Source organism: Rattus norvegicus, chromosome Y (assembly GCF_036323735.1).
Source record: "Rattus norvegicus strain BN/NHsdMcwi chromosome Y, GRCr8, whole genome shotgun sequence".
Lineage (NCBI taxonomy): Eukaryota > Metazoa > Chordata > Mammalia > Rodentia > Muridae > Rattus > Rattus norvegicus.
In genome coordinates, this window is record NC_086040.1 from 56,754,817 (window position 1) to 56,826,905 (window position 72,089).

The window sequence follows — 72,089 nt, forward strand, 5'->3', positions numbered from 1 at the left end:
GGAAACCTTTATGTACTATATATCTCTAAAGCTAGAGACCTCTCTTTGCTTCATTAGCACTTACGTGATCGGAATAGAGAATGTTGGTCAGGGGCTCGGTATGTATAAAAAAGATCTAGGAACATGGGATGGAGGAGATTCTTCTGGATAATAATTCCACTCCCAGGTCCATTCCTGTGACAGACATTTCAAGTTTCTAGGTTTTCTCTCTTTCCCAAAGTCCAATATTTTCCCTCCAGACGTTTAGTTGAATGAATATTGTATTACATTTTCTTATTGTACATTCTTTGAAAGAGGACTTTATATATATTCCTGAATATGTACTCAAAAATTCTGTTTTCCAATTTTATTTTTTACGATGATATTGACAACAAAGTGTGCCCAGTTAAAGCGTGAATAGAACAATATAAATATTGTATACCTACTTCTAATGATAATCTCCAAAATCCTTATTTTATACAAAAATTACCAGCCATCAGTAAAGCAAAGGACAACATGGACTGTAGAATGCGGTTCTGAATTTCTTTTAGGCCCTCTTCCCTGTCTCTTCACATTTGACATCCCTTTTCCTGACTGTGTCCCTCAGCAATTCATAAGTGCACTTGTACTTCCCAAAATGGGGACAGCGGACACTAAACTGATCATACAGATACACAGTTTGCTGAGTTAACATTCAGATTAAAGTGAATAAGTATCCCATTTTCCCTTTTTGATCTGGGTTAAGTCATCTATGATGACTTTCACAAGATCCATTCACTGTCCTGAAAATCACATGCTTTCCTTTTCCAGTCTGTCAATGCACCGTATTTTCCTTATGCATTCATTTGTTAAAGAACAACTTGAATATTTCCAAATCATCAAGGGTCTCTATACTAGAATAAATCAACATTTGGATATATGTCCTCGAGTTATATCTTTAGGTGCATCCATTTCTACATTCATGAAGAAACATCATACTGATTTAAAGTTGCTGTAGAAGTTTGCGTTCCCACCAGGAGAATAGCAATGTTCTCCTCTCTCCATAACACAGTAAAGATAAGTTGGCTCATTAGTTATTAAATTAAGGTTTCTGAAAGGGATGAAAAAATGTCAGAATAATTTTGATTTGCATTTCTGTAATGTATAAGGATGATATATATTTTGTATTAGAGTCTTAGTCATTTAAGTTTCTTCAATTGTGAATGTTTTGTTTAGATATGTACCCAATTTATTTTTTTCTGGATATACAGTGTTTTAGTCTTTACATTATAATTTATAGAAGCCCATTTTTGAACGTGTACATGGAAAAAACGCTTACTATATTTGAAAATAGCCACTTTAAACTTACTAAGATCAAAACATATAATGTGATCTCACTAAACTCACAGAATTGGCAGATCTGTTGTAACAGAATTCATTAAGGTCACCTTATTAAACATCTGTATATAAGAAAAACATTCTCTGTGTACATAATATTGAGGAATATACTTTAATTCTTTTATTTTTTGAGAATTTCCACCAAAATATTTTGACGATAATTTTCCCATTAATTTACCTATATCACTATATTTCTTTGAATCCCACCTTTGTATATCTTCTACATTAAAATACTGTTTAATAACCCCATGATGATCCCTTACAAAAATCGTTCAACCCCCCAACAGAAGACACTAACGGTCCACAATGTGTCCGTTAGGAGTAACGGATTTCAGGCTTTCACACTGCATTCTGGACAGTTGACTGGCTTGAGGCTGTGCAGGGAACCACAGCTGCTGTGTGTCATGAGGTCAGCCCTCTGTGTATCCAGAAGACACGATTTCCTATGATCACCCCCACATTTTGGGCCCTACAGTCCCTTTGCCCTTTCTTTCAGGGTGGCCTTTGAGCCTTGTGGAAGGGGTGTAACATGTATATCCAACTCATCATGGCTAAATCAATAAAATGAAGACAACTATATAATGAATGAAAGAAGAGTTCATTCTTGGAAAATATTAACAAGATTGTCATAACCTCTGGCCAAATTAGGTAAAGAAAGATTGGAATTAACAAAATTAAAGAGAAGAGAGGAGATGTGGAGAAAACACTTTTTATATTTACAGTCAGAAATCTATAGTATGTTTTAAAACATTAATGATTTACTAGATGTATTTGATATACCAATATTAAATCACCCCAATATGCATAATTTAAACAGCACTATACTAAACAATGACACAGCATCAGTTATTTAATATCTCCCTCCTAAAATATCATAGGACCACATGTATTCAGTTTAAAAATTTGATTAGACATTTAAAGAGCATTGACAGTTTCTTAGACTATTCCATAAAGTGGACAAAAGGATTGAATACATTAAATTTCTATTTTGAATCTGGTATTATCCAACAATTGACAGAGAAAAAAGGAGAAAGAGTGAGACAGGGGGAAAATGAAGAAAATGGAAAGGTAAAGAGAGAGGGAGAAAGAATTATAGACTACTGAAAGAAAGAGAGGAAGAATGAGTATTACATACTAATTTCCACTGATACACACATATTCTCAATAGAATTCTTGTGAACAGATTCAAGACGACATTAAAATTAATCTTCAACCAAGTAAGCTTTCTTAAATCCGAGACATACAAGTTTGATCTATTATATATATCATATATATATACATATATATATATATATACATATATATATATATATATATATATCAACAAATGTATGGTACTGCATAAAATGATAAAAGGCACAAAAGACACCATTATTTCATTAGGCGAAAAAATTACCGGTAAAAAATAATACATTCATTCAAGGCAGAAGTCCTGGAGAAGCTATAGCTATAGAGGATATACTTCAACATAATAAAGACAAGGTACAGCAAGACCACCACTATCATTGTGATAAAGAGAGAAAAATTCAAAGCAGTTCCACTGCAACTAGGAACAAGAAAATATATACTCTGGTTTCATACCAATGTAGTACAGTATTTTTAATTTTAGCTAAAGTGTTATGACAACTGAAGAAGTTCCAGGTAATACAATAAAAATGAAGAAGTTAAATTGTTCTCATTTGCAGATATCATGGTACCATTTTAAAAACTCTAAAAATGTATCAGTCTCTTAAGACTGCAAAATACATTCATAAAAGCAGAATACAATAGGAACACACAAAATTCCTTACCCTTCCTTCACACCAATTCAAATCATACCTTTAGAAAATCTATTGAAAAATACCCTTCACAATAATCTGATAATATATTATAAAATATTGTGGATAAAGATATTTAAAATGCCAAGACCACTGTGAATTATCTAGAAGTGATCATAGAAACAATTTTACTCTGAAAAAAATAAGTTTCTTAAAGCTGAAAATGCATTCATGAGGTAGTAGAATGCAAAATTAACACACAAAACTCATTATCTTTTCTGTATTACAATTTCAAACAATGGGAGAAAAATCGAGGAAATATTGCACTCAAAATAGTTTTAAAATATATAACAAAGACCATGGATTGGCATAGTTATAAAGCAAAGAATTAGTAAGAAGACATAAGAAATACACATGATCCATCCTGAATACATATAAGAACGCTACAGCCAATATTCTCAAAGACTGTAAAGACTTCAATAAATCAAAGCTTCTATAGTTTAAAAGATAAGTAGATAATATAAATAGGTCAGTTTTTGATGAATTAATAAAATTAATACAATAAATTGTGAATAGAATATTTTACTACAATAAATCACCTACTTTTATGAAACTCAAGAATTTGATTATAAATATTCTACTATAGGACAAAAGAAAACTTTTAAAGTGCAAAGTGATAACATGTTTAGAGGGATAATTATAAAGAGAGAAAAGGAGGGTGGCAAAAATTTCATGAGATTAAAACAATTAAGAGTAACAGAAGCAGTTTTATGGGATTGGCAGAGTTAATTTTTTAACAGATTGGAGTGTCCAAGAACTATGGTCTTTACCCAAGCACAGATTTCTACCTTTTGCATTAAGCTGTTGCCATTATGGTTTCTTAGGTTTTCCAAATTGAAGAATTGTCAAAGCTCTTACTGTCCCTACACAATTATGTCTAGTAATGACCTGGTTCAATCCTACAATCATGAGAACTGAGCAATTACAGGTACATGAAATCAAAGTTGAGTCACTGAGAAATCTGAGAAATGCTGTTTGAAAAGTGGGATACAGTTGTTACTGTTTACAAGTCATAGCTCTTAAACTTTAAAATGTATTCATTGCTCATGCACAGAATGCTTTCTCAAGACAGAAGAGGAATTCTGAATTCTTTTTTTGACATTGGGTTTGAGTTGCTTGTGGAGTATATATTTCATAACTTGGATAAATCCAGTATGCCACACACAGCATAGAGGAAGTAAATTATTTGTAGGATTTGTGTGTGTGAAATAAGAGAAATAAGAGTTGAAAAAACTGAGACAATAGAGTCTTAACTAGGAGTTCCCGTTCCCAGATATCAGTGTCAGAAACAACCTGCACTGTAGGAATCCAATGCAAGGGTTTACTCTGAGCTGAGGACACAATACTTGTCTTTCCCTTCATTCTCAGGACATTTTTCTTCTGGGCAAAAAGAATAAAAGCCATGAGCTCTCAGGAAAACAATGGTGCTCTTCCCAAGTCTTGCATTTTGGGAGAAAGAAAGTATAAACTCTCTGGCTTCCAAGAACCATAAGAACAGGGAAGTCCAGATGCTTCTGAGAGGCTCCCAGCTCCTGATACTCATATGTGTAAGGCTCAGATCAGTGTTATCTGTTCAGGGATACCACTCAATCTTTCCAAAGACTCACTGACCTTTCCAGAGGACCACGTATTTCTTCCATTTTTTATACCAAGACAAGGGCAGCTTCCTTATCCCCATCTCTGATCTCTTAATCCTCTGTTGTTCTCCCTCCCAAATGGCTGTTTACACTGAATTAGATGCCAATTAGTACACATTAGAGGTACTGAGGTAATATATGAGAGGGAGTTGTAGTCATGACAACACTTGTGACATCACAGAAGAAGCTAGTAATCTCCGGGTTACATGAGATTTTTCAGGGAGGGCTTAATGATGATGTCACTGAGACCTGCCATGGCTTTCCAGCTAAACAGCTTTCCTTACATTGACCATATTTGAGGGTACCCTTCCCAGAAGTGTTTCCTGTATTACAGTGGAAACCTTTACATACCCCATATCTCTCACGCTACAGACTTCTCTTTGCTTTATTAGTGGTTACATGCTGTGAATTGAAAAATTTAGTCAAGGGCTTGGAATGGGTAGAAAAGATCTTGTATCATGGAGTGGAGGAGATTCTTCTAGATAACAATTTTACTCTCAGGTACATTTCGTGAAATACAGTTCAATTTTGTAGATTTTCTCTGTTTCCCAAAGGCCTGTATTTTCCCTACAGACCTTAAATTGAATCAATATTGTATTTCACTTTCTTATTGTAAATTTCTAGATACAGGACATTATAAATCTTGCTGAATGAGTACTCAAAAATTCTGTTTTCCAATTCCATTTTCTGCAATGATTTTGCAACAAATGTGGCCCAGCTATAGAGTGAATATAACAGTGTAAATATTGTGTACCTACTTGAAAAGATAATGTCCCAAATACTTATTTTAGGTAAAAATTGCCAGTCATCAGAAAACCAAAAGACAACATGGATTATAGAATTCGGTTCTCTAGTCACATTTGATATCAGTTTTGCATTATCTAATGCACTGTGTTCCCAGGGCCAGACATGAGGGGATTGGGTATTTTACCATGATTCTTTCTGTGGGAATAATACAATACAGGAGGAAAGGCAGGAAGAGGAATGGCTTGAGGTGCAGTGAAACCTCAACTTCAGTATGTTCATAAGAACAGGAGGGAATCTTTGGCATTGTCATTTGTGGATTCTCCATTCTTGACTTCGTTCACATAAATCATGTGAAAATTCCACCTATCCTCATAGCTTTAGGAGCCACCCATGTATGTATATGTGTGCATATGTATATATCTATATCTATATCTATATCTGTATCTGTATCTGTATCTATCTATATCATATATATATATATATATATATATAACTCACCAAACCTATATAAGATTGATGAAGTTAAGAAGTGCATTCAGCCAGGAACAAGGATATAGATATTTCCTGAGAGACACAGCTAGAGCATATCAAATACAGAAGTGAATGTGTCGTTGTAAAAATATAAAAATAAAAAAGTAAAGTTGTCTTTTACCCTGCTAACTCAGGCACTGAAGTGTCTGAATTTCTCTGCTAGATATATTGGCAGAAACACAGTCCCACTCCTCGGCTTCCCAATGTTTCATGTCGACCACACTTTCCTATGCACAAACCCTCACATAAAGAATACACAACACAAAGTCCTTGATCCAGTTGATTAGATATAATTGCCCAATTAAACATACAAAGCCGGGTACCATCTATCCCTTAGGAACATTAATAACGACATGTAACTACACAGCAGAATATTAAATTCACCTACCATGGCTTCTCACTCTGTCATCTTCCTTTCCTCTTTTTTCCTCTAGTCTCCTTCTCTTCCTTCAGACTTCTCTCCCGCCCATTTTTCCTTCTCCTCCCATGATCACCCTCATTATATCCTGTTCCTGCCACTCACATATACTTTACAAATTCAATAGGGAGATGGTTCTGGTGATGTCACCTGAGTTCTGAGTACATGACTATGCAGCTGACCTTGGGGCAGTAGAATTAGCATCAAACACAGATAATTTCAGGGCAAACCACAACAAGAACTCTAGTGACAAACCAGTGAACTGAAAACAGACTTCTTGGTAGATTTTAAGAAAGGATTAGAAGAGGTAAAGGTGCTTTCAACCCCATAAGAACAACAATGCCAGTGAAACAGAGCTTTCTGGCAGAAGGCCAATATTCAAAGATTGTACATGAACAGACCTATGGCTACAACTCCATATGTTGCAGAGGATGGCCTTGTTGGGTAATAATGAAAGGAGAACCCTTGGTCCTGCCTAGGTCTGACTCCCAGTTCAAGTGAATATCCAGGGGCATTAAGGGGGGATATAGGTGAAGTGTAAGGGGACTGGTAAGAGATCTTATAGTCAGGAAAATGGGAAAGGAAATAATATTTTAAATTTAAATTTAGAAATACCCAATTAAAAAAGCATTAAAGTTTGTTAAAAAATTTTCAAAAAATGAAAGAAATAAAAGAAAAGAAATCTGCCAGCTAACCACACCTATTGACTCAGAATTTTAAGGGGTCACTATCGGGGAATGGTAGTCAGAGTAATACTAGTGGAAAGACTCATATGATGAAGTCTCATCTGGAAGCACTTCTCCCTCCCAGATGTCAGTGCCAGACACAAACTGCATTATTAGAATCCAATGCATGTAGGAGTTTACTCTGTGCTGAGGACACAATTCTTGCCTTACCTGTCTTCCTTAGGACCTTTTCCTTCTTGGCAAAAGGATAAAAGCTATGAGCTCTCAGGAAAAACTGTAATGGCTTTCACAAAACCTGGCTTTTATGATAAATAAATGAATTATATAAACTATCTGAATTCCAAGAAAAATAACAAGCAGGGAAGTCCAGAAGCTTCTGAGAGGCTCCCAGTTCCTGATTCCCATAGGTGTGAGGCTCGGATCCCACTAAATCCCTACCAAGTACTCACTGAGTTATACCAAGGATCATGTATTTCTTCCTTTTTTTAATACCAAGACAGAAGGCCAGCTTCCTTCGTTCTCACTATATCTGATCTCTTCACCCTCTTTGTTCACCCTCTCAAATTGATGTTTACTCTGAATTAGAGGCCAATTAGTAACCATAGAGGTACTGAAGGAATACCTGAGAGGCAGTTGCAGTTACGACAACACTGTGACATCATAGAAGGAGCTAGGGCTCTCCAGGTTACATGAAATTTTTCAGAGAGGGCTTATGGATGATGTCACTGAGAACTGCCATGGCCTCCCTCTAAACAGCTTTCCTTCCAGTGACCAGTTTCAAGTGTGCCTTTTCCAGGTATGTGTCCTGTGAACACAGTGGAAACCTTTATTACCCCATCTCTCTAAAGCTAGAGACATCTTTTTCCTTCATTAGTGGTTTCATGCTCTGAATGGAGAAAGTTAATCACGCACTTGGCATGGGTAGAAAAGGTCTAGGAACATGGGGTGGAGGAGTTTATTCTGGACAAGAATTCTATTCCAAGGTCCATTTCTGTGACATACACTTCAATTTCCTCGTTTTTCTCTGTTTCCCAAAGGCCAGTATTTTCCCTACAGACCTTTAATTGATTGAATATTGTATTTCATTTTCATATTGTACTTTCCTTAAAGGAGACTTTACATATATATTCCTGAATGTGTACTCAAAAATTCTGTTTTTCAATTCCATTTTTTACAATTAATAACCAACAAAGTGGGCCCAGCTATACATTGAATATAAGAGTGTAAATATTGTGTACCTACTTGAAATGATGAAGTTCCAAATCCTTATTTTATCCAAAAATTATGAGACAGCAGTATAGCAAAGGACGTCATGGACTGTAGATTTTGGATCTCTAGTCCCATTAGATATCAGTTCAATAATATCTTCCTTCCTGTTCCCAGGGCCAGACTTAAGGGTTTTGGAGGTTTTACCATGATTCTTTCTTCAGGCCAAACACAAGACTCAGGAGGATGAGCAGGAAGAGGAATGGGTTGATGTCCAGTGACACCTCAACTTCAATACGTCCATAATAACAGGAGGGAGTCCTATTGGCATTGGCTTTTGCTGATTCTACATTTTTGAACTAGTTGCACAGAATCCATCCTAAAATTCCACCTAACACATTGCTGTAGGAGCCACCATATATATACATAAATACAAATATATATATATATACATATATATGTATGTTAGATAGACAGATAGAGATAGATAGATAGATAGATAGATAGATAGATAGATAGATAGATAGAGAAATAGATAGATAGATCTACCACAAAACTACATAAGACGGATGACTCTAAGAAGTGCATGTTGCCAGGAAACGGATATGGATCTTTCCTGAGAGAACCAGGTAGAGCATGAATTACCGATGTGAAAATTATTAGCAATCCAATGGAATGCAAATGAAAATCATGTTAGTAAATTTGGAGAAAGGATTACCAGGACTGAATGGGCTTACAAGCCCATAAGAACAACAGTGACAATGACCCATAACTTTCTGGTACTAAACCAATATTCAAAGACTGTACATGGAAAGAACTATGTCCGCAGCTGCATATGTAGACTTGTTGGACATCAATGGGAGGAGAATCTCTTAGGCCTACCAAAGCTGGATCCCCCAGTGTAGGGGAAAGTCAGGGGGTGCTGGGAAAGGGAGTGGTTGGTGAGGGGGAACACCTTTATAGAAGAACTGGTGGGGAAAGTGATAGGAGTCTTATGACTGGAAAACTGGGAAAGTGTATCATATTTGAAATGTAAACAAAAATATCCAAATTTATAAAAGGATAAATAAAAGTTTAACAATCTGAACAGCCAAAGAGGAATCTCAATCCCACTTGAGAGGGAGAAGAATGAATCACAGGAGGGAAGAATGAGGGACCTGGTGAGAAAGGAGACAGGAAGGGAAATAGGGGAACATGGTCAGGTATTGGTGGGGAGAAGGACTTAAGCACTGAGTACCAGCAGAATGAATGGAAACAGTCAACCTCAGGAGCTAACAGGTTGGGGTGTGGGGTGGCTCTAGAATATTCCAGAGACCTGAGAGGTAAGAGACTATCAGGACTCAGTGAAATGTCCAGAGTGGGTAGAGGGAACTTGTAGAGAAACCTCCATGAGGAAGAGAGAGCATCAAGTGAGGGATAAGGTTGCCATCCACAAATCAAAACTCTGACCCATATTTGTTCCTCTCTGAAAGAACTTCAGGGACAAAACCAGAGAAGAGCCTGAGTAAAAGGAATTCCAGTGACACGCCATATCTGGGAACCACATTATGTAGAGGCCACCAAGGCCTGACACTATTACTCATGCTTTCTCATGTTCACAAATCGGACCTCACATGACTGCCTTCTGACAGACCCAACAAGCAGCTGAAAGAGTCAGATGCAGACAATTACACTCAGCCAATGAACAGAAGCTGCTAAGCCCTGTGGTCGAACTAGGGAAAAGCTGGAGGAAGCTGAGGAGTGGAGCAACCCTACAGGAGGACCAGGAGTGTGAACTAACCTGGACCTCAGTGTTTTTTCAGACACTGAGCCATCAATGCGGCATCATGCACCAGCAAATATGAGGTCTCAAAGACTGGAGTGCTGGTTCTGGACACAACAAGAGAAGATCCATTTAACCATCAAGAGACTGGAGTCCCCAGGGAGTGGAGAGGTCTGGGTGACTGGGGTGGTGTGGGAGACAGCTTCATTCAGATGGGCATGAGGGGAGTAGGTATGGGATGTAGAACAGTCTGAGTACGTGCTGGGAGAGAAATGAAATCTGGGTTGTAAAAATCTATTAAATAAAATTTAAAAAAAGAAATGTAAACTAAAGTAAACACTATCTTCCCCAACTTTCTTTTTTCCCTTCTGGTCATGGTATTTCATAATAGCAATAGAAACTCTGACTAAGACATGGTATTATGGACAAAAGTGTGCAAATGCTAATTAGAGAAGGATGACATCTCCGTGGAGTCAAGTTGCATGATCTGATTCAAACTTCCTTATTCAGAGGTAGCAACAAACAGGGAATTTCTAAGACTAAGTTTATTATCATGACACAGTGAACACTTTTTATCCAACCCTTATGAGATCTGTGATATCCAGAAACAGATCAAGAAAATGGGAATATTATAAGGGAAGAATCGTGTTTAAACATTCATGGAAGAAATGAAATTCATATCTATTAGATTACCACAAAGAGGTTGATGCTTCTGATTGCTGTCTGCTACCCAACACAATCCATATTCTCTTTTATTCTTTCCAAAGTAATAATAGATTAATTAATAAGACTCTGTATCTAGAAAGAAAGTTTGAATTTAATGTGAACTTAACTCCAAAGATATCACTGTTTGTATGGGAGTATTTTGTTTACTACATTTATTATAAAAATAATTTGTGTAACAAATTGGGATTGCTTGGAAAAGATCCTATACCTTGCAGTTATGGTTTTACTTTAATGAGATTTTACTGTAACAGTGAATTCCATTTGTTTATATCATGGTTCCTTCTACATAAACTGATGGAAATGACAATAGTTAGATTAATTCTCAAACACTGGGATAAAATTCCACTTACCTAAGGAAATGATTATTGAAGAACTGCAGCAATTATCTTTCTCACTACTGATGGACTTTCTTCATGTACATTGGTATTGGCTTTTGGAAAAAGAAAGCAAAATTCATTTTTGAATGTCTCAAGTTAGCAAAAGTATTTTAGAAAAACGTCATCCTCTCTTATTAAAGGAGATATTTATCTAATGCAAAATAAGTTTTAAAATAATTTAAAAGGGTAGCTTTTGGGTTTTTTTTTTAACTGTCCTACAAGAAATAAAATGCAGTTTGGTCATTTTGCTTTTTACTGTACGAAGGAGTACTAATGTAAGGGTATAATTCTGTGACATAGAAATATTGCAAAAACAATAGCCATCCTATCAAATTACTCTTGCTAATTTTGATTTTGCATTCCCTTGTAATTCAGAATAAGTATCTTATATTTTCTGGCATTTTAGCAATTGGGTATTCTCATTTACTCAAATAACATGCTTTTACATTTTTATCTCAAAATATTTACAAATTAGCAAAAATCAATGTACTACAGAGTTTCCTTTATGCATGTAGTTAATATCAAAATATATCCTGAAAACTGTAGCTATTTTTGGAATTCCATTCACCGTGACACATCAGATTTATTCTGGTTCTACATGTTTGACAAATACACCCGCACAAAAATGGTTGTTGCTATCACTGAGCAGACAAAAATTTGGCAACTTAGAAGGTTGCAATAAAAACCAGTCAATTAGAATTAAAGTGATAAGTCATGTAGAAAATTAAAGCTTGCCAGCTGGAAAACAGTTCTGACCAAACAAAACTTCACACGGTGAGCTTTAAATTTTAAATAAAATATATAGTATGGCAATATGAACCCATTATAAAATAATCATCCTTATAACATATTAGAAGATCTAAAATATTTATAGTATTCTTTTCAAAGTATAAGAGCAGTTTATATTTTATAGTGAGTGTTGTCTCAGAGGCACATGTCTCTTTATATTCTTATTTGACTTAAGATTAGATAGATAATGGAGAGCCAGGATTCCATCCCAGACAGTAAGACTGTAGATGCTGTATTCCACCACTATATCACAGCACTCTTAAAAATTTTTTTAAATGGATTCATCCCTTACAATTATTGTAAGTGTGAAATTCATATCCAAACACAGTACTGCTTCATGTAAGGAATTATATTCTTAGGATTTCATTCAATCAATTAATAATTTTATATTTTTCCAGGTTAAATGGATGTTTGTATGTGACTGAAAATACATGGAAGATACCTGAATCCCAACACTGACCCAATACTCTCTATTGCTGTCTTATCCCATAAAAATCTTTCTGAGAGTGGTTTAAGCTGTGTTGGAAGATATGCCAATGATTCTTTAACCAATAAAACCAATAAAAACAGCTGTCTATTTTTCTTTCCAATGATTCTGTGTGTTCATATAAGAAGATGGAACTATTATTTCAATTACTTTTCTTTAAAAACATGAAATGCTATAGTCTGCTGCCCCTTGCCTTTCATACAAAACAAAGATTCTTGAATCTTTTAACTTAAACCAGCATCTAGAATCTCTCTCATTCCTTTGAGTTAAGCCTCCTGTTCCTTTCTCACTCATTTCCTTTTTTTTTTAAAGATTTATTTATTTATTATATATAAGTACACTGTAGCTGTCTTCAGATACACCAGAAGAGGGCATCAGATCTCTTTACAGATGGTTGTGAGCCACCATGTGGTTGCTGGGAATTGAACTCATGACCTCTGGAAGAGCAGTCGGGTGCTCTTAACCGCTGAGCCATCTCTCCAGCCCCATTTCCTTCTTTTTTAATTGGATGTTTTATGTATTTACATTTCAAATGTTATACTCTTTCCTGGTTACCCTCTCTCCCATCCATCTCCCCCTGCTTCTGTGAGTTTGCTACCAACCCTGCCTGCCCACTCACACCTCAACACTCTGGCCTTTCCTACACTAGGGAAACCAGACTTCATAGGACGAAGGCCTTCCCTCCTATTGATGCCGTGCAATGCCATCCTCTTCTATATATGAGGCTGAAGCCATGGATGCCTCCATGTGTGCTCTTTGATTGGGATTTAGTCCCTCACTTCCTTCTTCGTTCACTGGACAACAGCTTATTATGATTCACTGCGGTCAGTGCTGTCCTTGCAGCAGGAAAACAATGTTCAGTGAGCCTGGACCTCAGGAAGCTGAATGTTCACACAAATGCATGCACACATGTAACCAGAGCTTGGTTCCCACTGAAAAAAAAAGCATGCAAGTATTTACAACATATTGTGCAATGAACACTTGCATGGGATTCAATGCTGTTTCAAAATACTATTGCCAATATTACTTGGTGGCCAGCTCCATGAGTGAGTGGGTCCTCATTTATTATACATTATTTATTTAGTGTTGAATATTGAGGGCCTCAGACAAAGTTCTTCCAGCAGATCTTTATACACACTCATGGTTCTTTATTTGTTTTTGGTTTTCTTTGGTTTGGTTTAGTATCAAAATATATGTTCCACAAAATTTAGCACTTTAGCATTTTTTGTATAGTGCTCAGCATCTCTCGTGTGTGCCTGTCACTCCCTCTCTGACCCAGATCTCTTTGAATTTATGGAGCTGAGATGCCATGCATTTTACACACAGGAACCATCTTCCTTCTCTCTCCCCCGAGACCCCTAACCTCCTGCTTCTTACCACTGTTGATAAAAACTTTATATACACTGATATATGCAGGACCAGAAAATACCTGTCTTTTTGATGTTAACTTTGCATCCTCAGGCTCCTTCCATGCAGCATACGTCAAATGCCTGAGTGATATTACACCCAAATGAGAGCCCACAGCTCATAACTCTTCAAACTAAACCTCTATTTTTTCCAAATATCAATATTTGCTGATGACTCTTAAAAGCTTTAACCTCCGTGTAGCCCTCCACCCACCCGAGGTAAAAGAAAGGATGGGGGGCATTAGGGGTGGCGTGGTGACCCTGTTTAGAAAGGTTCATTGGAGCAACTCCCATCTGTGTTGTCTGGAAAGCAGAATTTCAGTTCACAGGTTAGGAGAGGCAGCTTCTTCCATTAGCAAACATTTCATGAATACTCTAGTAGGTCAGTTCTGTAGAGTTGTCATAACAAACAGGAAACAGCAGCAGTGGCACAACCTAGTACAACAGCCAGGCCTCTGTCAGTAACCTGGACAGAGAGAAGTTCTATGCTGTTCTTCTCTCAGGGAATTGACAATCAGCAGAGACTCAAGATGCTCAAACATTGTTGTTGCTGCTTATTTGTTTGTCTTAGTCTGTATAGCAGGATTTCCCTTGGAAAAGTATAAGATGTTTGAAAGATTTTCTGCTGCTACAAATATATCACTGCAGCTGAGTAATCCTGTTCATCATTTTCTCTTCAGAGGCATAGAGACTATTGCAATCATTTACAGCTATTGCCGCTAATGTTGACATGGGTAATCCAATATGTGATCAGAGGAGAAAAATCAAGACAGTGTAGATCCTTTGACCATGTTTCCAATATAAAAAGTTTAAAAACACTTACAAACTATGAGCTGTAATGGTACTGCAAACCCTTAAAATCACCCCAATAGTAGTTACTTATTCTTACTCTTGTATGAAATAAAATACAATTAGTTAAAAAAAAGGTGACAACAAGGTACTTTTGAATATGTAAGCCTGATGCTGCCTTTGGTTAAAGATGATAATTATCAATACTACGATTTCAAGCAAATTTACAATATAATGTGTATAAGACATGGAGCTCATCTGTTAATTTTCCTGTTCTATTTGTCCAAAAGCACACGCCATGTAGTTGTAGGGATAAGTCAGGTTTATATGGTAGAACCTCAACCAAAGTGTACATGTTTTTTCAAGCATCTACTAGCAGGGTCCCATACTTTCATTTTTTTTCACTTTTCATCTATAAAATTCCATTCCAAACCATGATCCCAGGGTGGTGGGGAGTTCTCTTAAAAGTTTTAATTTTTTTCTAGTTCTATGTTTTTTTTTTTCTGGAACTGAGAACCAAACCCAGGGCCTTGTGCTTGCTAGGCAAGCACTCTTCCACTGAGCTAAATCTCCACCCCTCTAGTTCTATGTTAAATGTAAAGATATAGAAGGGAATATGTGAGAGGAAAACAATTTGTAATTGCATCTTATTATTATATTTCCCTTAGATTTTATTTTGTTTTATATTTTACTAACAAAATAGTTACAATTTATTCAACTTGGTGACTCAAGGCAGCAAGTATAATACATTTTTTTTTAAAAATGACTTGGAGCAATATGTTATGTGAACTTGAATTTTAACTCCATTACTATCTTATTTTAAAGAGGACTTTTTCACACTGCTGTTTCTTGTATTTATAAAAAAGAAATGTACTGATAACTAAATGAATTTTTGGAGGAGAAAAATGATATAATAGAAAGAAAAAAATTTGTGCAGATTATATACTTAGTAAATAATACTTGATTATATTCTCACTAGATGGTGAAGCCCTTGAAAGAAAGCAGAAACTACAAATTTATTTTTATAAGTCTATTCCCTAGACATGTACTGGAAACATAATAAGGAATCACTTATTTTTGGAGTAAGTGTATGAGTGAATTAGAGAAGCAAAGGACATCCTATCAATCCCCAAGTACATAGAAGTCAGATCGCTAAAACAATCATCATGTTAAACAAGCAAAAATGAGTACTCAGACAGAACCATTTAGCAATAACATCATTTTTCTCTTCTTTGCCTAAACCATATATGTCTTGCCTAGGCTAATTCCTTTAAAAGCATGGTTTTTACTTTGAAAAAGCATGTATGTATGTATGTATGTATGTCTATATGTGTATGTGTACATATGGGCATATGTATATATCTTTATATATGTGTATGTGTATATACATTTATATGTGTATGTGGACACAATTAAACATATATATATATGTATGTAAATATATATATATATTTGTTTGTATGTGTATATGTACATGTATATACATATAAATATGTAACATACAAATGCACTCAATTTTCTAATTTTATGAAACTTTACTGCTAAATACATAAGGACTGAAGAATTTTAAAAGCTGCTTTATACATTTTGTTTCATTTTAATATCACAGTTCAGAAAATAGATTCAATTTAGATAGTTAATTATTATACTATCAAATTTCCTCATCTATTTCATAAAAACACAAAGATTTAATTTAGTAATGTCACTGTATATATTTTAGCATGTGACACATCTAATTAGTTTTTCCAGCATGTGATATAATTTCAGGACACTAGACCTACGTAAGGTAAAAAATATAACAAATGGATTGCTATATGTGATAGATCAGAGTTATAGATAGATAGATAGATAGATAGATAGATAGATAACTAGATACATTCATACATACATACATACATTCATACATAGTTAAAAGATGAAAGATCACAGATGAAAAGTAGACAAATAACACATACTCAGAATCATCAATCATGAAATAACTAGTATTAAAATGTGAAAATACCTTCTTATATGAAGCAAATTTTAAATATGAATTATGTTCATATTTTAATACCTAAAGGGAGTTTATCACCCATAATCTTTAAAATAAAATGTCTATTTGAAAATTCCCCTCAGGTAGTTAACAGACATTAAATACTTAACTTCCTTTACATTAATCTGTCAAATCACCCAGCATCTTGTCTTTGTTACATAAATGCAAATATTTTTACTTTGTTCATAGTTTGTCTCCAAGTTCAAATCTTCAGTTACTTTCCACACTGCTCTGCATTCTACTTCAAATCCTATCACCATGTTTAAGTCTCTAACAAATCCTTATGTGTTCTCATGAAAATTAATCACGATGAATATCATTTTTTATCTTTACTAACATTGCTCTCATACAAGTAACTATTATTTCTCTTTCACCAATGTGATCACTATCCACTTCTCTGTTTTCTGTACCATTTTCAACATCATCCATTTTATAGTTGCTCTTTATTTGAGAAAATAAAATGTTCTATTTGTTCCCCTAATAAATTATGTACCAAGAGTTTCTTCCATTGAAACTTTAGACAAGAAAAACAAAGTTGTTACAAAGTGCTAGTTCTACTCAGACCTAGAACTGAAAGCTGTCTATGTGACAGGAAGCACAGGAGGAACACTTCTGGAAGAGAAAGCAGAGCTTGCAGAAGACCTCGTGCAGGGAAGTGCTTCATGCATTGTAAACAAAAAGTGTAAAAGATCTGAACTTTCACATTGAGTGAAAGTTATTGAGGAATATTTACAAGTGATTCTGAGTGGGCTACATAAGCAGGTTTATTTATAAATCCATGGTAAATACTAGAAAAATGGCAACAAATTGTAATAGGGCAGAAAAGGAAATCGAGTTAAAAGTTGGTACAGGTTTCGATATGAATGTTGTTAATTTGAACAAGCTGAAGGTTATTGGACAATTTAATGGGATGAATGACTCAGATACATTAACAATATTGAATGATTCTAGAGCAAAATTACACAGTGAGAACAAAACAACAATCTGTGACAAAAATCTGTTCAGTTATGGTTATATTCTTTAATATTTCTTTTTGAAAACATTCATTTAATTAAATAAAATTCAAAAAGGAACAGAATATAACCCTTTTCATCTTTGGCATATCCAATCTCTAAACAGACAGGAGTATAGTGGATGAAACTTCTTCCAGGTATTATTTATTTCAAATAATAAGCAGTGCAGTGTATCATATTTGTGGGCATTGATTACTAAGGCCCAATTATCTCCTCGGAAGGACGTCCATTAAAAAGCAATCTAAAATAACTTTGTTTCCTTTACATATTAAAAATCTAATATATTGAGCTTTCTTATCATTTTCACAGCATAGGACACCATATGTAATTACTTCGTTTATACACATCAATATCAGTCACTCTACCTTTCTGATTTTGACATATGCCAAGCTTAACAAACAGGAGACTGTACATTTCTCAGCAGTCCTCACATTTCTCACATTGTCCCCTGCGTCTGGGCCATATTACAATCAATGAAATTAATGCTAATGGGATGCAAATGTAGATTTTCATATTTCATACAATAAAACAAATCAAGAGATCAATAAATAAATAGTTACAGAATTTACCTTTATACGAAGACAATAGTTTAACAATACCTTATAATAACGACCCTAATTCATATTGAGTCAATTCTGGAATGTGTGTAACAATATTTGTACAAAGAATCAGTAACTTTTCTGTATCTTTTTAAAAACAATTGGATATAGTCAATAAAGAAGTGTCAGGCTCAGATAAGAGCTAGAAATAATTCAAAAACTTTTTAAAATCATTCTGAAAGATAGTTCTAGAATATTTGAGTTCAACTCTCAGGCTCCATATTACTAACTAATATATTGGTGAGCACTTGTATTCCATGTGCGTATACAATATTAATTTCATAGGATATAAATATTTTAAAATCTCAAAAGCTATATTTATTGAACAGTAAGATTTTAGAACTGTAAGATTAAACTTTGTTGCATTTTTATTAAATTAGGTATTTATTATTTACATTTCAAATGTTATTTCCTTTCTGGGGATCCTGTCCATCAGCTGTAAATTCTTCCCCTCCCCTTCTATAATGGTCGTCCCCTCCACAGCCATTCCCCTTCCTTAGAGCACCCCTCTGTACTTTCCCTACACGAAGCGTCCAACCTTAGTAGGACTAGGGGTTCCCTTTCCATTGGTGCCCCAGTAAGTCTATCCACTGCAACATATGCAGTCGGAGCCCTGGGTCAGTCCATGTAAGTATTTGGGTAGTGGTTTAGTACGTGGAAGCTCTGGTTGGTTGGCAGTTTTTTCTTATGGGGTTGCAAGGTCCTTCAGCTCCTTCAGTCCTTTCCTTAATCCCTCCAAAGGGGGTCCCATTCTTAGTTCAGTGATTTGCGGCTGGCATTCTCCTCTGTGTTTCACATGTTCTGGCTGCGTATATCAGGAGGGATCTATATCCAGTTACTGTCAGCATGCACCTCTTAGCTTCATCCATCTTTTCATGTTTTGGTATATACATAAATACATACATATATGCACACAAACATACACACACACACACACACACACACACACACACACACACACACACACACACACACACACACATATATATATATATATATATATATATATATATATATATATATATATATATATATATGCCCAGCATGTCTGGCGTACTCTGAATGGCCATTCCTTCAGTCTCCTAAAATATTGCCTCCCTAACCCTCTTATGGATATTTTAGTTCCTCTTTTAAGGAAGGAGTGAAGCATCTGCATTTTGGTCCTCCTTCTTGAGTTTCATGTGGTCATGCTTTGTATCTTATGTAATTTGAGCATTTAGGCTAATATCTACCTATCAATGATTGTGTACTATGTGTGTTTTTCTGTGATTGGGTAACCTCACTCAGGATGATATTTTCTAGGTCCATCCATTTGCCTATGAATTTTATGCACTCATTGTTTTTGATAGCTGAGTAGTAATTCATTCTGTAATATACGTCATTTTCTGTATCCATTCCTCTGTTGAAGGGCATCTGGGTTCTTTCCAGCTTCTGGATATTATGAATAAGGCTGCTATGAACATAGTGTAACATGTGTGTTTGTTGTATGTTGGAGCATGTTTTGTGTATATGTCCAGGAGAGGTATAGCTGGGTCCTCAGACAGTACAATGTCTAATTTTTCAGGAAACTCAAGACTGATTTACAGAGAGGTTGTACCAGTCTGCAATCCCAACAATAATGGAGGAGTGTTCCTCTTTCTCCACATCCTCGCCAGCATATACTGTCACATGAGATGTTGATCATAGCCATTATGACTGACGTGTGGTGGAATCTCAGGGTTGTTTTGATTTCCAATTTTCTGATGACTAAGTACGTTGTATATAACAGAAATCATTTTAAGAAATGATGGTATGACAACTGCTGATCTGGATGTAGCTGATTGCCAATTGATCAATTTTTATCTCTTTCTTCAAAGTTCATGTCCGAAGCATCAAGGAAATCTACATAAAACAATATATGCAGAAGTCAATAAAAGGGAAAGTGTCAAAACTGCCTAGAAAACAGTTGCACTGGAGAAAATTATCAGAACAAAGTACAAAAGGATCAGACTCTATGATCACCAGTCAATATATGAAATATCATCATTCTCACAACTTTCTTCAAAGCAAAGTACACTGCCAATAGGACAAAACAGAAATCTACACATTTGGAAAAGACTTTATCCAACCCTATATCTGGTAGAGTGCCATAATAAAAATATAGAAATAATTCAGAAAGTTAAACTCCCCAACAACCAAGTAACCCAACTTTTAAACTGGGTTAGAGAGGTAAACCAAGAATTCTCAACTGAGGTATTTCAGTAGATGAGAAACACATCAAGAAATGTTCAACATCCTTAGTTATCAGAAAAATGCAAACTGAAATGAACTTGAAAGTCTACATTTCCCCAATCAGTGTGACTAAGACAAAAAACTAATGCAGTAGCAGAGTAGACTATGATGTAGAGAAAGTGGATCCCTCCTCCCCTGCTGGTGGGATTGGTATCTGTACAGCCACTTTGGATATCAATGTGGAGGTTCAGAGAATATTGCCTGAAGACCCAGCTTTACCACTCACTCCAACGCAAATACTCAAACTTGATCCACATATAACAGTGATATGTGGTTGAACATGTTCATGGCAGCCTTCCTTATATTAGTCACATGCTGGAAACAATCGTGATATACGTCAACTCAACTGAGGAATAAATACAGAATGTGTGCTATATTTAAATAAAGAAATACTACTCAAGTATTAAAAATGAGGAAACCAAGAACTATGTAGGCAAAGTGAAGGACCTGGAAATTAGTGAAGTTCAGAGATCGAAAAGGACATAACATGGGATGTACTTAGTGAGAAGTGGATGTTAGCCCCAAAGATCAGTATACCCAATACACAAATCATTTCTCACATGGAGGGAAAATGTTTGAAGGCCAAACTGTGGATTCTTGCAACCCACTTAGAAGTGAGAACAAAATGATAATGGAAAACAGACAGATGGAGTGACCTTGCTAGAAGTAGAGAAGGATGGACAAAATGGGGGGAGTAGAAACAATATGAAGAGAAAAGAGAGAAATCTAGAAGAAAATTGGAATAAATAACAATAAGCATCAGCGGTGCGTGGTGAACTTGGGTATCCCCAGGAAAATCACAGATGCCAGGATGCAAAAGGGTCCCATAAATTTCCTGGGATGATGGTAGTTGAAATACTTAGCAGCAAAGAGATAGAACCACAAGAGTCTGCCTCCTGTAGCTAGACGTGCCTACCCGTGAAGAGCAGGTGATGCCCACACAGTTCAAAATCTTTAACCTATAAATGTCCAAAGTCTAAAAAAATGCAAAGACAAAAAAGGAGCAGAGACTGAACGAAAGGCAATCCAGAGACCACCCGACCAGAAGAAAAATTTCATCCACAGAATCCAAATCCTCAGACTATTCCTGATGTCAAGATGTGCTTGCAGATAAGTTGCTGTAGAAGTTTGAATTTCCACCAGGAGAATAGCAATGTTCTCCTCTCTCCATAACACAGTAAAGATAAGTTGGCTCATTTGTTATTAAATTAAGGTTTCTGAAAGGGATGAAAAAAATGTCAGAATAATTTTGATTTGCATTTCTATAATGTATAATGATGATATATATTTTGCATTAGATTCTTAATCGTTTAAGTTTCTTCAGTTGTGAATATTTTGTCCAGATATGTACCCAATTAATTATTTTTTCTGGATATACAGTGTTTTAGTCTTTACATTATGATTTATAGAAGCCCATTGTTGAATGTGTACGTGGAAAAAACACTTACTATATTTGAAAATAGACACTTTAATTTACTAAGGTCAAATCATATAATGTGATCTCACTAACTCACAGATTTGGCAGATCTTTTGTAACTAACAGAATTCATTAAGGTCACTTTATGAAACATCCCTATATAATAAAACATTCTCTGTGTACATAATATTGAGGAATATACTTTAATTGTTTTATTTTTTTGAGAATTTCCACCAAAATATTTTGATGATAATTTTCCCATTTATTTTACCTACATCACTATATTTCTTTGAGTCCTACCTTTGTATATCTTCTATATTAAAACACTGTTTAATAACCCCATGATGATCCCTTACAAAAACGGTTCAACCCCCCAACAGAAGACACTAACGGTCCACAATGTGTCCGTTAGGAGTAACGGCTTTCAGGCGTTCACACTGCATTCTGGACGGTTGACTGGCTTGAGGCTGTGCAGGGAACCACAGCTGCTGTGTGTCATGAGGTCAGCCCTCTGCGTATCCAGAAGACACAATTTCCTATGATCACCCCCACATTTTGGGCACTTACAGTCTCTTTGCACCTTGTTTCAGGGTGGCCTTTGAGCCTTGTGGAAGGGGTATAACATGTATATCCAACTCATCATGGCTGAAATCAATAAAATAAAGACAACAATGTATTTTATGAAAGGAAGAGTTCATTCTTGGAAAGTATTAACAAGATTGTCATAACCTTTGGCCAAGTTAGTTAAAGAAAGTGTAGAATTAACATAATTAAAGAGAAGAGAGGAGACGTGGAGAAAACACTTTATATTTACAGTCCCAAATCTAGAATATTTTTAAACCATTAATGATTTACTGGATGTATTGCATATACCAATATTAAATCACCTCAATGTGCATAATTCAAACAGCACTATACTGAACAATGACACAGAGTCGGGCATTTAATATCTCCCTTCTAAAATATCATAGGACCACATGTATTCAGATTAAAATTTTGATTATATATTTAAAAAGCATTGAAAGTTTCTTAGACTATTCCATAAAGTAGACAAAAGGATTGAATACATTAAAATTCTATTTTGAATCTGGTATTATTCAACAATTGACAGAGAACAAAAGAGACAGAGTGAGGCAGGGGGAAAATGAGGTAAACAGAAAGGTACAGAGAGAGGGAGAAAGAATTGCAGACGACTGACAGAAAGAGAGGAAGACTGAGTATTACAGACTAATTTACACGGATACACACAAATTCTCAATAAAATCCTTGTAAACAGATTCAAGACGACATTAAAATTAATCTTCAACTAGGTAAGCTTTCTTAAAATAGAAGACATACAAGTCTGATTTAACACACACACACACACACACACACACACACACGCATATATATGTCAAATTTACTTCTAATCTGATCTTTGTGGTAGGATGTTGCATCTTTAACCCAGAATTTTAACCAAGATCAATTCATTATTTTTATTTTTTTAGTCATCTGCAGATACATCTTTTTTAGGAGTGAATCGTTCTCACTGGAGACCGGAGAAGAGACCTGCTGTTCCATGATTAATAAACGTCATTGCAAGACATCAAAGCTAAATGTAAATGTGTGAATGGAATAAATTTTTTTTTTCATGACACACAGCAGAGATGTAATGGTGACATGTAACACACTGGCCAAGCCTGGCCCAGTGCTCTCTCTTCTGCTATGATTTTTTTAATTGTGTTAAAATGTACATGAAAGAACGCACATGAGATTACATTGTCTTTTGGGAAAATTGATCTTAGATTTAGTTAGTTTCATGTACGTGAATGTTTTGCCTGCCTGTGCACCACTTGCGTGCCTGGTGCCTGAGGAGGCCAGAGTAGGTATTTGATTCCCCGGAACAGGAGTTACAGACAGTTAAGACCAGTCATGTGGGTGCTGGGAATCAAACCTGACTCCTCCAGAGAGCAGCCAATGCTCTCCACAGCTACCATCACCACAGCCCCACGTTTTACTTCCCTACCTACGGTAAGCGTGCAGTGATGTGACAGTTGTTACTCAGCCAGCATCTCCCACCACCTTCAGAATCTTTTTCATCTGAAAAACACTGTTCTTTGAGGTTGGACTGTGCCTTCCCAGTCTCCAGCCCCTGGCAGCCACCCGCTTGTCTCTAAGGAGCCTCTTAGGCTCTTGGCAGAGGTGTAATTTGTCAACTTATGACAGACTTATTTCAATTATCATAATGTCCTCAAGGTCCCTGCCTTTTATAGCATTTTAGAATTTTCTTTTCTGCAGGAGGAATACTGTTCTTTTGAATGGTCATGCTACATCCCATGCTTTCCCTATCTATCGTGAAGAGCACAGATTCAAAGACAAGTAAGTAAAGATCTCTGACGTTTCGCTTCCAGCTCTTTAGGGCAAACACCCCAAGCAGAGCTGTTAGATCATATAGTAATTTTGTGCTAATCTTCTGAGGGAGCCTCCATATTTTCCCACAGCAGCAGAACCGTCTTACATTTCCACCAAGACTGCATAAGGCTCAGACTTTCCACTTCCTCTCCAATGCTTTTCTCCTTCCTTTCGATAGTGTGTGATTGATACACAGCTTTACAGGTTCGACTCAGTTCCCTACTTATTGCTCAGTATATAGTCTACACACACACACACACACACGGGGTGGGGGGGAGAAACTGATCGATCTCTGGGAGCCAGCTCTGTTTCCCCCCGTGGAAGCAGGTCTGTCCTGCTGTCCCTGCTGTACTGTGCCTCCCGCTGGTCTGAAAGCTTCTGATGACTCTCCTGTCTGCCAGTTCCATCCAGTGGCATGCTGGGAAAGACCATACCCAGCATTCAGCCTCTCGCACAGGCTCCAGAGGAAGTCATCAAACTGTCATGACTGGTACTTTTGGGAGGTCTGATCTGAACCCCTTTATTCCAACATGCTGGGGTGGACTCCCTTTCAGAGAGACAACCCTGAGCGGACTCTAACAAGGAGTTATATGCCTTGCAAACAACTGGGGGCAGAATTCAAACAATTGGGGCAGAATTTGCACACTGGTAACTAGGCAGGGTACCATAGGTGGGGCGAAGTGACCTCCAAACTGATTCGTGGTCAGTGGACCATTCCAGGGCTTTCTGAGAGGGAAACCAGTTCTCTTCCCACTACCTGCTGATCCGAATGTAGACGTTTCAGCTCCTTCTCAAGCACCATGCCTACCTGCATGCTGCCATGTTTCCTGCCATGATGGTAATGGACTGAACCTCTGAACTGTAAGCCAGCCCTAATTAAGTGTTTTTGAGTTGACATGATCATGCTATATCTTCACCTAGATAAAATAAGATACGAGGCTTCACCTGTACACAGGCGTGTTCCTAGATGAACTGTCCAAAGCAGAGTTACTCAGCGACTGGGCAGACTGCTTGTTATCATTAATACAAAGTATGGATTTGGGGAACTGAGTCAGGGGGCCAGGATTTCAGTCTGTCTCGGCATTCAAAGTCAACAGAACCATGTGGGAGGAAATTTGTTTTCGCTTTATACCGTGTGGGTCCAGAGGACCAAACTTGGGTCACCAAGGCCTAGAACCACCATCTCGAGGGCTCTTGTCTTCTTTAAAAAGTGAATCCAGGCCACGGCCGCCTGGTCCGCCCAGCAGTGGCCCAGTCGTAGTTCGTGTTTCTGCATCATGTCGGTGGCCTCCTGAGGGCGCTGTGCAGCGATTCCTAAGTGGAGCTCAGAGAGTTCCAGGCCCAGCACTTCCGCGGTGACAGTGAAGAACAAGAAAAGCTGCTGAAGAAAGCTGTGCGTCATACGTTGGAAATCTTTCCTTTTTATACAACTGAAGAACAGACTTATAAACTCCAGCAAAAGTGGTGATATAAAGAAGCTCGTCATGGGTCTGGATAGGATGGAGGAAACAGCCCGTGGACTCTGTGGAATACTACTCAAGAGCAGATGCAGAGACCACAATTATGTACACGAACGGAACTCGTCCAGGCGACCGGATCATGCGCGCAGGCTAGGATGCAGGCTTAAAGGAGGTCAGGCAGCATAGATGTGGGCAGTCTGGGGGTCAGGTTCGGGATGAGTCTCGGAGGACTACTGTAGAGGGCCGCAATAACATGCGCGACCGTTAGATGGCGCTGGCTTCCACTGCGCCCCACGTGGAAGGCCAAGTCAGTCAAGATGGCGCCAGCCTTCGCTGCGCCAGCTGGCCCCCCTATCAGGAAGTTAACTGCGCATGTGCAAGAGTGCCTTGCTGCCAGGTCTTTGCCCATTCCGGGGCGTGCCTGATGAGATCATGAGTAAGCAACCAATCAGGCGTGGATGCGTGCCCGAGGGTTAAATAGGTTAAAACATCGCCGGCGCTACGAGAGGCCTCCGTTTCACGGAAGAAATTCAGAAGCTATGGAATACAGGTAAAAAACTCTGAGAGACCATGGCTAGCCTTGATCTGCTCCAACTCAGTCCCCTGCAGGACGCGGCAGGTGCCGCTGTGGTTGCTCTGGCAACCCTCGGGCTTTTTCTATTGACCTTTGAGTTTCTAGCTACCGCCAAACGGCGTCAGAGGTCGAGTGGGAACTGCCCAGCTGTAACAGCAAAGCGGAGAGCGTTGGGGGCAGGGAGAGACAGTCCGTCAGAAACAGAGGATAGTGAAAAGTTGCAACGAGGAAAGGATCCTGATCGATCTCAAGCACCAGGCCCCCCTGCGGTCTTACCACCGCCAGGGGTGAAAAATTGGGGAAAGAATGCCCCGGGTGAGAAGGGAGGAGATAAACAGAACACAGTATTTTGGGAGAAAAACTTTGTCTTAGTACTTATGAAAGGTGTAATTAAGCTCCTGCGCCGGCTCTGGGGACACCGCGGCGTCCGGGCGCTGACGCGACAGCTTTACAGAGTCATACTGATCAGATTTGATAGAGGCAGACCGCCTGAAAATTTATTCAGGAGACTCAAACAAAAGGACATCTCAGTGCCTGTACACAGCCTGATAGAGTTAATGTAATTGGGTTGTGAGTAAAAATACTCAGGGCTGTGTTTCACTTCCATACCATTGGCGAATGTCAGTCGTTCTGCTCAGATAATATCTCCCAGTGTCTTACAGAATTGGGTTTCAACACGTTGGTGGACTAGTCCAGGAATTGAGACAATCCATCGCCCAAATCAGCTCCACTCGATGGATAGTCGCCGTGAACACCATCTGGCTTTTTCCCCTCTTTGTCTATTGTTTGTCTCTGGTGCACCAGGCTGTCCATGTCTGTCAGTTTATGTCTGTGGTTTTCGTTTCTCGTTGTATAAATGTTTTATGTTTCATGTTCAAAAGAAAAAATGGTAAAAAACTTTATCTGCTGGTCGTGCACACCTTGACTTGGTTTTAACTCGATTCAAAAAAGAACAAATGAATAAAAAACAGTTTCAATCAGGTTTTTGAAGCCCTGTGCCTAGAGCCAGGTGTCTAGATTAGCTGGAGAAGCTGACCAGAAGCTAAGCGTCTACACGAGCTGATCTTAAAAGCGCCAACAGCTTCTTCATACAAGAGTTGATAGCTGTTTCTCTTAAAAAAAAATCCCTGACTTATTACTTGACTCAACAGGTGACAAGGTGCTTCTCCTAAAATCATAACAAAAGGGTAAAAATGGTGTTTGGTCTAAATATTAAAGATAGGTGTAGCCATTTCAATTTTGTTTCTTATTGGTTTTATATGTATAAATATGCTCTACTTGCCTTGGTTGTGGACTATTGGCTTTCAAGTTATTGGATATGGTTAAAAGGGTATAATGTTGGTAACAGAAAGTTGACATAAAGCTAGTAATCTGGATGGAGTCATTCTAGATAGCGTGTGACATGGGCCAACCTAGGGAAACAGGTCTAAATTGAGGTAATGTTTTTATGGAATTCTTATGCTAGAAACCAGGCTTCTAAAAGAATTTAGGAAATTGTCCTTTTGTTGAGGTATTGGAGAGAATTGACAGTCAAACTTTACAACATAATAGATAGACTTGGGGTGCCTTGGAGACTAGATTGTTTGTTGGGGGTTGAGTTTTGCTTTCCTAAGTTGTGGCTTGCCCAGAAGTTATCTGTATTTTAATGCTAATTTCCACTGCCCGGAGAACAGCTGCCTAGTCACGTACTCAGAATTTAGGTGACCTTGTGGCTGTGTTCTGGTGTTACAAAGAGAACTTAAAGATTGTGATTTAGGATTGCCAGTGTTACATTGACTAACTCAAACTTATTTTTAATTAAGGAAAAATCAAACAGGTAGAGATTGTTACAGGATTTATAAGGATTGATGAGGTTTTAGAACTTGTGAGAGCATTACAGCCAGTTTCCTTACTCCAACTGCCATTTCAAGACAGATTTAGAGGATTGATTTTATACAATTTGTTTTCGTCATAACAATTGTGAGTTTTCATTTCGTGAGCTTGCTTATAGTTTTAGAGAGCCCATAAAGTGATATCATTAAGAATGGTTAACAGCCTCATATTAGGTAATTTTGTTGCTTCTTCAGTGTAAGAAGTTAGAACTTAAATCTTTCTAAGTATATGGAAATGTTTACTACAAACCTTTGCTCTCAAAATGAGCTTTAATATTTGGGGAGTAGCTGTTACACTACTCCGGATAAGAATATTTAAAGCTAATTTTAAGCTTCTAAAGATATGTTAATTGGCTAAGTACCTCACCTTAAAAGAGGACTTAGGTCTTTGTTATGCACATTGGAGATAAAGCTTCAGCTGTGTTAGTACAGAGTTGTGGACTGGAGTCATGGAAGTATTTTAAATAGAAACCTGGTAAAACATATCTTATTCCAAACAACAATTAATTGGTTACTACTAAATACTGATATTTGGCCTATCACATATACAAATTTTTCAGACAAAATTGATAATTTTATTCTTTACATGTTTCTGTATTTCCTGTATATTTGTACGTACAACCCATAGGAAATGCGCTTACTGTATTTATAGGTGGTTCATCTAATGAAAAGGATACATGTATGATTGGATCACTTGTTTATTCTCTTGAGTTTCTGTTGCTTCAGCACAGATTATTAGATTACGTCCTGTAGCCACTGTTTTTAAATCAAGCTTTCTATTCATATACTGATAGCCAATGTGTGGCTTGTGGTTTACAATTGATTTCAATTACTTAATGCTTTATTAGAGACAGGTTTTCTACTTGAAATCAGTGAGTGACGATTTCAATGTGAATTGTCTGACAACTTATTGTCCTTTCAGTGCTCTGGCTCAGACAACTAAACAAAACCATAGACCCTGCTCTTTAAAAATGGTAATAGAGTTGATAACACACCCTCACGAAAAGAGGAAGACTCCATTTGTTTACTTTCAACTCCCAGCCTCACCTTGCCAGCTCCGAGATTTCTAGTAAGACTAAATCTGGACAATATTTACAAGATTTGACATTTCTAATTAATGCTTATGTTTAGGTAAATAAAGTTTGTGAGGTGCTAGAAAAATGGCTTAGTGGTTAAGAGCACTATATACTGTTCCTTTATAGGACATTTAAAAACTCAAACTGGATTTTCTGGGCTCCTTAACAAGGGAGGACAAGATTCCAGACAGATTATAGGCCTTACATAAGAACAGTTAGTCAAAAAATCTCATTCTTTATATATCCAATACAATTATGCTAGAGACAATAATTTGGTATACAAGTTAATTTATAAATACAAGTGCTCAGTGTCCTCAACTTAATCCTCGAGGACTTACCTTAATAAATAATATCTTTACTATATCTTTATAAATAAAAAGGGGGAGTTATCCCTGTATGCTAAATAATGCTCCTTTTATTTCAATTTTAAAATATTTCAATTTTAAAAATTTGGATGCCAAAGTTTATGGCACCCTACAACTAGGCATACTTCTGCCTAGGTGAAATAGAGAGATCCACTTATTGACATGTTCCTGTCCAGATATTTTATATGGGGAAGAGGGAATGTTTGTGTTTTTTCTACAGGATGCTGCAGGAATGTGCCAGCTGCCTGAGTGTCTGGTGAGACATGCTGATCCTGGGAGCATGAAGATTCAGCTCTCCTGGTTCGGGTCCCTGGAGTCATCCCTCTGCCCTGAGAGGAAGATAGAAGATTCCCCTTCATCCTTTGTCATCACAGAGATTTTGCCATTGCTGCAGTCAGTGTTACCGCTGCCTGCGTGTGTTCCCGTCCCATTGTGGCCTACACTCAGACTCTGTACACTGCTGTTTCCTGGAGAAGACTGGACTCTAGCTGTTACCCCTGTCCTTTCATTTCCCTGGTGACTCTTGCTGCCTTAACTGGTAACTGGTGTTGTCATTTTACAGACTGTAGCTTCACAGAAAGCTACCTGCGTAAAGCTACAATGACTGGAGAACTCTGTCCTGGTCATACAGATCTCAGAAATGGTTCCATTGTCTGCTGGTTGTTCCAGAGAAAAATGACTGATCCTGAACTGTCCTGGAAAAGACCTTGACACTTTCGCTGCTATTGTAGCAGCCATTACTGCTGCAGACATTGTGTCTGCAGTGTCTGGAGTTATCCTCCCCCAATCTATTGTTAGACAAGTACAGTGGGTGAACTTTCTGGAGTAGTTACTAACAATTGGAAATTCTAAATTTCATTATAGGAGTGGCTTGACCACGGCCCTTGGTGGCAACAGCTGAGGAGGACCATATGAGGTGCCCACTACTTATCGGGAGTGGCTCTGTCTGATGCAGCCCTATGCTGTGGATCAGTGTTCATACTATGGTTGGTTTACAAACTCAGATCTCAACAGTAACATGACAAGGCCGTTATCACTCAAACACTTACAGCCATTAGAACAAAGGGCCTTACCTGAAATTTGGTTATCTTGTTCAGGATTTACTCTGTATTTGAGTTCCCTGCTCCTGCACCCCATGGACCTGTGGGTCCATTGCACTGGGAGGAGAGGGATACTCTCTGTATCTGAGTTCTCTGCTCCTGCACCCCATGGATCTGTGGATCCATTGCACTGGGATTGAGAGAGACTCAGTGTTCCTTTGATCAGCCCTTGCACATCGCTGAGGTTTCCTCATTGCACGCGATAGGGTGATCATTTCTGCTATAAAATTATAATTATAAGGGTGAGATGTAGAGGGCCGCAATAACATGCGCGACCGTTAGATGGCGCTGGCTTCCACTGCGCCCCACGTGGAAGGCCAAGTCAGTCAAGATGGCGCCAGCCTTCGCTGCGCCAGCTGGCCCCCCTATCAGGAAGTTAACTGCGCATGTGCAAGAGTGCCTTCCTGCCAGGTCTTTGCCCATTCCGGGGCGTGCCTGATGAGATCATGAGTAAGCAACCAATCAGGCATGGATGCATGCCCGAGGGATAAATAGGCGCGCCTAGCTGGCGCGCGGGGCTTCTCCATGAGATAGGAATAAAGTATCACTCATAGCAAGAATTTCTATGTCTCGCGTGCTTCTTGCCGGCGGAAAGTCGCGCATGGGACAGACTACGATGCTGGAAGAGGCGGCTATGGAAAACTGGCACAAAAACAACACAGCTCACGGTTTGTCAGCACAGTTGATGATGTCAGAGAACATCACCCAAGGTCTCATCAGTGTCAGAGATGTACTTGAAGTCACTTCTGGTTTTCCTCTCCAATCCGTCCCTTCTCCTATGCCGGCCGGGCTCCAGGGACGTCCCGTAGGTGGTACCCCCTTTCTTCTCTGATCTCGGTGGGACCTCCATTTGTCGGCGCCAGCACTGACATAGTACCGAGAATTGGGCGAAAGCCTACAGGATGAAAGAAACACACACACACACACACACAGGTTATCATGTCAAGCCAGGAGAGGAAGAGAGAGGGAGAGAGAGAGAGGAAGAGCGGAAGGAAGAGTGAGAGTGAGGAAAAAGAGTGAGAGTGAGGAAAAAGAGTGAGAGAGAGCGGAATAAATATTTTATGACAGTGTTTTGCAAGCAGCTTCTTTCATAGACAGTCTTTGAAGGAGAGCTCTGAAAGTTTGCATTTCATATTTGACGTTTCTGGGACTCTGAATAGAATCAACTCAGAACTGTTTGGGATTTTCTTGGCAATTAACCAGTTTGTGAACAGAGCAGAATTCATCATAAGCTCTGCCATCTATGCTAATATTTCTACAGTGAGGAACAAATAAGTTAAAACTCTTCATCTGATTTTTCAGACAGCATCCTCATACAAGTGTGCACTTCTGTGGGTTGTGGTAGGTAAAGGTTGAGAACACTGGCTGAGAGCTCTAAATGCAGAAGTACATGTGTGAGAGAGGGAAAGACCAGTGTGTAGATCATAAACAACTTCACAATATTCACTGTTTCAATAATCATTAGGAAGTGGACTTCTGCAAAATGACTTCAGCAGAACAGCATGGTAGAAAAACAGTAATTGATTCACTGGAGATTTAGATGCACTGGATTGTTAAACATGGGCTTAGAGGTAGAGACTTGTCAGCACATGAAGAATGGATAATCAATCCTGTGTGATCTGTTAAGCTTCCCTCCCCCATGGTTTCAGGCAAACAGCATCAGATTTTAGCACTGAGGAATAGAATAAAACCAATCTGTAGAAAATCCCAATCATAAGAAAATATTGACATCCTCCATGAGGCAAATCATCTCTCAGGTGCACTGGCCTCAGCGTGACTGAATGTCTGCTGTCAGCACGGGCTTTTAGTGCCACCCCTTTTATAAATGCAGATCTCCAATCTGCTTCATCTAAGTCATCAGGTCGCCATGCTGTTGGAGGTAGATTAGATCAGTGTGTCTGCCTATGCAGTCTTTCTCTACCTTTAAAGTCCCAAGGAACTATTCACACTCCAGTGAGCTTGTGTAAGTAATCTTGATCTGATTGGTGTTGTTAGTGGCTGTGATGTCTTCAAAACCCAGAAGACTATGTTTGCAAAGGAGTTGATGAAGGAAGTCTTGGGTATTCTGTAATAGGGGCAATTGGGATCGATGAACAAGACCGCATTCCCAGACTGGATCTTGCAGTTCACATACACATGAGCCATGCTGACAGGGTGCAGATTCCCAGAAAAGAAAGTTCAGTTGAAGATACTGGTCTGTTTGAGAATCGCTATCCCAATGTATTCTTAACCATGCATTCTATTTGAATCCCCATAGAAAACATGGAAGAAAGAATCTTTTACTTTTTCATGTTTGCACTCACAATGCTACCAAACCCTCACAGACATTAGAACCTGCATTCTGAAGATTTATCCATATACCAATGACCAGATGAGACATCTAGCCTTTTGGACTAATAAACTAATGGATACTAGGACTTTACAAATAGTCAGCCTTTGTTAAATTATGTGGTCCATAGTCTGTCATCATTGTGACTAGTCCGATTTCTCTGTACAGAGAGATTCATACTTTACTATCTGTTGGGGAAAACCAACTACTACACCAGGTATCTAGAGAAGACCTTTTACAGCAGTTTGTCTCTAATAAGAATTTCAGCTCAGTTACAAATTTCCAATGGGCACATTCCCTTAGTCTGATTTTCATACGATGCTTTGATACAGTCCTTCTTATTTTCTATAGTTCTTGGCAACGGAATTAAAATAGCAATAGTAGGGGCTGGGGATTTAGCTCAGTGGTAGAGTGCTTACCTAGGAAACGCAAGGCCCTGGGTTCGGTCCCCAGCTCTGAAAAAAAGAACCAAAAGAAAATAGCAATAGTAACCTATCAATGAAGTGCACAATAATTTATTTGCATGAGTGCAGTAGAGAGAAGGATTATAAGATAAACAAGAATTGGAAACCAAGATGTCCTTCCTTCTGAGGACCAAGACCAGGAAACCTGAACTACATAAAAATCTGAGACGAGTTTTCTGAAGTTTGTTCTTTCCTTCAATCATGGGGCTCAGGTCTCAAGAGTTGGCAAAAATTATTGCTGAGCCAGGTCAACTACTGAATACCTCATTCATGGACCTGAAGAAACTCTGTATCCATTCTGCTATAATGTGTATATATCTATGTGTCATTCAGATAATGGACACTTTACTGTTGGTTTGAAAGCAACAGTTTGTCCCTGGAGAGACACAGATTCCTCTTTCACACATTATTTCACAGGCTGATGGTGGGTCTCATAAGTGCATTCCGGGATTTGCTTTACAATAATCATTCAGTGATCTGGAAGAAACACTTTTTAATGTTGTGAGATCTACTAGAACAATATCAACCATCATTTTCCCTTCCCAGTTTCGTACTGAATCATTCTCCACCAAAGATCTGTGGTCTCTAATGAAGGCAGCATCTCCACAGACTAGTCTGAATATTGCTCTTGGCTCTGCATTTATGATACATCAATGTGATTTCCTTAACACTTTCTTCCCCAGGAGAGTTTTTCAATTCTTCATTTCATCCGATGGGTCTAATTTATATCATCACCCAGGATGAGTTTTGAGAGTTTTGCTAAAAAAATAAAAGAAAAATATGAAAGAAATAAAAGAAAGGAAAACTGCAAGCTTATCTCACCAATTAACTCAGAAATCTGTTAGTCAGTGTAAATACTAGTTGAAAGACTGAGATGATGAAGTCTCAACTAGAAGCACTTCTCTGTCCCAGATATTAGTGAAAGACACAAACTCCACTATTGGTATCCAAGCATGGAGAAGTTTACTCTGAGCAGAGGACACAATACTTGTCTTTCATTTCGTACTTAGGGCCTTTTTATAATTGTCAAAAAGAATAAATGCCATGAGCTCTCAGGAAAACAACTGTGATCTTCCAAACACTTGGTGTTTGGAGTAAAGAAATGAATGATAAAAACCCTCTGACTTCCAGGAACCATAAGATCATGGAAGTCCAGATGCTTCTGAGAGGCTCTCAGCTCCTGCTTCCCATATGGGGAAGGTTAAGATCAAGGCGATCTCTTAAGTTACTCCATTCAACACATACGAAGTAATCACTTAGCATTCCCAAAGACCACATATTTCGCTCTTATTTTTATACCAAGGCAGAAGGCCAGGTTCCTTCTCCCCATCCTTGTTGGGCACTATGGGAGTAGAAGCCTTTTGTCCTCCCTAGGTTTCTCTCCAAGTTCAAGGGAATGCCAATTGGCAGAAAAGGGGGTTTGAGAAGAAGGGGAAGGGAACGTGTACGTATCTTATGAGCAGGAATCTGGGAAAGGAAATAATATTTTAAATTTAAATATAGAAACATCCAGTTAAAAAAAAACAATAAAATTTCCTAAAGAGTAAAAAAAAAAATGAAAGATATAAAAGAAAACTGACAACTAATCACATCTTTTGACTTGGAAATCTAAAGTGTTATTCAGAGTAATACTAGTGGAAAGACTGACATCATGAACCCTCAACCAGAAGCACTTCTCTCTCCCAGATATCAGTGTCCGACACAGACAGCAGCTTACATATCCAAAGCATGGAGGAGTTTACTCTGAGCTGAGGACACAAGACTTTTCCATCCCTTCCTCCTTAGGACACTTTCTTTTTGACAAAAAGAATTAAGGCCATTAGCTCTCAGGAAAACAACTGTGCCCTTCCCAATACTTGGTTTTTGAAATAAAGAAATGAATGATATAAATTCTCTGACTTCCAAGAACCATAATAACAGGGAAGTCCAGATGTTTTTGGGAGGCTCCAGCTTCTGTTACCCAGAAGGCTCACATCAAGGCTATCTCTTCAGCATTCCCACTCAATCTGAAACAAGGACTCACTGAGCTTTCCCAAGGACCATGTATTTCTTCCTTTTTTTATTCCAAAAAAGAAGGCCAGCTTCCTTCTCCCCTTCGCTGATCTCTTCATCCTCTTTGTTCTCCCTCCCAAATGGCTGTTTACTCTGAATTAGAGTTCAATTAGTAAACACTAGAGGTACTGAAGGGATATCTGAGAGAGAGTTGCAGTCATGACAACACTTGTGACATCACAGAAGCTGGGGCTTTCCAGGTTACAATAGACTTTTCAGGGAAGGCCTAATGATTATGTCATCGAGACGTGCCACGGTTTACCTGTTAAACACCTTTCCATTCATTGTTCAGATTTGAGGGTGCCCTTTCCAGGTATGTCTCCTGTGACACAGTGGAATCCTTCACATACTCCATCTCTCTAAACCTAAAGACTTCTCTCTGCTTTATTAGCGGTTACATGCTCTGGATGGAGAAAGTTAGTCAGGGGCTTGGCATGGGTAGAAAAGATTTAGGAACATCTAGTGTAGGACATTCTAGATAATATTTTTATACCCAGGTTCATTCCTGTGACATAGAGTTAAATTTTCTTGGTTATCTATGTATCACAAAGGCCAGTATTTTCTCTACAGACCTTTAATTAAATAAATATTGCATTTCACGTTCTTATTGCTTCCTTTTAGCTGTACCCATTCTTGCTTCCTGCTGAGGCCGTGATGGAGTTAGTGACACAAAGAATTGGGGTCTCCTTCCAGCCCACTGATTATCTCAACAATAAATTCTTTCTCTTTAGAAATAGTTTCTCTGTTGCCTACACTATCAGAAATAAATAGAACACTCTATTCTGTTTTATTTTGACACTGGGTTTCAATATGTAGGTAGGGCTGGCCTGAAACTCACTGTATAGATCAGGTAGGCCTTGAACTCACAGCGATCAGCTTGCTTCTGAGTGCTGGGATTAAAGGGACATACATCATACATGTCTCCTTCTTTTTTTAATTTGTTTTAAATTTATCTCTATGGGGTGTGTGTGTGTGTGTGTGTGTGTGTGTGTGTGTGTGTTTTGACCAAAGAGTCCATCAGATCCTCTGAACCCTGGCCCTCTGCAAGAGCATCCAGTGTTCCTCACCAGTGAGCCGTCTCCCAGACCATTCTGCCTGCTCTAAACTCTACTTCATTGTTCATCTTGCCCAGACGAGTCTTTAATTCCTACTCTTAGTGTTTGTTTTAATTCAGTGAGTTCCTATTCGATTTTCTCTTGTTTCTTCTATTACCTCACCAAGATGATGTGTATCCTTTCGTTTTGGAAGTTTCTCATTGACGACGCTTGAATCCTGGCTTTAAAATCCTTGCTGACAATTCTGACAATGGTTTTCTCTTGGTGCCACCACCAGGGAACTGTTTTTTCTCCTCTGCTTTTCATTTAGGGGGATGGTTATGGTGTGATGTGATTTCCATTTTGACATCATTTGTCTAAGATGTCAGCAGACACTGTGGGTACAGTGGCTTTTTATCCTCCATAACCTTATGGTGGTGTTTTGGTTTTTCTGGATTTGCCTGATTGAATAAAAGGGATTATACCTCCAGTCCATACCTACAGGCATATCTTAGAGGGGTCAGGAAGAGTGGTTCTCAACCTTCCTAATGTTACTGTTGCAGTTTGTTGCAGTTTCCTCTCCAACCAGAATCGGCCAGTACAAAGAAAACGCAACTCAATTAATATGAAAACAATCTAGCATCTAGATTGGGCAGATCCACCCTACACTGTACTATTTCTAGCTCCCAAATCCCTCATCCCTTGCACCTTTTATTTGCCTGGTCTCCAGCTTCTCCTTCTCCCATGACAACTCTCTCCTCACTTCTTTCCTTTTTTTTTCCGTGACTCCTCCCCCTTTTGACTCCCCCCTCCTGACTCCTCCCCTTTCCTGACTCCTCCCCTCTCGCTCCCGACTCCTTCCTCTGCCCAAATCTCGAGCTCTTGTCTTTATTTTACTAATTCAGAGAGAACTCCAAGGCAGACCACAACATTTCCCCCTTTTTGTCCAGTTAAAAAACCTTTCCCTATACATATGTGAAATAAGTATTATTACCATTCTGCAATTTCTAAAACCAACAATACACTCATCACCCAGTGCATCAATTTTGTTCATTAACCATGTCATCTATACTACAAACTATACCTGACTATATCCTGCTTCTAGATCCTATGCCACCTGAAATCCACCCTAACATCATCTTTCTCAATACTAAACCGCTTGGGTTGTCTATGAGACTACCAGTCTCCAACCACATCAGAAATCCAAGAATGATTAATATTACCTGAAAATATGGGAAGCAAAAAACATGGCTTCCAAGCTTAGCCAATTTGTAGAGACTGCTGATCACCTGGACAGTCCCCCTATTCCTTAATATGTCGGAGCATCAGTCTTCAGCCTTCTGGCCCAGGATCATCTGACAGACTTTTGTAATGCAGATTTTGAAGGGCTGATCACCCTGCCTTGGCAGAGATTATCAGTCAACTCTTCTGCATAATTTGTCCTTTTCTGGACAGTGTTTTGTCTGTAGATGAATTGAAGCAATTTGCTCAGTGGCTGTGTCACCACGATTTGAGCAACTCCATTGATGCTCAATTTCTTCTTTGAGTCAAAGGGGTCCTGTCAGGGGCAGACAAGTCTCTAGTCAAATGATCTAGACAAAGAAATGTCCATAAACGGGTTATTCTGTGGACTTCTGATGCCCTTGAAGATTTCCTATCTACATAGGTGTTTCTGAACTGTTAAGCATAGACTACCGTTGGCCCTCTCTAATCGAAGTATTTCCAAAACACATCTAAACTGACTCAGAATCATGACTTTGCAATCTGGTCTTTAGCTGGTACTGGTTAATCAACTAAAAATAATGTATAATAGCAGTTATAGGACTGGGTCTAAGACTTGTATTCTTAGATGCATAGTGGAGGCACAATGCTTATGTTAAAGTAGCAATATTCATCTCAATTACAAATCAATAAGAAAGTATACCAATGAAAACCTCGCATTTGTGTAAAATGCATTCTATACCAATGAAAAGATTGCAGCTTCAACTTTGTATCAATTACAAACATTTCTATCAATGTAAGATATAGCTGTAAAATTTTGTTTAATAGTAAGTTTGCTAATCTATCCCTGTTTGTCAATTTCTCTAACCTCTATGTATTACTATATCACCCCCCTTTTTTTTTAAACTAAGAAGGATAAAAAAGAGGAAAGGAAAGATAGCAATCCCTGAGTTTAAATTCTCTAATTCCCCATGCCCAAAGCTACATTTGTATAGTATCCTTTAAAAGAAAACATATCCACTGTTCTTAGAATAACCAGAACCATCCACCCCAACATAAGGTACTGGGAAGATAATCTTCCTCGTCTTCTTCCAGCTGAATTGGGGTGAAGAATTCCCTTCTGGGGCCCAAGGGGAATTAAGAAAAGTTGACTTTGTCAGAGTAGAGGTAGCTGGGATTTACCTGCCAGTCACTCTGTGCTGAGAAAGTTCATCTCTTAGCTGACATCTTGACTATGACAGTCTGAAGGGCTGGATAAGTAAGATGGCCATTCTGGAAAAGTTCTGAAAGCAGGCCTTGAAATGAAGCAGCTTCAGTGTCATTGAGGGAGAATCAAACACGAAGTTGGCCTGGAAGGTCCCGGAATCTCAGCATCCCAGAGTGTGGATCATTTCAGGGCTGTCTTTCTCTTCTTTCATCCTTCAGCACACAAAACTTTACAAGCATCATATAGTTCTGTAAGCGCATGCACATGGAGTAAGCAGGGTGCACAGCTTAGTTAATAAAGATCAACAAAGAAAGGTGACTGCCTTTCTTCAGGTTAGTTTGATCATATAATCAAACCGTAACATAATTTTGTAATACATGCCATTTTACAAGATGCATGTAATAACAAGTTATGAGAAATTCGTACTCAAAATCTTACTGGCTGTTTATAGACATTTTAGTCTCAGCCAGTTCATACATGGAGACATAAACATCCCCATATAAACATCACCTATTTGTTGATTGTCTTAGTCTCCCTTTTCTTCTGTGTTTCCAAGGACTTCAGGAGGTCTCCCTTTGTCATGTCTGATCTTTATCAGCTTGGAAGGAACCCACAGCTTTTCTTCTCCCGTACAAACATAGGCATAACCCCTTCCCAAGCATAACACATTTCACATTTTCCATTCTGATGTCAGAATATCCTTAATATAAACAGGCTGGTTCAGTTCAGTAGTCTTTTCCACAATCCAATATCTTTCAGCAGCTGTGCTGTTTTGTTCATCAGCATTTAAAAAATTTTAAGTTAATAAAGCACTATGTAGCCTATCTCTGGGAGTTTTTCTTGCCCCTTTTTGCCTGTTAAGCATCTCCTTTAGACTTCGATTAGATATCTCCACAATTGCTTGTCCTGTAGGATTGTGTGGTATACCTGTAACATGTTTTATATTATAATATTCAAAGAAGCGCTTAATCTTGTTAGAGATATATGCTGGACCATTGTCCATTTTAATTTGTATGGGTATCCCCATTATAGCCATAACTTCTAACAAATGTGTAATTACAGAATCGGCCTTTTCTGATGCTAAGGCAGTTGCCCATTGAAATCCTGAGTATGTATCTATAGTATGGTATATGTATTTCAGCTTACCAAACTCTGTAAAATGGCGAAAATCCATTTGCCAAATTTCATTTCTTTGGGTGCGTTTAGGGTTAGTTCCTGTAGGCAATGGAGTTTGATTATATAACGAGCAAGTAGGACATTGCCTCACAATCTCCTTGGCTTGTTGCCAAGTGATAGAGAATTCTTTCTTGAAGCCTTTGCTGTTAACATGGTGTTTTTTATGGAATTCCGAAGCCTCTAGTACACTTCCTATCAGTAGCTGGTCAATTTCATTATTACCTTGCACCAGAGGGCCTGGCAGACATGTATGGGATCTTATGTGTGTTATATATAGTGGGTAACTCCTATTTCTGATCTTTTGTTGTAGCTGAATAAATAGTGATGTCAATTCAGAATAATCCTGAATAAGTTCTGCAGTCTCTATGTGCAAAGCAACACTTTCTGCATATTGAGAGTCAGTTACTGTATTAAGAGGCTCTTGAAAATCTGACAACACCATGAGTATTGCGTATAATTCAGATTTTTGAACTGACTTATAGGGACTCTCAGTCACCTTGCTTACATTTTCTGATTTATTTATGTATTTATGTATTTATGTATTTATGTATTTATGTATTTATGTATGTATGTATGTATTTATTTATTTATTTATTTATTTATTTATTTATTTATTTATTTATTTTTGGTTCTTTTTTTCGGAGCTCGGGATCGAACCCAGGGCCTTGCGCTTCCTAGGCAAGCACTCTACCACTGAGCTAAATCACCCCTTTTCTGATTATATCCTGCCTTTCCTGACTTCCTGGCATCAGTGTAAAATGTAGGGGCTCCAGATATTGGAATTCCCTTTATTATAAGAGGGAGGATCCAGTTAGTTCCTTTTATGAACTGAAGTCGCTTGCTTTTAGGGTATCTGTTGTTAATCTCTCCTAAGAACTTACTGCATGCTCTTTGCAAATGTTCAATTTGTACCCACAAAGAGGCAATTTCTGCATTAGTAAAAGGTACCACAATTTCAGCCAGGTCCATTCCAACTAATTGTCGAAGTCTCAATTTTCCTTTAAGTATCAATTCAGAGACCTTCTCAATGTAGGTTTTCAGTTTCTTACTCTGTTTATGTGCTAAAAATATCCATTCTAAGATATAATCTTCCCTCTACATGAGAATTCCTGTAGGGGAATGAGTAGAGGGTAAGATGAGTAATATGCAGGCCATCTTTGGATGAATACGATCTAGATGTGTGTCCTGCAATTTCCTTTCTACCAAAGCTAGCTCTTTCTCAGCCTCAGCTGATAGTTTCCTTGGACTATTTAAATCTTTATCTCCTTGTAACGTTTGAAATAAATTGCTCAACTCTTGACTGGTCAAGCCATTCACAGGCCTCAACAAGTTAATATCTCCCAGTAGTTTCTGAAAAATCATTAAGTGTCCTTAATTGCTTTCTTTTGAATTGCACCTTTTGTTGCCTAATCCTTTGTAGACTTATTTTATACCCTAGATAATTAATAGAATCCCCTCTTTGTATTTTTTCAGGGGCAATTCGTATTTCCCAGCAAGGTAAGGTTTTTTTTCTCTTCATCACACATTCTTTCCTGGATATTTATATCTGAATCAGACAATAAAATATCATCCATGTAATGATAAATAATACACTGGGGAAATTGTTTGTGAATCATCTCCAATGACTGTGGTACAAAATATTGACACAAGGTAGGGCTATTCAACATTCCCTGTGGCAGGACTTTCCATTGATATCTTTTTATGGGCTGACCTCTATTGAGGGTACGCACTGAAAAGGCAAACCTTTCCTTATCGCCTTCATGTGGAGGAATAGTGAAAAAACAATCTTTTAAGTCAATCACTATAATAGGCCATTCCTTAGGCAACAAAGAAGGCAGTGGGATCCCAGGCTGCAGGGAACCCATCAGCTGAATAATCTTATTAATTGCTCTGAGATCTGTCAACACCCTCCATTTGCCAGACCTTTTTTTTAATGACAAATCCTGGAGAATTCCAAGGGCTGGTGGACTCCTCTATATGCTGAGCCTCCAGCTGCTCCTGGACAAGCTGTTCTAATGCCTGTAGTTTTTCTTTTGTCATAGACCACTGATCAATCCAGATGGGTTGGTCAGTCAGCCACCTTAGTGGCAAGGCTGTTGTTGTATTAACAGCAGTGGCTCCTTGGGGTAGCACTAAATTGTCAGCCTCTGCTGTATCTTGCTTATGAACAACTTGGACCGTCTCTAACTATCCTTGATAACATTCCCTGACTGATTTAAAGTTTTTATTAGGAGCCTGATGAATTTCAGGGCCAGACCCTGAAACTGAGGGGATATTAATTGGAGTTTTCCACTGCTGTAGCAGGTCTCTTACCCATAAGTTAATGGCTATATCAGCCCCGTATGGCCTTAATTTTCCTACCTGACGTTCTGGTCCTATACATTTAAGCCACCTGGTGCTTTGTTTTATTTGGGATAAAGTGCCAACACCTTGAAGCTGCATATCCACTCCTTGAAATGGCCAACTAGTGGGCCAAGATTTTGGAGAGATGATGGTAACATCGGCTCCAGTGTCAACCATTCCTTCAATTTCAATATTGTTTACCAGTATTTTTAGTTTTGGCCTTTGGTCCTCTATAGACGTTTGCCAAAATATTTGTTTTTCGCTCCCTTTGAGGCTTTTGGGATTGTCCATAGGACTTCCCTCAGCCTCCTCTGGTCCCAGAACATCTATTTTTGAAGTCATGCCATTTAATTGTTCTGAGGAAGAGAACTCTTCCTGCCTGGCATTGGGGCCTGCAAGAGGCCCCCCTGGGAGTTTTTTGGCAAGATGTGACCCCGTCTGTCTGTTATTGCTCTACATTCCTTAGTCGAATGTCCACATCTGCCACATTTTTGACACATTCCAGGAGGCATAGTCCCCCTTTTGGTATTATTTTGGTTTTTCTTGAAGTAATATCAGAGATGACCCTGCTCACCACAATTAAAACATTTGAAATCTTGGGTCATCTCTAGCTGCCCAGGGGCAGCTTCTCCCATCACAGTCGTATCAGGAGATCAAGATCCAACAATAGCTGTATATCTAATCCACTCATCTATTGGTGCAGACCTCGCCTTCAGTGGTCTGATTACTTCACTGCATTCGGTATTTGCATTTTCAAAGGCTAAAGACTCAATTATCGCCTTTCTTGCCGCTGAATCTGATACACTCCTTTCCACAGCTGAGGTAAGCCTTTGTAAAAAGTCAGGGAAGGTTTCTTTAGGACCTTGTATTACTTGAGTGAATGTTTCAAGTCTTTTCCCTGATTCTGCGGCTTTGTCCCAGTCCTTTAAGGCTGACAATCGACACCATGCCAGAGTTTCTTCATCATATACAGCCTGCACCTCTACTTCAGCAAAGCAGCCTTCACCAAGCAGTTGATCTGTGGAAATCTCTCTGCCCCTAGCTCTATTTTGTCGTGCTATCTCCCTCACTTCTTCTCTCCACCACGAAATCCATTGTACATTTTCAGCAGGCTCTAGAATTGCTCTTACCATATCTTTCCAGTCTTGGGGGATTACTCTATTTTTAATAGCCCAAGAAATCAAGATTTGTTTTACAAATGGGGAATGCATTCCAAAATTAGTTACGCTTTCCTTAAATTTACTCAATTCTAACACATCCATGGGTTGCCATTCAAATTCTTCATAACCCTGTGGATGATCATCGTTTGAAGTCTTTTGTTGTACACTAACTGATTAGACTAAAGTTTGTTTCCTAATAACCTTAGGTTGGCTTTCCCTAATTTTATCTTCTATCTCTACCTGAGTTTTTTCTTTAGTTGTAATTTTAAATTCCTCTCTTAAAGTCATTACCCATGCTTAATATTTTTCCTTCTGTCTTCCCCCCCGTTCCTTGAGTTCCTGAATTCTCTGGTCAAGGCTTTGCTTCCAAACTTTGAATTTTTTTTATATTGTACTTCTAATAATTTGTTATCCATTATCTTTTGATTAATTAATTTTAAAAAGTTATTCTCCAAGTCTTGCTTCCAAACCTTATTACTTTCTCTCTGCTGCTCAGTATGACTTCTGAGCTGTTGTATGTTCTGTTCTAACATCCTTTCTAGTTCCTATCTACCACTTTTATTTTCATCTTTCTGTCTCTTATTCTGATCTATAATTTCCTGTGTCTTCAATTCTAGTGTTCCTTCTAGGCTACATTGCAAAGATTTAATTTTCTCTTTCTGTTGTTCATGTTGCTCCATAATTACCTGTATCTTCTGTTCTAAGCCCTGCTTCCATAATTTTAGCTTCTCTTTGTGTTGTAATTCTGATATTGCAGCCTCTGCCTTATTTTGATTTGCTAGTTTTAGTAAGTTATCCTCTAGACTTTGTTTCCAGATTCTATCTCTATTTTCCTGCTGTTCAATTTGATCTTTGAGTTGTCGAATTCTTTTTTCTAGTGTCTCTTCTAGCTCCTGTTGCCAAAACTTAAGCTTATCTCTCTGTTGTTCAGAGTCATCTATATATCTCAGAAATTTCTCTTCTAGCATTACTTGTAATTTCTTTCCTAAGGCTAGAAATTTGCTATTTAGGGCCCTGTCTTTTGAGAAGATATAGTAAATCAGAAGAATGAATATTGCAATACCGGTCAATGATAAAGTGTCTTTTTCCTCAAAATTCACAACCGTCAGACCATTCAAAATATCATTCCATAAGGCCCAAAAGATATTCATTGTGTTTCTCATCTTTAAGTATCAAAAAGTTATATATCTCTCTTACATCAAAGTAGTATCTGATCCGAATCCGTTTGTACCTTTTTCTCCCTCCGCTTCAGAACACGTGCAGTCCTCTGGATTCTTCCTAGACCCCTCAGACCCAGTCTTCAACTTCTAATCCACCAGTACTCCTGCCTAGATTTCTATCAGAGCCCTATTCTGGGGGTGAGATGGAAGTAAACTTTTATCTCAGGTTAGTTGAGTTCTAATGGATACGTTGAGCACCAGGTGTTGCAGTTTCTTCTCCAACACGAATCGGCCCATACAAAGAAAACTCAACTCAATTAATGTGAAAACAATCCAGCGTCTAGATTGGGCAGATCCACCCTACACTGTCCTATTCCTAGCTCCCAAATCCCTCATCCCTTGCACCTTTTATTTGCCAGGTCTCCAGCTTTTCCTTCTCCCATGACGACTCTCTCCTCGCTCCTTTCCTTTTCCTCCCCTGACTCCTCTAACTTTTTCTCACTTCCCCATCATGTCTCTAAACTCTCGCTCTCCCACATATCTTCATTCCTCCTCTCCCAACTCTCTCAACTGTCCAATTCTCTTCCTCCTGCTCAGGTTCTACTGGCTCAACTGTCACCAACTGTCGTCTCTCACCCTATTCTCTGAACCTCTTCCCCTCTCGCTCCCGACTCCTCCATCTGCCCAAATCTCACACTCTTGCCTTTATTTTACAAATCCAGAGAGAAATCCAAGGCAAACCACGACAGAAAAATAAGCTCTTTAGACTCTACAACCAATTAAAACCAAGCTTATTTGCCAAGTAACAGCAATTCACTACGCAAAACACTAGCTGTGTGTTTATCTTCAAAGTCAACTTCCTACAAACTTTTCCAGCTTGGAACAAACATAATTTGCCAAGAATGTTCGATTCAGAATGGAAAACACATGTTTTGTCCATATAGAAAAGTCTGCTTTATACCGTCTAGAACCACTTAAAAAACTAAGCTTATTTGCCAAGTAACAGCAATTCACATTGCAAATCACTAGCTGTGTGTTTATCTTCAAAGTAAACTTCCTACAAGCTTTTCCCACTTGGAAGGAACAGAATTCGCCACGGAATGTACGATTCAGACTGGGGAACGCATGATTTGTGTATATAGAAAAGTCTGCTTTTTACCGTCTAGAAGCAGTTAAAACTAAGCATATTCCCCAAGTAACAGCAGTTCACTTTGCAAATCATCAGCTGTGTGTTTATCTGCAAAGTAAACTTCCTTCATGCTTTTCCCACATGGAAGGAACAGAATTCGCCAAAGAATGTGAGAATCAGAAGGGAAACACATGGTTTGTCTATATAAAAAATATGCATTTTCCTGTCTATAACCACTTAAAACTAAGCTTATTTGACAAGTAACAGCATTTTAATTTGCAAAACAGTAGCTGTGTGTTTATCTTAAAGGTCAACTTCTTTAATCTTTTCCCACTTGGAAGGAACATATTTGCCAAAGAATGTGCTATTCAGATTGGGAAATGCATGTTATATCTATAGAGAAAAGTATGCTTTTTACAGTCTAGAACCACTTAAAACTAAGCTTATTCGCCAAATAAGAGCAATTAATTTTTCAAAACACTAGCAGTGTGTTTATCTTCAAAGACAACTTCCTACAAGCTTTTCCTGCTTGGAACGAACAAAATTCACCTAAGATGTGTGATTCAGACTGGGAAACACACATTTTGTCTATATAGAAAATTTTATCTTATATAGAATATAATATATATATATATAGAAAAGTCTTTTTTGAAAAGTCTGCTTTTTCCCGCTAGAACCACTTAAAACTAAGCTTATTCACCAATTAACACCATTCACTATGCAAATCACTAGCTGTGTGTTTATCTGCAAAGTCAAGTTCCTACAAGCTTTTCCTGATTGGAAGGAACAGAATTCACCAAAGAATGAGAGATTGAGACTGGGAAAAGCTTTTTTAGTCTATATAGAAAAGTATGCTTTTTACCATCTACAACTACTTAAAACTAAACTTAATCACCAAGTAAGAACAATTCACTTTGTAAAACACTAGCTGTGTTTTTATCTTCAAAGTCAACTTCGTACAAACTTTTCCCGCTTGGAAAGAACATGATTAGCCTAAGAATGTGTGATTCAGAATGGTAAATGCATGCTTTGTTTATATAGAAATGTGTGCTTTTTACCCACTAGAACCACTTAAAACTAAGCTTATTCGCGTAGTAAGAGCAATTCACTTTGCAAAACACTAGTTGTGTGTTTATCTTGAAAGTCAACTTCCTAAAAGCTTTTCCAGCTTGGACCGAACAGAATTCGCCTAAGAATGTGTAATTCAGACTGGGAAATGCATGTTTTGTCTATAGAGAAAAGTATGCTTTTTAACGTCTAGAACCACTTAAAATTAAGCTTATTGGCCAAGTAACAGCATTTCACTTTGCATAACACTAGCTGTGTTATACTCAAAGTCAACTTCTTTTTTTTTTTTTTTTCAAATTTTAAGCAAGCTTTAATTAAATACTGGCCATGAAGGACACTGAACAGGTCTACCTTTGGGTTCCCAGGAAGTGACCATGAATCATGTTTTTCAGGGTCTTAAAAAGGCAAAACCTGTAATTCATACCATTTCACATCAGGTCCAATCAGTGGCAAGCATACATCCTGCCGTGCTGCTAATGTACCTACATACAGTCAAGCATATCTGATGTAGCAGTTTCAAACAAACTTGTTTAGGGAAGTAAAAACATGTGATGTGTTATTTTCCCCAAACTACAATTTCCAGCATCCCAGGAAGTTATCTTGTCCTTGAATATGTTTACAGGTTAAAGTTGACTTTTCCAGTCCCCTCTTGAGTTGTATCCTGAGTTAAATTCTTTTTTTTTTTTTTCTTCTGGTCACTTTTATTTTATTTTTTTTATTATTATTATTAACTTGAGTATTTCTTATATACATTTCGAGTGTTATTCCCTTTCCCAGTTTCCGGGCAAACATCCCCTCCCCCCTCCCCTTTCTTATCGGTGTTCCCCTCCCCACCCTCCCCCTATTGTCCCCCTCCCCCCAACAGGTTAGTAAGAACAATTCACTTTGCAAAACACTAGTTGTGTGTTTATCTTGAAAGTCAACTTCCTAAAAGCTTTTCCCGCTTGGACTGAACAGATTTCACCTAAGTGTGTGTAATTCAGACAGGGAAACGCATGTTTTGTCTATAGAGAAAATATGCTTTTTACCGTCTAGAAACACTTAAAATTAAACTTATTGGCCAAATAACAGCAATTCACTTTGCAAATCACTATCTGTGTGTTTATCTTGAAAGTCAACTTCCTACAAGCTTTTCCCGCTTGGAACGAACAGAATTTGCCAATGAATGAGAGATTCAGACTGGGAAACACATGTTATGTGTATATAGAAAAGTTTGCTTTTTACGGTCTAGAATCACTTAAAACTAAGCTTATTGGCCAAATAACAGCAATTCACTTTGCAAATCACTAGCTGTGTGTTTATCTTCAAAGTCAACTTCCTGAAAGCTTTTCCACTTGAAACAAATAGAATTCACCTAAGAATGTGTGATTCAGACTGGGAAATCCATGTTTTGTCTATATTGAAAAGTCTGCTTTTTACCCTGTAAAACCTCTTAAAACTAAGCTTATTGGCCAAGTAACAGTAATGCACTTTGAAAATTACTAGCTGTGTGTTTATCTTCAAAGTCAACTTCCTACAAGCTTTTCCCATTAGGAACGAAAAGAATTTGCCTAAGAATGGGTGATTCAGACTGATAAACCCACGTTTTGTCTATATAAAAAAGGCTGCTTTTTACTGTCTAGACCACTTAAAACTAAGCTTATTGGCCAAGTAACAGCAATTCACTTTGCAAAACACTAGCTGTGTTTTTATCTTCAAAGTCAACTTCCTACGAGCTTTTCCCGCTTGGAATGAACAGAATTCGCCAAAGAATGAGAGATCCAGGCAGGGAAAACCATGTTTTGTCTATATTGAAAGTCTGCTTTTTACCCTATAGAGCCATTTAAAACTAAGCATATTTGCCAAGTAACACCATTCACTTTGCAAATTACTGGTTGTGTGTTTATCTTCAAAGTCAACTTTCTACAAGCTTTTCCCGTTTGGAACGAACAGAAATCGCAAAGAATGAGAGATTGTGACCGGGAAAAGCATTTTTAGTTTATATAGAAAAGTATGCTTTTTACAGTCTAGAACCACTTAAAACTAAGCTTAATCGCCAAGTAAGAACAATTCACTTTGTAAAACAGTAGCTGTGTTTTAATCTTCAAAGTCAACTTCCTACACACTTTTCCCGCTTGGAACGAACACCATTTGCCTAAGAATGTGTGATTCAGACTGGGAAACGCATGTTTTGTCTATATAGAAAATTATGCTTTTTACTGTCTAGAACCACTTAAAATTAAGCTTATTGGCCAAGTAACAGCATTTCACTTTGCATAAAACCAACTGTGTTATCTTCAATGTCAACTTCTTACAAGCTTTTCCCACTTGGACTGAACAGATTTCGCCTAAGAATGTGTGATTCAGACTGGGAAATGCATGTTTTGTCTATTTAGAAAAGTATGCTTTTTACCAGCTAGAATCATTTAAAATTAAACTTATTAGCCAAGTAAGAGCAATTCACTTTGCAAAACACTAGCTGTGTGTTTATGTTCAAAGTCAACTTCCTACAAGCTCTTCCCGCTTGGAACGAACACAATTTGCCAAAGAATGAGAGATTGAGACTGGGAAAAGCTTTTTTAGTCTCTATAGAAAAGTATGCTTTTTACCTACTTGGACCACTTAAAACTAAGCTTATTGTCCAAGTAACTGCAATTCACTTTGCAAAGCACTATCTGTGTATTTATCTTCAAAGTCACCTACCTACAAACTCTTCTCAATTGGAAGAAACATGATTTGCCTAAGAATGCGTGATTCAGACTGGGAAATGCATGTATTGTCTACATTGAAAGTTTACTTTTTACTGTCTAGAACCATCTAAAACTAATCTTATTGGCCAAGTAAGAGCAATTCAGTTTGCAAATCACTTCCAGTGTGTTTATCTTCAAAGTCAACTTCCTACAAGCCTTTGCAGCTAGGAATGAACAGAATTCGCCAAAGAATGAGAGATTAAGGGCATGGAAAACCATGTTTTGTCTATCATGAAAAGTCTGCTTTTTACCTGCGAGAATCACATAAAACTAAGCTTATTCTGCTAGTAACAGCAATTCACTTTGCAAAACATTAGCTGTGTGTTTATCTTTAAGTCAACTTACTACAAGCTCTTCCCGCTTGGAACAAACACAATTCGCCAAAGAATGAGAGATTGAGACTGGGAAAAGCTATTTTAGTCTCTATAGAAAAGTATGCTTTTTACCTCCTAGGACCACTAAAAACTAAGCTTATTGGCCAAGTAACAGCAATTCACTTTGCAAAACACTAGCAGTGTTTTTTTCTTCAAACTCAACTTCCTACCAGCTTTTCCTGCTTGGAATGAACAGAATTCGCCAAAGAATGAGAGATTCAGGCAGGGAAAAACCATGTTTTGTCTATATTGAAAAGTCTGCGTTTTACCCTATAGAGCCACTTAAAACTAAGCATATTTGCCAAGTAACACCATTAACTTTGCAAATCACTGTATGCTTTTTACCATCTAGAACTACTTAAAATTAAGCTTAATCATCAAGTAAGAACAATTCACTTTGTAAAACACTAGCTGTATGTTTATCTTGAAACTAAATTCCTACAAGCATATCCTGCTTGGAATGAACACGATTCGCCTAAGAATGTGTGATTCAGTCTGGGAAACGCATGTTTTGTCTATAAAGAAAAGTATGCCTTTTACCTTCTAGGACCACTTAAAACTAAGCTTATTGGCCAAGTAACAGCAAGTCACTTAGCAAATCACTAGCTGTATGTTTATCTTGAAAGTCAACTTCCTACAAGCTTTTCCCACTGGGAAGGAACAGAATTCACCAAAGAATGTTCGATTCAGACTGGGAAACCCATGCTTTGTCTATATTGAAAAGTCTGCTTTTTACCCTGTAAAACCACTTAAAACTAAGCTTATTGTCCAAGTAACAATAATGCACTTTGCAAATCACTAGCTGTGTTTTTATCTTCAATGTCAAATTCTTACAAGCTTTTCCCGCTTGGAAAGAACAGAATTCGCGAAAGAATGAGAGATTGAGACTGGTAAAAGATTTTTTAGTCTATATAGAAAAATATGCTTTTTAACATCTAGAACTACTTAAAACTAAGCTTAATTACCAAGTAACAGCAATTCACTTTGCAAATCACTAGCTGTGTGTTTATCTTCAAAGTCCACTTCCTACAAACATTTCAAGCTTGGAACGAAGAGCATTCGCCAAGGAATGTGTGATTCAGACTGGGAAACACATGTTTTGTCTATATAGAAAAGTCTGCTTTTTACTGTCTAGAACCACTTAAAACTAAGCATATTCGCCAAGTTACAGCAATTCACTTTGCAAATCACTAGCTGTGTGTTTATCTTCAAAGTAAACTTCCTACATGCTTTTCCTGCTTGGAAGGAACAGAATTCGCCAAAGAATGTTAGATTCATACTAGGAAACACATGCTTTGTCTACGTAGAAAAGTATGCATTTTACCATCTAGAACAACTTAAAACTAAGCTTATTGGCCAAATAACAGCAATTCACTTTGCAAGTCACTAGCTGTGTGTTTATCTTCAAAGTCAACTTCTTGCAAGCTTTTCCTGCTTGGAAGGAACAGAATTCGCCAAAGAATGTTAGATTCAGTCTGCTAAATATATGTTTTGTCTATATAGAAAAGTTTGCGTTTTACCATCTTTAACCACTTAAAACTAAGCTTATTTGACAATAAAATAGCAATTTATTTTGCAAAACACTAGCTGTGTGTTTATCTTCAAAGTCAACTTCTTAAAAGTTTTTCCCACTGGACTGAACAGATTTCGCCAAAGAATTGTGTGATTCAGACTGGGAAACGCAGGTTTTGTCCACATAGAAGACTATGCTTCTTACCTTCTAGAAACACTTAAAATTAAACGTATTGGCCAAGTAACAGCATTTCACTTTGCAAAACACTAGCTGTGTGTTGATCTTGAAAGTCAACTTCTTACAAGCTTTTTCCGCTTTGACCGAACAGAATTTGCCTAAGAAGGTGTGATTCAGCCTGGGAAACGCATGTTTTGTCTATATAGAAAAGTATGCTTCTTACTGTCTAGAAACACTTAAAATTAAACTTATTGGCTTAGTAACAGCCATTCAATTTGCAAAAAACTAGTTGTGTGTTTATCTTGAAAGTCAACTTCCTAAGAGCTTTTCCCGCTTGGAATGAACAGAATTCGCAGAAGAATGAGAGATTCAGGCAGGGAAAACCATGTTTTGTCTATATTGAAAAGTCTGCTTTTTACCCTATAGAGCCACTTAAAACAAAGCTTATTCGCCTAGTACAGGCAATTCAATTTGAAAATCACTAGCTGTGTGTTTATCTTCAAAGTCAAATTCCTACAACCTTTTCCTGCTTGGAACGAACTCGATTCCCCTAAGAACTTGTGATTCAGACTGGGAAACGCATGTTTTTTCTACATAGAAAAGTATACTTTTTACATTCGAGGACAACTTAAAACTAAGCTTATTGGTGCAGTAACAGTGAAAGATCCCAGGCAGAGAGACCCTTACTCAAGTCTTGGGAAATCGCGGACCCCAGACACAGAGAGACCATTTTGGATGTAATAAGCAAAGGCGAGGTTTATTACGGAGACCTACTACAGAGATCTCCGGGCCGACACGTATCCCGCGCAGGAGACCGAGGTGTCGGCCCCGAAACTCAAAAGTCAGAGGGTTATATAGAGAAGGCTAGGGGGTTTTGGCGTGGTTACATACAATTGGCTCATTCCAACATAGCAGTGAGAACAAAGCAGAAAGAGTACGTGCTAGAAGTCAGGGGCTTATCAGGGGCCGGAGGACACCTAGTTGAAATATGGCCCTGAGTGAGCTGGGGGGAGATGTCTTCCTGCCAGACATCCCATGAATCAGTCCCATTAACTCAGGCTGGTTCCTGCATTCCTTTTCTTTATGGCTTGCCAGTCCTGCCTGGACAGTGTTTCTTGTGCTCCTTTATCTTTATGGCCTGTTAGTCCTGGCTGCAGGGCTTAGCCCTGGGTCTGTGGCCTTTTGGGGTTTATTCTTTTAATTTTTATATTTCTAAACCTAGAATTCGTATAATTTTTTTTCAACAGCAATTAACTTCTCAAACACTAGCTGAGTGTTTATCTTGAAAGTCAACTTCCTAAATGCTTTTCCCGCTTGGAATGAACAGATTCGCCAAAGAATGTTTGATTCAGCCTGGGAATCCCATGTTTTGTCTATATTGAAAAACCTGCTTTTTACCCTCTAGAGCCACTTAAAATTAAGCTTATTCGCCAAGTAACAGCCATTCACTTTGCAAATCACTAGCTGTGTGTTTATCTTCAAGGTCAAGTTCCTACAAGCTTTTCCTGCTTGGAAAGAACAGAATTCGCCAAAGATTGAGAGATTGAGACTGGGAAAAGCTTTTTAGTCTATATAGAAAAGTATGCTTTTTACCATCTACAACTACTTAAAACTAAGCTTAATTGCCAAGTAAGAACAATTCACTTTGTGAAACACTAGCTGTGTTTTTATCTTCAAAGTCAACTTCCTACAAACTTTTCCTGATTGGAAAGAACATGATTAGCCTAAGAATGTGTGATACAGAATGGGAAACCCATGTTTTGTCTATATAGAAATGTGTGCTTTTTACTTGCTAGAACCACTTAAAACTAAGCTTATTCGCCTAGTAAGAGCAAATCACTTTGCAAATCACTAGCTGTGTGTTTATCTTCAAAGTCAAGTTCCTACAAGCTTTTCCTGCTTGGAAAGAACAGAATTCTCCAAAGAATAAGAGATTGAGACTGGGAAAAGCTTTTTAGTCTATATAGAAGAGTATGCTTTTTACCCTCTACAACTACTTAAAACAAGCTTAATCGCCAAGTAAGAACAATTCACTTTGTAAAACACTAGCTGTGTTTTTATCTTCCAAGTGAACTTCCTACAAACTTTTCCTGCTTGGAACGAACAGAAATCGCCAAAGAATGAGAGATTCAGACTGGGAAAACCATGTTTTGTCTATATAGAAAGCTCTTCTTTTTACCCGCTGGAATAACTTAAAACTAACCTTATTCGCCAAGGAACAGCAATCCACTTTGCAAATCACTAGCTGTGTGTTTATCAACTTCCTACAAGCTTTTGCCACTAAGAAGAAACAGAATTCACCTAAGAATGTGTGATTCAGACTGGGAAACCCATGTTTTGTCTATATAGAAAAGTATGCTTTTTACCATCCAGAACCACTTAAAACTAAGCTTATTGGCCAAGTAACAGCAATTCACTTTGCATATCACTAGCTGTTGTTTATCTTCAAAGACAACTTCCTACAAACTTTTCCCGCTTGGAAAGAACAGGATTCGCCTAAGAATGTGTGATTCAGACTGGGAAACCCATGTTTTGTCTATATTGAAAAGTCTGCTTTTTACTCTCTTGAACCACTTAAAACTAAACTTATTCGACAAGTAACAGCAATTCACTTAGCAAAACACTAACTGTGTGTTTACCTTCAAAGTAAACTTCCGACAAACTTTTCCTGCTTGGAACGAACAGAATTCGCCAAAGAATGTGAGATTCAGACTAGGAAACACATGCTTTGTCTATATAGAAAAGTATGTGTTTTACCGTCTATAACCACTTAAAACTAAGCTTATTCAACAAGTAATTGCAATTTAATTTGCGAAACACTAGTTGTGTGTTTATCTTTAAGGTCCATTGTATTACTGGATATGTAGAAAGATATTGTGTAATTTTTTTTTGTCATGGAATATATTAGTTTCTCTATCTATGTTAATTGAGAGTTTTGCTGGATACAGTAGCCTGGGCTGGCATTTGTGTTCTCTTAGTGTCTGTATGACATCTGTCCAGGATCTTCTGGCTTTCATATTCTCTGGTGAGAATTCTGGTGTAATTCTGATTAGTTTGCCATTATATGTTATTTAACCTTTTCCCTTACTGTTGTTAATATTTTTATTTGTTTTGTGCATTTTGTGTTTTGACTATTATGTGATGGGAGGATTTTCTTTTCTGGTCCAATCTATTTGGAGTTCTGTAGGCTTTGTGTATGTTTATGGGCATCTCTTTCTTCTGATTAGGGAAGTTTTCTTCCTTAATTTTGTTGAAGATACTACTGTCCCTTGACATTGGCAGTCTTCACTCTCTTCTATACCTGTTATCCTTGGTTTGATCTTCTTATTGTATCCTTGATTTCCTGTTTTGGGCTAGGAGCTTCTTCTGTTTTCCATTATCTTTGACAGTTGTGTCAATGTTTTCTATGGAATCTTCTGCTCCTTAGGTTATATCTTCTATCTCTTTTACCCTGTTGGTGACGCTCACATCTATGACTCCTGGTCTCTTTCCTAGGTTTTCCATCTCAAGGGTTGTCTTCCTTTGTGCTTTCTTTATTGTTTTTATTTCCATTTTTAACTCCTGGATGGTTTTGTTCATTTCCTTCTCCTGTTTTGTTGTTTTTTCAGTAGTTCTTTAAGGTACCTTTTTGTTCCCTCTTTATGGGATTCTACTTGTTTACTTCTGTATTTTCTGTTGTCCTGTATTTTCATAAGGGAGTCATTTATGACCTTCTTAACATCCTCCATCGTCATGATGAAATGTGAATTTAAATCTAGAGCTTGCTTTTCTGATTTCTTTAGATATCCAGTGTTTGTTCTGATGGGAGAATTGGGTTCTGATTAGCCCAAGTAGTCTTGATTTTTGTTGCTTGTCTTCCTGTGCTTGCCTCCAACCATCAGGTTATCTCTGGAGTTAGCTTGTCTTGCTCTTTCTGACAGTGGCTTGACTATCCTGTAGGCCTGTGTGTCACGACCACTGTAGACCTGTTTTCCTGTTTTGTTTTACCCAGTTATGGGAACAGAGTACTTTGCTCTCAGGCATGTAGTTTCTCCTGTTCACGGGCTTTCAGCTGTCCCTGTGGGTAGAAACCAAAAGGAAATTCCCATACCTCTCCTAGGTCTCTCGGTTGTGGGGGGAGGGGGCAGAGATGGCACAAGGTGTTTTCCTCTTGTGTCAGGAATCTGGGCAGAGAGTAGTCTCCTCTGGTTTCCCAGGAGTGTCTGCATCTCTGAAGGTCTATTTCCCCCACTCTCAGGATATGGGTACAGGGAGCTGTTTGACCAGTTCAGTTCAGATCCAGGCAAAGTCTGGAACATGGTGGTCCTGCAGCTTTATTCCTCCTATATTCCTGTGTCCAGGGGCACTATACAGTTTTGTCTTGGGCCAGAGATGTTGGCAATGCTGGGCAGTAGTGTCAGTCTCTGTGCCTTGTACACTCTGTATTGCCCACACTCCTGGGTGACCAGCTCTCTCTTCCACAGCGTCTAGGATCCGGGAGCTCTGGGCCAGGATCAGGGAGGTTCAGGAGTCAGCTAGAAAATTGGAGGGCCTGGTCCCAGAGGAGTCCTGCCTTTGTGTGTCCTGAGTCCACTAGTCAGCTGACTTCGAGCAGAAATGTTGGATTCACCTCTGGTCTCAGGCCTGGACTTGCTCGTTGGGCTGACTGTAAGCTTTCCATTAGGGCTGCAACCAGAAATGTCCTGCCCTTACTGCTCCTAGGTCCCTATGCACAGGAGGCCCAGATGGAGCTAGGTGTTTTTTCTTGAGTCAGGAATGTGAGCAGAGTTCTCAGTGGTTTCCATCCCTCTGATGGTCTAAGACTTACCCACCCCACACGAGATTTGTGTATAGGATGCTTTTTGTACCAGTTCAGATCCAGGTGCAGTTTGTACTGCACGGCTCCTGCAGCTTGTCTGCTCCTATATACATGTGTCCAGAGGCACTATGCAGTTTCCTCTTGGTCTAGGGATGTGGGCACAGGTCGGCAGAAGTGGCAGTCTCTCCTTCCCTGTGGTCTCAGTATTGCCCACTCTTCTGGGTGATCAGCTCTCTGTCCCACAGAGTTTCCAAAGGAGTTTCAAATGTTCATTCCCTATCCTACAGGTATCCAGTCTTTCCAACTCTCCTCCATAGTGTGTTGGAGAAGACCCCTCTGGTCAAGGGGAGGTACAACAGGCCCCATCAGACAAAGAGGGCTGCAAATGTTCTTGTCTTAAAGGTAATCTCAGTGATTACTTATGTTTCACAAATAGATTAAGTCCTGCCCCCTCTCCACATGAAACTTTAATACCTTCACAAGCTGTCAAAGCAGGGCAGAGAGCTATGTACACTCACAAGGACAGTCAAAGATATCCTCCATCTCCACCAAAGTGCCTTATGCAATCTGATTTGGGTATAATGAGTTTGAAACCTGGTTCTGCAGACAAAGGGGATTTCAGAACTTCCCTATTAAACCAAGAGGACCTTCAAAGTCCTCCACAATTAAAAATGGGCTAAAATCATCACTTATGGTCCAAGGGGGACAAAATACAGTCACACATCCCCAAGTGAACCTCATAACACACAGACCAGCCCAAGCAGAGACAAAACTTTCTGCATTTACACCATTAGATCAAGGACCACTGCCAGTTTCAGAAGGGACTCTTGAGAGTTCCCCACCCACACAAGATGTGGTAGAAAAGTATGAGTCCTCCCAAGGGACTCTTGTGTCTTCTACCCATAAAAAATATGATCTAGCACCCTCACCATCTCCCCCAGTGTTTCCAATATCCCTATACAACAGAGAATTATTCAAATATCCTCTACAACCAAAAAGGACCCTCCTGACTTGACATCAGGCCCAAAAGAGCCAAGTTTATCACAACACGCAGTCAATGAGCCATGCAGACTCCATATTTATACAATGTAGAGAGAAGATAAAACATCACCTACCTCCTCAGGGGACTCTAGGTCATTCTGTCCTGAAAGGAGAGTCTCCAAATTTTTCCACATATACATCAGAGATGCTAGAATTTCCCAAAAATGAGCAGGATTCTCTGAGTAGTTCTCTCTCTCATAAAGAGACTGTGGGACAAGAAACATCTACAAAAGGACTTCTACCCACAGCCACATATTTAAAAATGGCTTGTGTATGTGACACATGTACAAAAGATGTTCTAGGACATATTCCATCTGTAGAGAAGGTTATGATTCCAACCATATGTGAACGAGGAGTAGGGCAACATGATATGCAAACACCAGTGTCTGTAGCATCCTCAACATCTGAGTAAAGGGATTCCATGGATTCCATTTGTGCAAAAGAATGGATATGACCTCTGGAAACTTCACAGGAGGCTATAGGAACTTCTTAATCTCCTCAAGATCAGCCATCTTCCCCAAATACAGAAGATACTACACACCCTTCCAAATATGCACAAAGGGTTTCCAGTCGTTCTGTGTACCCACAAGCAGACCCAGAACATCTGCCAAATACACCAAAGGCTCTGGATTTTACCTTATCTTCTGAAGGGGACTTGGCACCTGTTTTGCCTCTCAAGCAGGCTAGGGAACCTGACACTTCTATACGAAAGTCTGTTTCAATTTCTCCAGTAGAAGAAATTTTTTTTGGAACTTCCACAATTACACAACGATGTCTAGAAACATCCTTATCTGCTCATGAGGCTCCCAGACCTTTCACATAAGTCCATGATGCTCTAGGAGAGGTCACATCTTCAGAGGTAGCTCTAATACCTACTCGCGTTTCTGACATCACAGTCAGGATTTCTACACATATACACGGTACATTAAGACCTTCCTCATCTGAGAAGGATGTCTTAGGATCTACTCCACCTGAACAGCATGCTTTACAACTATCCCCATTTACCCAAGTAGATTTCTTTCACATGTCCACTCTGGGGAGAAATAGTCGACATTCTCCCTCTACCAAAGTGGACCACAGGCATCCAGTTTCTAGAAACACAGGGTTAAGATTTGATTCTTCTGTTGGAGTCTTGAGAAATTTCTCCTCTAAGGAAGACAGTTTCAACCTTCCCCTTTCTGCTAAAAGGGATCTTGTGCCATCTTCTGCTGCCAAAGAGACACCAAAGCCTACAACTACTCCTCAGGTGAGTCCCACACCTTCTCCATCTGTCCAAAGGACCATAGAATTTTCCAAAAATGATGATGGAATTGTGGAAAGTTGCCAATCTTTACAGGGGCATGCTGGACATTCCATATTGTCCCAAGATACTCAAGTACCTCCTCCTTCTACCAAAAGACATGTTCACCATCTGCCCAGGGTTTCAGGGAATATCTGCACCCCTCTCTAGGGCTCCAGAAAGTGTTCTCCATGCTCAAAGTAATTTGTCATTGTGCAAATTATACTTCAAAAATACAAAACCTATTTTTTTATATTTCCAAAGGTCTGAGGGAAAGTCCACATCGAAAAAAAAAATCATTTCGACCTTGTGACATTAGCCCAAGTATATCAGAAAAATTCCATGTCTTCTAAAGCATCTAAAAATCAATCTGGCTCTAGCACTCTTCCTGGGAAACACAGGACAATCAAAATCTAAAAAGAGGTATCTAGAAACTTTACCGTTTGCCCAAAGGTCTTTGGGATGTTCAGCAACTTCTCCAAGAGCTCGGTGAACCTAGAGAACAAAAGAACTAAAGTCATCTTCCCAGGGTATTTTCCCAAGAACCACATTATTTCTTCTTTTCTTTTATGCCAAGACAGATGTCCAGCTTCCTTCTCCCCATCTCTGATCTCTTCATCCTATTTGTTCTCCCTCCCAAATGTCTCTTTACTCTGAATTAGTGGCCAATTTGTAAACCATAGTTATACGGAAGGAATATCTGAGAGCCAGTTGCTGTCAAACAACACTTGTGATGTCACACAAGAAGCTAGGGCTCTCCAGGATACAAGAGATTTTTCAGGGAGGGCACAATGATATTGTCACTGAGAACTGCCATGGCCTACCTGCTGAACAGCTTTCCTTACATTGACCAGATTCAATGGTTCCCTTTCCAGGAGTGTCTCCTGTGACACAGTGGGAACCATTACATACTACATCTCTCTAAAGCTAGAGACTTCTCTCTGCTTCATTAGTGGTTACATGCTCTGAATGGAGAAAGTTAGTTAGGGGCTTGGCATGGGTAGAAAAGATCTAGGAACATGGAGAGAAGGAGATTCTTCTGAAGATTCATGTTATTCCCAGATCCAATCCTATGATATAAAGTTCAATTGCCTAGGTGTTCTCATTTTCCCAGGTGCCAGTATTTTCCCTACAGACCTTTAATTGAGCGAATATTGTGCTACATTTTCTGATTGTACATTCATTCACAGGGGACATTTTATATGTTCCTGCATGCGTACTAAAAAATTTCATTTTTCAAATTCCATTTTTTGCAATGAATATGGCTACAAACGGGGCCCAGCTATAGAGTGAATATAACAGTGTAAATATTGTGTGCCTCCTTCAAATGATAAACTCCCAAATCCTCATTTTATCCATAAAGTAGCAGACATCAGTTAAGCAAAGGACAACATGGAGTATAGAATATGGTTCTGTATTTCTATTAGATATCAGTTCTTTAATATCGACCTTCCTGTGTTCCCAGGGAAAGACTTGAGGTTTTTGGATGTTTTACCATGATTCTGTCTTCAGGACAAACATCAGCTGCTGGGTGATGGGCAGCTAGAGGAATGGCTTGAGGTCCAGTGAAACCTCAATTTCCATAGGTTATAAGAAAAGGAGGGAGTCTATTTGGCATTGTCATTTGTGGATTCTATATTCTTGACCATATATATATGTCACCAAAACTAGATGGGATTGTTGAAGCTAAGAAGAGCATGCTGCCAGGAACTGGACATAGATCTTTCATGAGAGACACAGCTAGAGCATGTCAAATACATAAGTGAATGCAAGTGGCAAACCAGTGAACTGAAAATGGACCTCATGTTTGTAGATGTTTAGAAAAGATTACAAGAACTGAATGTTCTTTCAACCCCATAAGAACAATTCATCTAAGCAGAGCTTTCTGGTACTAAACCAATATTCAAAGACTGTGTATGGACAGCCCTATGGCTCCAACTGCACAGGTATAAGAGGATGGCCTTGTTGGGCCCCAATGGAAGGAGAAGCCCTTGCTCCTCCCTAGGTTTGCCTCCCAGTTCAAGGGAATGTCAAGGTACAGTAACAGGGGTTATAGAAGAAGGTTAGTGGGACTGTTTAAGGATCTCATGGACAGGAACCTGGGAAAGGAAATAACATTTGAAATGTAAATATAAAAATATCCAATTATAAAAAGCAATAAAAATTGCTAAAAAATAAAAAAAAATAAGAGAAAAAAAGAAAAGTTAACTGCCAGCTAATCATACCTATTGACTCAGAAATCTAAAGGATAATTGTAAGGGAATGGTAGTCAGAGTAATACTTGTGGAAAGACTGAGATGATGAAGTCTCAAATAGAAGCACTTCTCTCTCCCAGATATCAGTGTCTGACCCAAACTGCACTATAGGAATCCAAAGCAAGGAGGAGTTTACACTGAGCTGAGGACACAATACTTGTCTTTTCCTTCTTCCTTAGGACCTTTCTTTCTGGGAAAAATTATAAAAGCCATGAGCTCTCAGGAAACAACTGGGCCTTTTTCAACACCTGACTTTTGGAATAACGAAATTAGTGATATAAACTCTCCCACTTCAAGGAACCATAACAAGCAGGGATGTTCAGATGCATCTGGGAAGCTATCAGTTCCTGATTCCCATATGTTGAAGTCATAGATAAAGGCTATCTCTTCAGCAAACCCACTCAACCCCTAAGCAGGACTCACTGAGCTTTCCAATGGACCAAGTATTTCTTCCTTTTTTATACAAATACAGAAGGCCAGCTTCCTTCTCACCATCACTGTTCTCTTTAGTCTCTTTCTTCTCACTCCCAAATGGCTGTTTACTCTGATTTAGAGCCAATTAGTAAACCCTAGAGGTACTGAAGGAATATCTGAAAGGCAATTGCAGTCAGGACAACACTGTGACATCACAGAAGAAGCTAGGGCTCTCCAGGATACAAGAGATTTGTCAGGGAGGCCTAATGATAATGTCACTGAGAGCTGCCATGGCCTACCTGCTAAACAGCTTTCCTTACATTAACCAGATTCAAGAGTGCCTTTTCCAAGAGTGTCTCCTCTGACACAGTGGAAACCTTTACGTACTCCATCTCTTTAAAGCTAGAGTCTTCTCTTTGCTTCATTAGTGGTTACACGTTGTGAATGGAGAAAGTTAGTCAGAGTCTTGGCATGGGTTGAAAAGGTCTAGGAACATGGAGTGTAGGAGATTCTTCTGGATAATAATTATATTCCCAGGTCCATTCTTGTGACATACACTTCAATTTCCTAGGTTTTCTCTGTTTTTCAAAGGCAAGTATTTTCCCTACAGACCTTCAATTGATGCAATATTAAATTTTTTTCTACATTCCTTGAGAGGGGACATTATATATATTCCTGAATGTGTCCTCAAAAATTATTTTCCAATTAAATTTTTTGCAATGATTTTGGCAAAAAAGGGGACCAGGTACAAAGTGAGTATGACCTACTTCAAATAATATACTCCCAAATCCTTATTTTTTTCAAAAAATTTCAGACATCAGTAAAGCAAAGGACCACATGGAGTATCGAATTTTTTCTCTAGACCTTTTTTGATATCAGTACTAGATTATCAACCTTCCAGTGTCCCAGGGACAGATTTGAGGTTTTGGATGCTTTACCATGATTCTTTCTTCTGGCCAAACAAAAGATACAGGAGGATGGGCAGGGAGAGGAATGACTGAAGTCCAGGGAACCCTGAACTTCACTAGGTTCATAAGAACAGGAGGGAATCTATTTGGCATATTCATTTGTGGATTCTACATTCTTGACCTAATTGCGCAGAATCCATGTTTAAATTCCACCTTACTTCATCACTGCAGGTACCATCAACGGGTGTGTGTGTGTCTGTGCGCATGTATATATATATATATATATCACCAAAAATAGATAAGATTGATGAAGCTAAGAAGTGCATTCTGCCAGGAACCAGATATAGATCTTTCCTTAGAGACATGCACGTCAAATGCATAAGTGAGTGCTAGTGGCAAACCAGTGAACTTATAATGGACCTCTTGTTGGTAGATTTTGAGAAAGTATTACAAGAGGTGAAGGGGCTTGAACCGCATATGAACAACAATGCAAATGAATCAGTGCTCTCTGGTACTAAACCAATATTCAATGTAGGTACACAGACAGAACTATGGCTGGTTAGGTCATTCTTAAGCATCAATGAAGGACAACCTATTTGTTCTCCCTGGGTTAGACTCACAGATCAATGGAACGTAAAGGGCCAGTAAAGGCATAATAGAACAAGAGCAGGAGCATGGTTAGGGATCTTATGGGCAGGAAATTGGGAAAGGAAATAACATTTGAATATAAATATAGAAATATCCAATTAATTATAAGGAAGAAAATATGGTAAAAAAAATCAAAGAAATTAAAGAAAAGAGCATGACAAAATAATCACACCTATTGACTCAGAAATCTAAAAAGTCAGAGCAATACTAGTGAAAAGACGGAGACGATGAAGTGTCTACTAGGATCACTTCACTAACCCAGATAACAGGGTCAGACACAAACTGCACTAAATGAATCCAAACCATGGAGGAGTTTACTCTGAGCTGAAGACGCAATACCTGTCTTTCCCTTTTTCCTTAGAAACTTTTTCTTCTGTGAAAAAAATAATAAGAGTCATGAGCTCTCAGGTAAACAACTATGCCCTTCCTAACTCTTGGTTTTTGTAAGAAATTAATGATATAAACTCTCTGATGTCCAGGATCCATAACAAGCAGGGAAATACAGATGCTTCTGAGAGGCTCCCAACTCCTGATACCCATATGTGGAAGGGTCAGATCAAGGCTATCTCTTCAGAGAATCCACTCAACCCCAACACAGGACTCACGGAGCTTTCCCATAGACCATGTATTTCTTCCTTTTTTTATACAAAGACAGAAGGGCAGCTTCCTTCTCCTCATCTCTGATATCGTCTTCCTCTTTGTTCTCCCTCCCAGATGGCTGTTTACTCAGAGTTATGAGTCAATTAGTAAACCCTAGAGGTACTGAAGGAATATCTGCGATTCAATTGCAATCAGGACAACACTCGTGACGTCACAGAAGAAGATAGGTCTCTGCAGGATACAAGAGATTTTTCAGGGAGGGCCTAATGATGATATCACTGAGAATTGCAATGGCCTACCTGCTGAACTGCTTTATTTACATTTATCAGATTCGAGGGAGCACTTTACAGGAGAGTCTCCTGTGACACAGTAGAAACCTTTATGTACTACATTTCTCTAAAGCTAAAGAATTCTCTTTGGTTCATAGTTGGTTACATGCTCTGAGTGGAAGAAAGATAGGGGCTTGGTATGGGTAGAAAAGGTATAGGAACATGGATTGGAGGAGATTCTTCTGGTTAATAATTTTATTCCCAGGTCCATTCCTGTGACGTACATTTCAATTTCCTAGTTTTTCTCTGTTTCCCAAGTGCACGTATTTTTCCTCAAGACCTTTAATTGAATTAATATTGTATTACATTTTCTTATTGTACATTCCTTGATAGGGGACTTTATAATATTCCTGATTGTGTACTCAAAAATCATGTTTTACTTTTCAATTTTTTTGCAATGATTATGGCAACAAAGTTGGAACAGCTATAGAATGAATATAACAATGTAAATACTCTGTACCTTCTTCAAATGATAAACTCCCAAATCCTTATTTTGTCAAAAAAATATGAGACATCAGTAAATGGATAATAGAATGCGGTTCTGTATTCCTATTAGATGTCATGTCTAATAAATACCATGCTGTTTTCCCAGTGACAGACTTGAGGGTTTTGGATATTGTATCATGCTTCTTTCTTCAGACAAAACATGAGATTCATTTGGATGGGCAGGGAGAGGAATGGCTTGAGGTCCAGGGACACCTCAACATTACTAATTTCATAAGAAAAGGAGGGAGTCTATTTGGCATTGTCATTTGTGGATTCTAAATAATTGAGCTTCTTACAAAGAATCAATGTTAATATTATACCTAATCTCATGTGTGTAGGAGCCACAAAAATATATATGTAAACATATGAATATTATCTATTATGTTATTTTATATATATATATATATATATATATATATATATATATATATATATATATATATATCTCCAGCCACCAAAACTAGATAAGAGTGTTGAATCTTAGAAAGGCATGCTGCCAGGAACAGGATATAGAAGTTTCCTGAGAGACACAGCTAGAGCACATCCAATACAGAAGTGAAAGCTCCTGTCAAACCAGTGAACTGAGAACGGACCTCTTGCTGTTAGATTTTGAAAAAGGATTACAAGAGCTGAAGGGGTGTTCAACACCAGAACAACAACAATGCCAACGAACCAGAAATTTCAGTTTCAACCAATATTCAAAGAATGTATATGGATAGACCTAGTGGTCCAACTATTTATGTGGAGGAGGATGGCCTTATTGGTCACCAAAGGAAGGAGAAGCCCTTTGGTTTCATGCCTAGGTTTAACTCCCAGTTCATGGGAATGTCAAGGGGAAGTAAGTGTGGTTATAGAGGAATTGGATGGGTACTGCTAATAGATGTTATGGACAGGAAAATGGAAACATAACATTTGTAATGAAAATATAGAAATATCCAATTAAAGAAGCAAAAAACTTGTTAAAATAAGAGAATATGAAAGAAGTTATGAAAAAAGAGAACTGCCTGCTAATCATCCTTATTGACTCAGAAATATAAGAGTCACGGTCAATGCATGGTAGTCAGAGTAATACTAGTTGAAAGATTGAGACGATGAAGTCTCAACTAGAAGCACTTCTCTCTCCCAGATGTCAGTGTCAGACACAATGTGCATACTGAAATTTCTTCATCCCACACATAACTGTTGCCTTTTATTTTTGATGCTGAAAAATAAATCGAGGCTTGGATTTGAGAAGCATCAGTGATCATAGTATTCTGCTAATGCAGTTTATCCAAGATTCTTAAATACACAACTGTCAAAAAATCTCAGAACACACAATTTACTTATTACTAAGCAAAATGAGCACTTTAAAGTGTATATCAAGGCTGTGCTGTGTGTACCTAGTCCCTTCAGATGCGAGGAAAAGACAATGAGTCCCTGGCATTGGAATTGCAGATGGCTGTGAGCTGTCATGGGGTACTGGGAACTGAGCAAGTTCCTCTCCTAGATCAACAGGTTTCCTTAGGTACTGAGGCATTCCTCCAATCCTATTTTAACTTTAAACAAGTGTATTCATCACCACTAGAAGGTTAACAAGAACCTACAATCAGTCCCCTTGTACTGATCTCTTTTTCCACTCCCTAGAGACAAACATTTGTAATTATCCATCCCATTTGCCTCCATAATTGTAAATGTTCTGATTAGTCAGTTTTAAACATTATCAATGAGCTGACAATTAGCTTTTAAATAAAAAAAATATGCCAGCAAAAATCAGCAAAAGGTTTCTGTAGGGCATTTCCACAGTCTTCATTCTGAAATCTTCAGATTCGTTCCTTCCCCCTTGCCCTAAATCCTCTTCTTGCCACACAGTGGATCCTCTTCTATTTTCATGTCACATGTGGTGATCACTCCCATCCCCTCCTGCCTTAAGGGCTCTTTTAACCCTTCCATGGTCCCCTCGCCAGTTTCATTACACACACACCCAACCTAGGCTCCCTTTGAGAGGAGGCAGGCAGGATTTTTATGACACTGTAACAGGATTTCAGAATGAAGGTAAACTGGACTGCACAATGGCTTCTTCACTTTTTTCTTATAAATTTACAATTAGATTTCAAGAAAGTATAACTTTATTTTCTAGAGCATTAAAATATATAACAATAAGGGGTTAGGAATTTAGCTCAGCGGTAGAGCGCTTGCCTAGCAAGTGCAAGGCACTGGGTTCGGTCCCCAGCTCCAAAAAATAAGAAAAAAGAAAAAAACAAAATATATAATAATAAAGAAACTGACAGAATCTATTTGCCAATATCACTGTATGGAAGTCTACAAATGAGAAGTGTATGACAGAAAACAAACTAACATTGATATAGGGACACTGAACTTACACAATGAACACAGGAAACAAATGTGTCCAAGTGTTTACCAAACACCACAACAGTCATAAAAAGCCCACATGTGATCATGAAGGAGCTTTACTTGACCCTGCTTTCTTTCTTTCTTTAAAACGGTACTAGGAACTGAAATCTGCATCCTGTGCCTGCTTGTGCCTGCATGCTGTCACCTGGCCCTGCCCCTTGTTTCCCTTTAGTTGAGAAATATAAAAAATATGTTCAATGCTCAGTGATGTTTCCTAAATTCTCATGTGAGAATCACTGCTTCCCTGCAAGGGCTCACCCAAGGCACTCTATGCACACAGCATTCTGCTCATGCATGCTGCTCCAGTCCTCGCAGGCAGCTTTCTCTACCCAGCACCCCACAGTCACATATTTTTCAAAACACAAATCTGACATAATGGTGACATTTTATATAGGTCAAAACATTAACTCAGGCTTAGAGAGATGGCTCAGTAGTTAAAAACACTGACTGCTCTTCAAAAGGTCCTGAGTTCAAATCCCAGCAACCACATGGTGGCTCACAAACATCTGTAATGGGATCTGATGCCCTCTTCTGGTGTGTCTGAAGACAGATACAGTGTAGTCATATACATGAAATAAAATTATAAATCCTTAAAATTATTAACTCAATCTCTATGCTATCCACAGCAGAACTTTAGGCCAATAAAATAATCAAGAGCTAATGAAGTCTAATACTCTTACTTTGATAATCTTCTGCGGTCTTCGCTGTCTGAATGGCCTAGTTTGTGTACAGCTGGGATTGAATCCAGACAGTTAGATTTCCATTTCATGGCTTAATGTTTTCAAGATCTAATCACCACGTTTACCTTTACTAAATCATCTGTGTAAGGATTCTTGTTTTTTAATTTAAAATTCAGCATCTCATATCCCTGTAACTCTAATATGCCAGTAAAATCATAAAATAATATATTTATATACAATATATTATATACAATACATAACATATATATTTTTTCACCCACTCTGATTGGGTTGACACTCACTTCTAACAAATGTCCCACTGCATCTACTACACAGCAAACAAACAAGATAAGGTGTTTTGTGGACTAGATTGGTATCTGGGATAATTGTTTTGTAACTATATCATTTAACTAGACCTGTGTCAGTATTGCTGTATGACCTAACTACAGATATATCTAAGATAAGTGTGAATATTCCATACATGTTTTTTGAGGGTATAAAATTACCTCCCAGAGGAAAGAGTTTTCTCCTGCATTCTCATCAAAGAGACCCCAGTCCATTGTGAGATCCCAGATGAGGGTATAGCAGGAATTGATGATACAATATATGACCACAGGTAAAATAACACCATGGTGTCAGAGTGACCTCGTTCTGGAGAAAAAGGAGAGAAGAGCAAAAGGAAAGAAAAGATTACAGTTCCTTAGTAAAGGTAGATTCTTCATAATGCCATAAAGAAATCAAACTCTTAAAATAAACATCCTTAAAATAATCATTGTTGAACAATGGTTAATAACATATATGACTTCTCTGAAGTGCCACAACAAACATTGAGCTAACCGTATACAAAATTATACAAATATTTACTAGGGGTCTGTAACATTTCAATGTACTCTTTGGATGTCTAAACATGAAATTTAAACTTCTACAACTAAGTGGCAGCTTAGGGTAAAAGATTTGGGGAAAAAACAATGCACAAACCAGAGGAAGAGCCTGCACCACTTTCTCTCCAAGAGCACCTGGGGTGTTGTTTTACTTTAGATCCTCCTTCACACACTGGATCATCAATGCTTACCCTTTAGGAGCAAAGAGGACTCCAGAGAAAGCGCTGAGAACACAACAGAGGCTGTGATGAGGCACTTACTTGCCCTTTATGTTTATGAAGCCGAGCTTCCCTCAAGCTACAGAGATCCATGTCTTTCCCTCCCGCCTCCCCCAACTGAGGCATCACCCATACAAAGTCTAATCTGTTTTTATGCTGGAAACTTTTGGCTTTATTCTGAGAACACAATAAAGCACATCAAACCAGAATAAAAATAATTTGTAAACATAGTTATACAATTTAAACTTTTTGGTTTTGAGTACCGTTTGCTCTCTGAAATCCTCCTCTGGTAACTTGCTGAGTCCCCATGATGTTTTCCAGTTTCAAGATATGGATTGATAACCAATAAGCTGGTTCTGAATTACCAGGAAAAATAATGGTGCACATGATCTAACCTCAAAAAGTTTTAAATTTTTGTCAGTTTCTCATACTGTCTCATGCATTCTCCACAATTTGTCCTATTAAACAAGTATTTACTGATCATTTTAAAGTTATTAATGAGTTGAGTATGGAATGATCCAAAGGTAACTGATAATTTGCTGAGTAACAGAGGTTTGCTACATAAGTGAAGCTGTGTTCAAATGAAGTACAAAGAGCTGCAAAAACATCAAGGAGAATGGGAGTTTAACACAGAAAGAAATGCACGCCCGCAGCATTTGTGATATATCCAGAAAAAGAAATATACAATATTGCAAATGCTAGGAGGATAAAGTGAGATCATTTAAGGTTGAAGACATTTTTGAAAAGATTTTAGGTATGAAAGTGTGTTATGTTTAAAAAATTGTTGTTTATATCTAGGGTTTATAAGACATAAGACAACACACAAGATAGTTTGTAACCACTTGAAATAACATTGGAAGAGACATAGGCCTTGATTTCTGAATGCCTTCTTGGGCCGTAGGATCATTATTTTAGTCAAATAAATGCTCAGACATTTACTGACACCAGAATTGCACAGTCAGAAAGAACTGATACCTTGCAGGTCTAGAACAACTGGAGTCAGTATGTCTTATCTCATAAGATACATAACTGTTTGCTGACACAATCATTATTAAATGGTAAGGCATATAAACTTACAGCTAGGTATATGTAAAAATAATAGACACTCAGAATTTATCACTTCTTCCTGGTGTTAAACTGTGTTGTTCTCTACCCTTCCCAGGTTGCATATATTCTATCTGCATGACAGAATCACTGTATTGCTGTTCTATTGCACATCTTCTTTCAACTCCACATGCAACAGTCAGTGGCAAGAACTGGGTCTGATGGAAAAATGTATATCATGGAAATCAAGAAAAACTACAACCCAGTGTTCCCAATCTATACTCCCACCCCAAAGCTGGTTTATTAAATAAATATACACCAGCATATCACTTTCTTATCATCTTTTAGACAGTTAGTAGGAGGTAAAGGCAAGTGATCCTATTGGATCTATCAAAAAAATAAGAAAATAGAGGAAGACGAAGAAGAAGAAAAAAGGAGGGAGAGGAGGAGGAAGAAAAGAAAGAACAGAACAGAACAGAAATGCTCTGTTTGGATAGAAAACAATCTTCAGATTTAAATTATAATCACTGTGGTTATTTGAATAGGTTTGGCCCAACAGACTGAAACCTGGGTCCAAAGAGAGTTGCACTATTAAGATGTGTGTCCTTGGTGGAAGAGACAGGCTTTTAGGTCTAATATGTTCATGCCAGGCCCAGTGTAATGTACAGTTTCCTTATGTTCCCTCTGGATCAAGATGTAGAACTCTCAGCTCCTTCTCAGCATCAGTCTTCCTTTACTCTGTCATGCTTCACACCATGAAAATGGATTAAACTTCTGAAACTTTAAGCCAACCCCAATTAAATGTTTTCCTTATAAGAATAGCTGTGATGATATTGTCTCTTCTAAGCAATAAAGTACTGAGAATGTCATAAGAATTTTCTTCAGAATCATATTGGTCTAAATATTAATATTAGAACACTGAATTTGAATTCTAAGTGTCTAACACATAATTTGTTATCTAGGTATATATGAATTTGTTCAGAGGTCAGCTAAGTAGTAGGAATTATCAGTTACACGGGTCATTAAAACACAATTTATTTACCAAGGTTTGCAAAAAAAAGCAAATTCAGGAGTGGAATGAAATCCAGTCTTCAATATTTAAAAAATAAGATGAACATAGAGATTAAAAGACAAGATATTTGATGATAAATTAGAAACTTTTAAAATGAAATGTTTATGATAAGTCATGTAATCCACACATTTTTCATTTCTCATAATAGAAATATCATAATAATGATAATAATAATAATAATAATAATAATAATAATAGCAATAAATTAACTAGCTTACTACTAAGTGAGGACTTGCACAGAATAACAGGCATATATTCAGTAAGTCACACGCTGGTGTTTGTCAAGTGAGCATAAGTAGTATCAAGTCTTATTACTGAAAGCTGATGCTCTTTATTAGTTACTGAAGAAATAAATATAAATTGTTGTCAGAGGAAAGTAAATTAATACTGAAACAAAACACAGTATACTAATCTTCCTGTATTTCTAGATTTTTGCCTTGTCTTTATAATACAATTGTTAAGATGGTGTTAGCAGCTTGCTCTTTCTAAGCCCATTTATTCTATGAAACTTGTAGGAAAAACACATGTAGATGTACTGGCTTTTAAATATCTTCACAGACTATTCCAGAGTAGGTAATATTTTACCTCAGATTTCAATGATGCACCCATGGTACATTTGGGTCTCATTTTTTTATCTTCCCTATTTCCGTAATAAAGAATGTTCCTCCTTTAAGTCCTCCTCCTTCTTTGGTATTGAGAGGACGTCCTGGAAGGATGTGACCACCACTTTAGTCAAGCAATTACACCTTTTTCTCTCTTGGCTTACCCTGCTGGCCACTTTAGTAATGGTAAGAATCACAGAAAATCAAGTCATTGCTATTCTACCAGAAGAGTCTCTCTGTTATACATCTGACACATTTGAAGCATAATATATGGAACAAATTTATAGAACTGACATATATTGAATTTAAAATAAAAATAAATTTGATAAGAGCTGTGGAGCCACAGACATGATAGGAATTAAACTGAAATAAGAATGGAGAGGAGTGAAAGGCAGGAAACCAGA

The 72,089-nt window shown here is 38.2% G+C and overlaps 2 long non-coding RNA genes and 1 pseudogene across 2 annotated transcripts; 1 reads left to right on the forward strand and 2 right to left on the reverse strand.

The window, feature by feature from the left end:
- The first annotated feature begins 7,784 nt into the window (after positions 1–7,784).
- LOC134484336 (uncharacterized) lies at positions 7,785–12,633 on the forward strand. The gene is made up of 2 exons (XR_010061737.1): positions 7,785–7,988; positions 12,451–12,633. It is a non-coding gene; the product is annotated as an uncharacterized LOC134484336 (long non-coding RNA).
- A 14,693-nt stretch (positions 12,634–27,326) lies between these two features.
- LOC134484337 (uncharacterized) lies at positions 27,327–33,701 on the reverse strand. Its single transcript, XR_010061738.1, has 2 exons — positions 33,652–33,701; positions 27,327–31,798 (listed from the first exon to the last, which is right to left on the reverse strand). It is a non-coding gene; the product is annotated as an uncharacterized LOC134484337 (long non-coding RNA).
- LOC103694729 (xenotropic and polytropic retrovirus receptor 1-like) overlaps positions 65,332–72,089 on the reverse strand; it is a 24,379-nt pseudogene continuing 17,621 nt past the window's right edge.